The 72,089-nt window shown below is 44.3% G+C and overlaps 1 protein-coding gene across 2 annotated transcripts; it reads right to left on the bottom strand.

Moving 5' to 3' along the window:
- Positions 1–40,259: 40,259 nt before the first annotated feature.
- ppil2 (peptidylprolyl isomerase (cyclophilin)-like 2) lies at positions 40,260–71,607 on the bottom strand. 2 transcript variants are annotated; one of them, NM_001173961.1, is made up of 20 exons: positions 71,452–71,607; positions 69,504–69,553; positions 69,223–69,268; positions 69,003–69,065; positions 68,626–68,677; positions 60,186–60,237; positions 59,268–59,359; positions 58,787–58,876; positions 58,573–58,648; positions 57,787–57,947; positions 57,040–57,115; positions 56,069–56,175; positions 54,422–54,511; positions 53,217–53,250; positions 50,222–50,339; positions 45,789–45,845; positions 42,807–42,879; positions 41,576–41,638; positions 41,244–41,395; positions 40,260–41,118 (listed from the first exon to the last, which is right to left on the bottom strand). In NM_001173961.1, coding segments are annotated over exons 1-20 (1,560 nt in total). In that variant the 5' UTR covers positions 71,454–71,607; the 3' UTR covers positions 40,260–41,012. The 2 variants fall into 2 exon arrangements, with proteins under 2 accessions (NP_001167432.1, XP_013999042.1); XM_014143567.3 differs by lacking the exon at positions 71,452–71,607 and adding an exon at positions 70,838–70,994.
- Positions 71,608–72,089: the final 482 nt, after the last annotated feature.

Raw genomic sequence — 72,089 nt, 5'->3', positions numbered from 1 at the left:
ATACTTTATAGACTGGTCCAGCAAGTGTCTATATAGACTAGACCAGTCAGTGTCTATATAGACTAGACCAGTCCATATATAGACTAGACCAGTCAGTGTCTATATAGACTAGTCCAGTCAGTGTCTATATAGACTAGTCCAGTCAGTGTCTATATAGACTAGACCAGTCAGTGTCTATATAGAGTAGTCCAGTCCGTGTCTATATAGACTAGACCAGTCCGTGCCTATACTATATTGACTCGTCCAGTCAGTGTCTATGTAGACTAGGCCAGTCAGTGTCTATATAGACTAGTCCAGTCAGTGTCTATATAGACTAGACCAGTCTGTGTCTATATAGACTAGTCCAGTCAGTGTCTATATAGACTAGTCCAGTCAGTGTCTATATAGACTAGACCAGTCAGTGTCTATATAGAGTAGTCCAGTCCGTGTCTATATAGACTAGACCAGTCCGTGCCTATACTATATTGACTCGTCCAGTCAGTGTCTATGTAGACTAGGCCAGTCAGTGTCTATATAGACTAGTCCAGTCAGTGTCTATATAGACTAGACCAGTCTGTGTCTATATAGACTAGTCCAGTCAGTGTCTATATAGACTAGTCCAGTCAGTGTCTATATAGACTAGACCAGTCAGTGTCTATATAGACTAGACCAGTCAGTGTCTATATAGACTAGTCCAGTCAGTGTCTATATAGACTAGACCAGTCAGTGTCTATATAGACTAGACCAGTCAGTGTCTATACTGTATAGACTAGTCCAGTCAGTGTCTATATAGACTAGACCAGTCAGTGTCTATATAGACTAGTCCAGTCAGTGTCTATATAGACTAGACCAGTCAGTGTCTATACTATATAGACTCGTCCAGTCAGTGTCTATATAGACTAGACCAGTCCATATATAGACTAGTCCAGTCAGTGTCTATATAGACTAGACCAGTCAGTGTCTATATAGACTAGTCCAGTCAGTGTCTATATACACTAGTCCAGTCAGTGTCTATATAGACTAGTCCAGTCTATATAGACTAGGCCAGTCAGTGTCTATATAGACTAGGCCAGTCAGTGTCTATATAGACTAGACCAGTCTGTGTCTATATAGACTAGTCCAGTCAGTGTCTATATAGACTAGTCCAGTCAGTGTCTATATAGACTAGACCAGTCAGTGTCTATATAGACTAGACCAGTCAGTGTCTATATAGACTAGTCCAGTCAGTGTCTATATAGACTAGACCAGTCAGTGTCTATATAGACTAGACCAGTCAGTGTCTATACTGTATAGACTAGTCCAGTCAGTGTCTATATAGACTAGACCAGTCAGTGTCTATATAGACTAGTCCAGTCAGTGTCTATATAGACTAGACCAGTCTATATAGACTAGTCCAGTCAGTGTCTATATAGATTAGTCCAGTCAGTGTCTATATAGACTAGTCCAGTCAGTGTCTATACTGTATAGACTAGTCCAGTCAGTGTCTATATAGACTAAACCAGTCAATGTCTATATAGACTAGTCCAGCCAGTGTCTATATAGACTAGACCAGTCAGTGTCTATATAGACTAGTCCAGTCAGTGTCTATACTGTATAGACTAGTCCAGTCAGTGTCTATACTTTATAGACTGGTCCAGCAAGTGTCTATATAGACTAGACCAGTCAGTGTCTATATAGACTAGACCAGTCAGTGTCTATACAGTATAGACTAGTCCAGTCAGTGCCTATATAGACTAGTCCAGTCAGTGCCTATATAGACTAGTCCAGTCAGTGTATATATAGACTAGACCAGTCAGTGTCTATATAGACTAGTCCAGTCAGTGTATATATAGACTAGACCAGTCAGTGTCTATATAGACCAGACCAGTCCATATATAGACTAGTCCAGTCAGTGTCTATATAGACTAGACCAGTCCATATATAGACTAGACCAGTCAGTGTCTATATAGACTAGTCCAGTCAGTGTCTATATAGACTAGTCCAGTCAGTGTCTATATAGACTAGACCAGTCAGTGTCTATATAGAGTAGTCCAGTCCGTGTCTATATAGACTAGACCAGTCCGTGCCTATACTATATTGACTCGTCCAGTCAGTGTCTATGTAGACTAGGCCAGTCAGTGTCTATATAGACTAGTCCAGTCAGTGTCTATATAGACTAGACCAGTCTGTGTCTATATAGACTAGTCCAGTCAGTGTCTATATAGACTAGTCCAGTCAGTGTCTATATAGACTAGACCAGTCAGTGTCTATATAGACTAGACCAGTCAGTGTCTATATAGACTAGTCCAGTCAGTGTCTATATAGACTAGACCAGTCAGTGTCTATATAGACTAGACCAGTCAGTGTCTATACTGTATAGACTAGTCCAGTCAGTGTCTATATAGACTAGACCAGTCAGTGTCTATATAGACTAGTCCAGTCAGTGTCTATATAGACTAGACCAGTCAGTGTCTATACTATATAGACTCGTCCAGTCAGTGTCTATATAGACTAGACCAGTCCATATATAGACTAGTCCAGTCAGTGTCTATATAGACTAGACCAGTCAGTGTCTATATAGACTAGTCCAGTCAGTGTCTATATACACTAGTCCAGTCAGTGTCTATATAGACTAGTCCAGTCTATATAGACTAGGCCAGTCAGTGTCTATATAGACTAGGCCAGTCAGTGTCTATATAGACTAGACCAGTCTGTGTCTATATAGACTAGTCCAGTCAGTGTCTATATAGACTAGTCCAGTCAGTGTCTATATAGACTAGACCAGTCAGTGTCTATATAGACTAGACCAGTCAGTGTCTATATAGACTAGTCCAGTCAGTGTCTATATAGACTAGACCAGTCAGTGTCTATATAGACTAGACCAGTCAGTGTCTATACTGTATAGACTAGTCCAGTCAGTGTCTATATAGACTAGACCAGTCAGTGTCTATATAGACTAGTCCAGTCAGTGTCTATATAGACTAGACCAGTCTATATAGACTAGTCCAGTCAGTGTCTATATAGATTAGTCCAGTCAGTGTCTATATAGACTAGTCCAGTCAGTGTCTATACTGTATAGACTAGTCCAGTCAGTGTCTATATAGACTAAACCAGTCAATGTCTATATAGACTAGTCCAGCCAGTGTCTATATAGACTAGACCAGTCAGTGTCTATATAGACTAGTCCAGTCAGTGTCTATACTGTATAGACTAGTCCAGTCAGTGTCTATACTTTATAGACTGGTCCAGCAAGTGTCTATATAGACTAGACCAGTCAGTGTCTATATAGACTAGTCCAGTCAGTGTCTATACTGTATAGACTAGTCCAGTCAGTGTCTATACTTTATAGACTGGTCCAGCAAGTGTCTATATAGACTAGACCAGTCAGTGTCTATATAGACTAGACCAGTCCATATATAGACTAGACCAGTCAGTGTCTATATAGACTAGTCCAGTCAGTGTCTATATAGACTAGTCCAGTCAGTGTCTATATAGACTAGACCAGTCAGTGTCTATATAGAGTAGTCCAGTCCGTGTCTATATAGACTAGACCAGTCCGTGCCTATACTATATTGACTCGTCCAGTCAGTGTCTATGTAGACTAGGCCAGTCAGTGTCTATATAGACTAGTCCAGTCAGTGTCTATATAGACTAGACCAGTCTGTGTCTATATAGACTAGTCCAGTCAGTGTCTATATAGACTAGTCCAGTCAGTGTCTATATAGACTAGACCAGTCAGTGTCTATATAGACTAGACCAGTCAGTGTCTATATAGACTAGTCCAGTCAGTGTCTATATAGACTAGACCAGTCAGTGTCTATATAGACTAGACCAGTCAGTGTCTATACTGTATAGACTAGTCCAGTCAGTGTCTATATAGACTAGACCAGTCAGTGTCTAAATAGACTAGTCCAGTCAGTGTCTATATAGACTAGACCAGTCAGTGTCTATATAGACTAGTCCAGTCAGTGTCTATATAGACTAGTCCAGTCAGTGTCTGTATAGACTAGACCAGTCAGTGTCTATATAGACTAGACCAGTCAGTGTCTATATAGACTAGTCCAGTCAGTGTCTATATAGACTAGGCCAGTCAGTGTCTTTATAGACTAGACCAGTCAGTGTCTATATAGACTAGTCCAGTCAGTGTCTATATAGACTAGACCAGTCTATATAGACTAGTCCAGTCAGTGTCTATATAGACTAGTCCAGTCAGTGTCTATATAGAGTATTCCAGTCAGTGTCTATACTGTATAGACCAGTCCAGTCAGTGTCTATATAGACTAGTCCAGTCAGTGTCTATATAGACTAGTCCAGTCAGTGTCTATACTGTATAGACTAGTCCAGTCAGTGTCTATATAGACTAGACCAGGCAGTGTCTATATAGACTAGTCCAGTCAGTGTCTATACTGTATAGACTAGTCCAGTCAGTGTCTATATAGACTAGTCCAGTCAGTGTCTATATAGACTAGACCAGGCAGTGTCTATATAGACTAGACCAGTCCATATATCGACTAGACCAGTCAGTGTCTTTATAGACTAGTCCAGTCAGTGTCTATACTGTATAGACTAGTCCAGTCAGTCCATATATAGACTAGTCTAGTCAGTGTCTATATAGACTAAACCAGTCAGTGTCTATATAGACTAGTCCAGTCAGTGTCTATATAGACTAGACCAGTCAGTGTCTATATAGACTAGACCAGTCCATATATAGACTAGACCAGTCAGTGTCTATATAGACTAGACCAGTCCATATATAGACTAGACCAGTCAGTGTCTATATAGACTAGTTCAGTCAGTGTCTATATAGACTAGACCAGTCAGTGTCTATATAGACTAGTCCAGTCAGTGTCTATATAGACTAGTCCAGTCAGTGTCTATATAGACTAGTTCAGTCAGTGTCTATATAGACTAGTCCAGTCAGTGTCTATATAGACCAGTCCAGTCAGTGTCTATACAGACTAGACCAGTCAGTGTCTATACTGTATAGACTAGTCAAGTCAGTGTCTATATAGACTAGTCCAGTCAGTGTCTATATAGACTAGACCAGTCAGTGTCTATATAGACCAGACCAGTCAGTGTCTATACAGTATAGACTAGTCCAGTCAGTGCCTATATAGACTAGTCCAGTCAGTGCCTATATAGACTAGTCCAGTCAGTGTATATATAGACTAGACCAGTCAGTGTCTATATAGACTAGTCCAGTCAGTGTATATATAGACTAGACCAGTCAGTGTCTATATAGACCAGACCAGTCCATATATAGACTAGTCCAGTCAGTGTCTATATAGACTAGACCAGTCCATATATAGACTAGACCAGTCAGTGTCTATATAGACTAGTCCAGTCAGTGTCTATATAGACTAGTCCAGTCAGTGTCTATATAGACTAGACCAGTCCGTGTCTATATAGAGTAGTCCAGTCCGTGTCTATATAGACTAGACCAGTCCGTGCCTATACTATATTGACTCGTCCAGTCAGTGTCTATGTAGACTAGGCCAGTCAGTGTCTATATAGACTAGTCCAGTCAGTGTCTATATAGACTAGACCAGTCTGTGTCTATATAGACTAGTCCAGTCAGTGTCTATATAGACTAGTCCAGTCAGTGTCTATATAGACTAGACCAGTCAGTGTCTATATAGACTAGACCAGTCAGTGTCTATATAGACTAGTCCAGTCAGTGTCTATTTAGACTAGACCAGTCAGTGTCTATATAGACTAGACCAGTCAGTGTCTATACTGTATAGACTAGTCCAGTCAGTGTCTATATAGACTAGACCAGTCAGTGTCTATATAGACTAGTCCAGTCAGTGTCTATATAGACTAGACCAGTCATTGTCTATACTATATAGACTCGTCCAGTCAGTGTCTATATAGACTAGTCCAGTCAGTGTCTATATAGACTAGTCCAGTCAGTGTCTATATAGACTAGACCAGTCAGTGTCTATACTGTATAGACTAGTCCAGTCAGTGTCTATATAGACTAGACCAGTCCATATATAGACTAGTCCAGTCAGTGTCTATATAGACTAGACCAGTCAGTGTCTATATAGACTAGTCCAGTCAGTGTCTATATACACTAGTCCAGTCAGTGTCTATATAGACTAGTCCAGTCTATATAGACTAGGCCAGTCAGTGTCTATATAGACTAGGCCAGTCAGTGTCTATATAGACTAGTCCAGTCAGTGTCTATATAGACTAGACCAGTCATTGTCTATACTATATAGACTCGTCCAGTCAGTGTCTATATAGACTAGTCCAGTCAGTGTCTATATAGACTAGTCCAGTCAGTGTCTATATAGACTAGACCAGTCAGTGTCTATACTGTATGGACTAGTCCAGTCAGTGTCTATATAGACTAGACCAGTCCATATATAGACTAGTCCAGTCAGTGTCTATATAGACTAGACCAGTCAGTGTCTATATAGACTAGTCCAGTCAGTGTCTATATACACTAGTCCAGTCAGTGTCTATATAGACTAGTCCAGTCTATATAGACTAGGCCAGTCAGTGTCTATATAGACTAGGCCAGTCAGTGTCTATATAGACTAGACCAGTCTGTGTCTATATAGACTAGTCCAGTCAGTGTCTATATAGACTAGTCCAGTCAGTGTCTATATAGACTAGACCAGTCAGTGTCTATATAGACTAGACCAGTCAGTGTCTATATAGACTAGTCCAGTCAGTGTCTATATAGACTAGACCAGTCAGTGTCTATATAGACTAGACCAGTCAGTGTCTATACTGTATAGACTAGTCCAGTCAGTGTCTATATAGACTAGACCAGTCAGTGTCTATATAGACTAGTCCAGTCAGTGTCTATATAGACTAGACCAGTCTATATAGACTAGTCCAGTCAGTGTCTATATAGATTAGTCCAGTCAGTGTCTATACTGTATAGACTAGTCCAGTCAGTGTCTATATAGACTAAACCAGTCAATGTCTATATAGACTAGTCCAGCCAGTGTCTATATAGACAAGACCAGTCAGTGTCTATATAGACTAGTCCAGTCAGTGTCTATACTGTATAGACTAGTCCAGTCAGTGTCTATACTTTATAGACTGGTCCAGCAAGTGTCTATATAGACTAGACCAGTCAGTGTCTATATAGACTAGTCCAGTCAGTGTCTATATAGACTAGTCCAGTCAGTGTCTATATAGACTAGACCAGTCTATATAGACTAGTCCAGTAAGTGTCTATATAGACTAGACCAGTCTATATAGACTAGTCCAGTCAGTGTCTATATAGACTAGACCAGTCAGTGTCTATACTGTATAGACTAGTCCAGTCAGTGTCTATATAGACTAGACCAGTCAATGTCTATATAAACTAGACCAGTCAGTGTCTATATAGACTAGACCAGTCAGTGTCTATATAGACTAGTCCAGTCAGTGTCTATATAGACTAGACCAGTCAGTGTCTATACTGTATAGACTAGTCCAGTCAGTGTCTATATAGACTAGACCAGTCAGTGTCTATATAGACTAGTCCAGTCAGTGTCTATATAGACTAGACCAGTCAGTGTCTATATAGACTAGTCCAGTCAGTGTCTATATAGACTAGACCAGTCTATATAGACTAGTCCAGTCAGTGTCTATATAGACTAGACTGGTCAGTGTCTATACTGTATAGACTAGTCCAGTCAGTGTCTATATAGACTAGTCCAGTCATTGTCTATATAGACTAGTCCAGTCAGTGTCTATATAGACTAGTCCAGTCAGTGTCTATACTGTATAGACTAGTCCAGTCAGTGTCTATATAGACTAGACCAGTCAGTGTCTATATAGACTAGACCAATCAGTGTCTATACTGTATAGACTAGTCCAGTCAGTGTCTATATAGACTAGACCAGTCAGTGTCTATATAGACTAGTCCAGGCAGTGTCTATATAGACTAGACCAGTCCATATATAGACTAGACCAGTCAGTGTCTATATAGACTAGACCAGTCAGTGTCTATTTAGACTAGTCCAGTCAGTGTCTATATAGACTAGTCCAGTCAGTGTCTATATAGACTAGACCAGTCAGTGTCTATATAGACTAGTCCAGTCAGTGTCTATATAGACTAGTCCAGTCAGTGTCTATATAGACTAGACCAGTCAGTGTCTATATAGACTAGTCCAGTCAGTGTCTATATAGACTAGACCAGTCAGTGTCTATATAGACTAGACCAATCAGTGTCTATACTGTATAGACTAGTCCAGTCAGTGTCTATATAGACTAGACCAGTCAGTGTCTATTCAGACTAGTCCAGGCAGTGTCTATATAGACTAGACCAGTCCATATATAGACTAGACCAGTCAGTGTCTATATAGACTAGTCCAGTCAGTGTCTATATAGACAAGTCCAGTCAGTGTCTATATAGACTAGACCAGTCAGTGTCTATATAGACTAGTCCAGTCAGTGTCTATATAGACTAGTCCAGTCAGTGTCTATATAGACTAGTCCAGTCAGTGTCTATATAGACTAGTCCAGTCAGTGTCTATATAGACTAGACCAGTCAGTGTCTATATAGACTAGTCCAGTCAGTGTCTATATAGACTAGTCCAGTCAGTGTCTATATAGACTAGACCAGTCAGTGTCTATATAGACTAGTCCAGTCAGTGTATATACTGTATAGACTAGTCCAGTCAGTGTCTATATAGACTAGACCAGTCAGTGTCTATATAGACTAGACCAGTCAGTGTCTATATAGACTAGTCCAGTCAGTGTCTATATAGACTAGTCCTGTCAGTGTCTATACTGTATAGACTAGTCCAGTCAGTGTCTGTATAGACTAGACCAGTCAGTGTCTATATAGACTAGACCAGTCAGTGTCTATATAGACTAGTCCAGTCAGTGTCTATATAGACTAGGCCAGTCAGTGTCTTTATAGACTAGACCAGTCAGTGTCTATATAGACTAGTCCAGTCAGTGTCTATATAGACTAGACCAGTCTATATAGACTAGTCCAGTCAGTGTCTATACAGACTAGTCCAGTCAGTGTCTATATAGAGTAGTCCAGTCAGTGTCTATACTGTATAGACTAGTCCAGTCAGTGTCTATATAGACTAGTCCAGTCAGTGTCTATATAGACTAGACCAGGCAGTGTCTATATAGACTAGTCCAGTCAGTGTCTATACTGTATAGACTAGTCCAGTCAGTGTCTATATAGACTAGACCAGGCAGTGTCTATATAGACTAGTCCAGTCAGTGTCTATACTGTATAGACTAGTCCAGTCAGTGTCTATATAGACTAGTCCAGTCAGTGTCTATATAGACTAGACCAGGCAGTGTCTATATAGACTAGACCAGTCCATATATAGACTAGACCAGTCAGTGTCTTTATAGACTATTCCAGTCAGTGTCTATACTGTATAGACTAGTCCAGTCAGTCCATGTATAGACTAGTCTAGTCAGTGTCTATATAGACTAAACCAGTCAGTGTCTATTTAGACTAGTCCAGTCAGTGTCTATATAGACTAGACCAGTCAGTGTCTATATAGACTAGACCAGTCAGTGTATATATAGACACTGACTGGTCTAGTCTATATAGACAATGACTGGTCTAGTCTATATAGACTAGACCAGTCAGTGTCTATATAGACTAGACCAGTCCATATATAGACTAGACCAGTCAGTGTCTATATAGACTAGACCAGTCCATATATAGACTAGACCAGTCAGTGTCTATATAGACTAGTTCAGTCAGTGTCTATATAGACTAGACCAGTCAGTGTCTATATAGACTAGTCCAGTCAGTGTCTATATATTCTAGTCCAGTCAGTGTCTATATAGACTTGTTCAGTCAGTGTCTATATAGACCAGTCCAGTCAGTGTCTATACAGACTAGACCAGTCAGTGTCTATACTGTATAGACTAGTCAAGTCAGTGTCTATATAGACTAGTCCAGTCAGTGTCTATATAGACTAGACCAGTCAGTGTCTATATAGACTAGACCAGTCAGTGTCTATATAGACTAGTCCAGTAAGTGTCTATATAGACTAGACCAGTCAGTGTCTATATAGACTAGACCAGTCAGTGTCTATACAGTATAGACTAGTCCAGTCAGTGCCTATATAGACTAGTCCAGTCAGTGTATATATAGACTAGACCAGTCAGTGTCTATATAGACTAGTCCAGTAAGTGTCTATATAGACTAGACCAGCCAGTGTCTATATAGACCAGACCAGTCCATATATAGACTAGACCAGTCAGTGTCTATATAGACTAGTCCAGTCAGTTTCTATATAGACTAGACCAGTCAGTGTCTATATAGACTAGTCCAGTCATTGTCTATATAGACCAGACCAGTCCATATATAGACTAGACCAGTCAGTGTCTATATAGACTAGTCCAGTCAGTTTCTATATAGACTAGGCCAGTCAGTCTCTATATAGACTAGACCAGTCTATATAGACTAGTCCAGTCAGTGTCTATATAGACTAGACCAGTCAGTGTCTATATAGACTAGTCCAGTCAGTGTCTATATAGATTAGACCAGTCAGTGTCTATATAGACTAGACCAGTCAGTGTCTATATAGACTAGTCCAGTCAGTGTCTATATAGACTAGACCAGTCCATATATAGACTAGACCAGTCAGTGTCTATATAGACTAGTCCAGTCAGTGTCTATATAGACTAGTCCAGTCAGTGTCTATATAGACTAGACCAGTCAGTGTCTATATAGACTAGTCCAGTCCGTGTCTATATAGACTAGACCAGTCCGTGTCTATACTATATAGACTCGTCCAGTCAGTGTCTATGTAGACTAGGCCAGTCAGTGTCTATATAGACTAGTCCAGTCAGTGTCTATATAGACTAGTCCAGTCAGTGTCTATACTGTATAGACTAGTCCAGTCAGTGTCTATATAGACTAGACCAGTCAGTGTCTATATAGACTAGACCAATCAGTGTCTATACTGTATAGACTAGTCCAGTCAGTGTCTATATAGACTAGACCAGTCAGTGTCTATATAGACTAGTCCAGGCAGTGTCTATATAGACTAGACCAGTCCATATATAGACTAGACCAGTCAGTGTCTATATAGACTAGTCCAGTCAGTGTCTATATAGACTAGTCCAGTCAGTGTCTATATAGACTAGACCAGTCAGTGTCTATATAGACTAGTCCAGTCAGTGTCTATATAGACTAGTCCAGTCAGTGTCTATATAGACTAGACCAGTCAGTGTCTATATAGACTAGTCCAGTCAGTGTCTATATAGACTAGACCAGTCAGTGTCTATATAGACTAGACCAATCAGTGTCTATACTGTATAGACTAGTCCAGTCAGTGTCTATATAGACTAGACCAGTCAGTGTCTATTCAGACTAGTCCAGGCAGTGTCTATATAGACTAGACCAGTCCATATATAGACTAGACCAGTCAGTGTCTATATAGACTAGTCCAGTCAGTGTCTATATAGACTAGTCCAGTCAGTGTCTATATAGACTAGACCAGTCAGTGTCTATATAGACTAGTCCAGTCAGTGTAGATACTGTATAGACTAGTCCAGTCACTGTCTATACTGTATAGACTAGTCAAGTCAGTGTCTATATAGACTAGACCAGTCCATATATAGACTAGACCAGTCAGTGTCTATATAGACTAGACCAGTCCATATATAGACTAGACCAGTCAGTGTCTATATAGACTAGTTCAGTCAGTGTCTATATAGACTAGACCAGTCAGTGTCTATATAGACTAGTCCAGTCAGTGTCTATATAGACTAGTCCAGTCAGTGTCTATATAGACTAGTTCAGTCAGTGTCTATATAGACTAGTCCAGTCAGTGTCTATATAGACCAGTCCAGTCAGTGTCTATACAGACTATACCAGTCAGTGTCTATACTGTATAGACTAGTCAAGTCAGTGTCTATATAGACTAGTCCAGTCAGTGTCTATATAGACTAGACCAGTCAGTGTCTATATAGACTAGACCAGTCAGTGTCTATACAGTATAGACTAGTCCAGTCAGTGCCTATATAGACTAGTCCAGTCAGTGCCTATATAGACTAGTCCAGTCAGTGTATATATAGACTAGACCAGTCAGTGTCTGTATAGACTAGACCAGTCAGTGTCTATATAGACTAGACCAGTCAGTGTCTATATAGACTAGTCCAGTCAGTGTCTATATAGACTAGGCCAGTCAGTGTCTTTATAGACTAGACCAGTCAGTGTCTATATAGACTAGTCCAGTCAGTGTCTTTATAGACTAGACCAGTCTATATAGACTAGTCCAGTCAGTGTCTATATAGACTAGTCCAGTCAGTGTCTATATAGAGTATTCCAGTCAGTGTCTATACTGTATAGACTAGTCCAGTCAGTGTCTATATAGACTAGTCCAGTCAGTGTCTATATAGACTAGTCCAGTCAGTGTCTATACTGTATAGACTAGTCCAGTCAGTGTCTATATAGACTAGACCAGGCAGTGTCTATATAGACTAGTCCAGTCAGTGTCTATACTGTATAGACTAGTCCAGTCAGTGTCTATATAGACTAGTCCAGTCAGTGTCCATATAGACTAGACCAGGCAGTGTCTATATAGACTAGACCAGTCCATATATCGACTAGACCAGTCAGTGTCTTTATAGACTAGTCCAGTCAGTGTCTATACTGTATAGACTAGTCCAGTCAGTCCATATATAGACTAGTGAAGTCAGTGTCTATATAGACTAAACCAGTCAGTGTCTATATAGACTAGTCCAGTCAGTGTCTATATAGACTAGACCAGTCAGTGTCTATATAGACTAGACCAGTCAGTGTATATATAGACACTGACTGGTCTAGTCTATATAGACACTGACTGGTCTAGTCTATATAGACTAGACCAGTCAGTGTCTATATAGACTAGACCAGTCCATATATAGACTAGACCAGTCAGTGTCTATATAGACTAGACCAGTCCATATATAGACTAGACCAGTCAGTGTCTATATAGACTAGTTCAGTCAGTGTCTATATAGACCAGTCCAGTCAGTGTCTATACAGACTAGACCAGTCAGTGTCTATACTGTATAGACTAGTCAAGTCAGTGTCTATATAGACTAGTCCAGTCAGTGTCTATATAGACTAGACCAGTCAGTGTCTATATAGACTAGACCAGTCAGTGTCTATATAGACTAGTCCAGTAAGTGTCTATATAGACTAGACCAGTCAGTGTCTATATAGACTAGACCAGTCAGTGTCTATACAGTATAGACTAGTCCAGTCAGTGCCTATATAGACTAGTCCAGTCAGTGTATATATAGACTAGACCAGTCAGTGTCTATATAGACTAGTCCAGTAAGTGTCTATATAGACTAGACCAGCCAGTGTCTATATAGACCAGACCAGTCCATATATAGACTAGACCAGTCAGTGTCTATATAGACTAGTCCAGTCAGTTTCTATATAGACTAGACCAGTCAGTGTCTATATAGACTAGTCCAGTCATTGTCTATATAGACCAGACCAGTCCATATATAGACTAGACCAGTCAGTGTCTATATAGACTAGTCCAGTCAGTTTCTATATAGACTAGGCCAGTCAGTCTCTATATAGACTAGACCAGTCTATATAGACTAGTCCAGTCAGTGTCTATATAGACTAGACCAGTCAGTGTCTATATAGACTAGTCCAGTCAGTGTCTATATAGATTAGACCAGTCAGTGTCTATATAGACTAGACCAGTCAGTGTCTATATAGACTAGTCCAGTCAGTGTCTATATAGACTAGACCAGTCCATATATAGACTAGACCAGTCAGTGTCTATATAGACTAGTCCAGTCAGTGTCTATATAGACTAGTCCAGTCAGTGTCTATATAGACTAGACCAGTCAGTGTCTATATAGACTAGTCCAGTCCGTGTCTATATAGACTAGACCAGTCCGTGTCTATACTATATAGACTCGTCCAGTCAGTGTCTATGTAGACTAGGCCAGTCAGTGTCTATATAGACTAGTCCAGTCAGTGTCTATATAGACTAGTCCAGTCAGTGTCTATATAGACTAGTCCAGTCAGTGTCTATACTGTATAGACTAGTCCAGTCAGTGTCTATATAGACTAGACCAGTCAGTGTCTATATAGACTAGACCAATCAGTGTCTATACTGTATAGACTAGTCCAGTCAGTGTCTATATAGACTAGACCAGTCAGTGTCTATATAGACTAGTCCAGGCAGTGTCTATATAGACTAGACCAGTCCATATATAGACTAGACCAGTCAGTGTCTATATAGACTAGTCCAGTCAGTGTCTATATAGACTAGTCCAGTCAGTGTCTATATAGACTAGACCAGTCAGTGTCTATATAGACTAGTCCAGTCAGTGTCTATATAGACTAGTCCAGTCAGTGTCTATATAGACTAGACCAGTCAGTGTCTATATAGACTAGTCCAGTCAGTGTCTATATAGACTAGACCAGTCAGTGTCTATATAGACTAGACCAATCAGTGTCTATACTGTATAGACTAGTCCAGTCAGTGTCTATATAGACTAGACCAGTCAGTGTCTATTCAGACTAGTCCAGGCAGTGTCTATATAGACTAGACCAGTCCATATATAGACTAGACCAGTCAGTGTCTATATAGACTAGTCCAGTCAGTGTCTATATAGACTAGTCCAGTCAGTGTCTATATAGACTAGACCAGTCAGTGTCTATATAGACTAGTCCAGTCAGTGTAGATACTGTATAGACTAGTCCAGTCACTGTCTATACTGTATAGACTAGTCAAGTCAGTGTCTATATAGACTAGACCAGTCCATATATAGACTAGACCAGTCAGTGTCTATATAGACTAGACCAGTCCATATATAGACTAGACCAGTCAGTGTCTATATAGACTAGTTCAGTCAGTGTCTATATAGACTAGACCAGTCAGTGTCTATATAGACTAGTCCAGTCAGTGTCTATATAGACTAGTCCAGTCAGTGTCTATATAGACTAGTTCAGTCAGTGTCTATATAGACTAGTCCAGTCAGTGTCTATATAGACCAGTCCAGTCAGTGTCTATACAGACTATACCAGTCAGTGTCTATACTGTATAGACTAGTCAAGTCAGTGTCTATATAGACTAGTCCAGTCAGTGTCTATATAGACTAGACCAGTCAGTGTCTATATAGACTAGACCAGTCAGTGTCTATACAGTATAGACTAGTCCAGTCAGTGCCTATATAGACTAGTCCAGTCAGTGCCTATATAGACTAGTCCAGTCAGTGTATATATAGACTAGACCAGTCAGTGTCTGTATAGACTAGACCAGTCAGTGTCTATATAGACTAGACCAGTCAGTGTCTATATAGACTAGTCCAGTCAGTGTCTATATAGACTAGGCCAGTCAGTGTCTTTATAGACTAGACCAGTCAGTGTCTATATAGACTAGTCCAGTCAGTGTCTTTATAGACTAGACCAGTCTATATAGACTAGTCCAGTCAGTGTCTATATAGACTAGTCCAGTCAGTGTCTATATAGAGTATTCCAGTCAGTGTCTATACTGTATAGACTAGTCCAGTCAGTGTCTATATAGACTAGTCCAGTCAGTGTCTATATAGACTAGTCCAGTCAGTGTCTATACTGTATAGACTAGTCCAGTCAGTGTCTATATAGACTAGACCAGGCAGTGTCTATATAGACTAGTCCAGTCAGTGTCTATACTGTATAGACTAGTCCAGTCAGTGTCTATATAGACTAGTCCAGTCAGTGTCCATATAGACTAGACCAGGCAGTGTCTATATAGACTAGACCAGTCCATATATCGACTAGACCAGTCAGTGTCTTTATAGACTAGTCCAGTCAGTGTCTATACTGTATAGACTAGTCCAGTCAGTCCATATATAGACTAGTGAAGTCAGTGTCTATATAGACTAAACCAGTCAGTGTCTATATAGACTAGTCCAGTCAGTGTCTATATAGACTAGACCAGTCAGTGTCTATATAGACTAGACCAGTCAGTGTCTATATAGACACTGACTGGTCTAGTCTATATAGACACTGACTGGTCTAGTCTATATAGACTAGACCAGTCAGTGTCTATATAGACTAGACCAGTCCATATATAGACTAGACCAGTCAGTGTCTATATAGACTAGACCAGTCCATATATAGACTAGACCAGTCAGTGTCTATATAGACTAGTTCAGTCAGTGTCTATATAGACTAGACCAGTCAGTGTCTATATAGACTAGTCCAGTCAGTGTCTATATAGACTAGTCCAGTCAGTGTCTATATAGACTAGTTCAGTCAGTGTCTATATAGACTAGTCCAGTCAGTGTCTATATAGACCAGTCCAGTCAGTGTCTATACAGACTAGACCAGTCAGTGTCTATACTGTATAGACTAGTCAAGTCAGTGTCTATATAGACTAGTCCAGTCAGTGTCTATATAGACTAGACCAGTCAGTGTCTATATAGACTAGACCAGTCAGTGTCTATACAGTATAGACTAGTCCAGTCAGTGCCTATATAGACTAGTCCAGTCAGTGCCTATATAGACTAGTCCAGTCAGTGTATATATAGACTAGACCAGTCAGTGTCTATATAGACTAGTCCAGTCAGTGTATATATAGACTAGACCAGTCAGTGTCTATATAGACCAGACCAGTCCATATATAGACTAGACCAGTCAGTGTCTATATAGACTAGTCCAGTCAGTTTCTATATAGACTAGACCAGTCAGTGTCTATATAGACTAGTCCAGTCATTGTCTATATAGACTAGGCCAGTCAGTGTCTATATAGACTAGACCAGTCTATATAGACTAGTCCAGTCAGTGTCTATATAGACTAGACCAGTCAGTGTCTATATAGACTAGTCCAGTCAGTGTCTATATAGATTAGACCAGTCAGTGTCTATATAGACTAGACCAGTCAGTGTCTATATAGACTAGTCCAGTCAGTGTCTATATAGACTAGACCAGTCCATATATAGACTAGTCCAGTCAGTGTCTATATAGACTAGTCCAGTCAGTGTCTATATAGACTAGTCCAGTCAGTGTCTATATAGACTAGACCAGTCAGTGTCTATATAGAGTAGTCCAGTCCGTGTCTATATAGACTAGACCAGTCCGTGTCTATACTATATTGACTCATCCAGTCAGTGTCTATGTAGACTAGGCCAGTCAGTGTCTATATAGACTAGTCCAGTCAGTGTCTATATAGACTAGACCAGTCTGTGTCTATATAGACTAGTCCAGTCAGTGTCTATATAGACTAGTCCAGTCAGTGTCTATATAGACTAGTCCAGTCAGTGTCTATATAGACTAGACCAGTCAGTGTCTATATAGACTAGTCCAGTCAGTGTCTATATAGACTAGACCAGTCAGTGTCTATATAGACTAGACCAGTCAGTGTCTATACTGTATAGACTAGTCCAGTCAGTGTCTATATAGACTAGACCAGTCAGTGTCTATATAGACTAGTCCAGTCAGTGTCTATATAGACTAGACCAGTCAGTGTCTATACTATATAGACTCGTCCAGTCAGTGTCTATATAGACTAGTCCAGTCAGTGTCTATATAGACTAGTCCAGTCAGTGTCTATATAGACTAGACCAGTCAGTGTCTATACTGTATAGACTAGTCCAGTCAGTGTCTATATAGACTAGACCAGTCCATATATAGACTAGTCCAGTCAGTGTCTATATAGACTAGACCAGTCAGTGTCTATATAGACTAGTCCAGTCAGTGTCTATATACACTAGTCCAGTCAGTGTCTATATAGACTAGTCCAGTCTATATAGACTAGGCCAGTCAGTGTCTATATAGACTAGGCCAGTCAGTGTCTATATAGACTAGACCAGTCTGTGTCTATATAGACTAGTCCAGTCAGTGTCTATATAGACTAGTCCAGTCAGTGTCTATATAGACTAGACCAGTCAGTGTCTATATAGACTAGACCAGTCAGTGTCTATATAGACTAGTCCAGTCAGTGTCTATATAGACTAGACCAGTCAGTGTCTATATAGACTAGACCAGTCAGTGTCTATACTGTATAGACTAGTCCAGTCAGTGTCTATATAGACTAGACCAGTCAGTGTCTATATAGACTAGTCCAGTCAGTGTCTATATAGACTAGACCAGTCAGTGTCTATATAGAGTAGTCCAGTCCGTGTCTATATAGACTAGACCAGTCCGTGTCTATACTATATTGACTCATCCAGTCAGTGTCTATGTAGACTAGGCCAGTCAGTGTCTATATAGACTAGTCCAGTCAGTGTCTATATAGACTAGACCAGTCTGTGTCTATATAGACTAGTCCAGTCAGTGTCTATATAGACTAGTCCAGTCAGTGTCTATATAGACTAGTCCAGTCAGTGTCTATATAGACTAGACCAGTCAGTGTCTATATAGACTAGTCCAGTCAGTGTCTATATAGACTAGACCAGTCAGTGTCTATATAGACTAGACCAGTCAGTGTCTATACTGTATAGACTAGTCCAGTCAGTGTCTATATAGACTAGACCAGTCAGTGTCTATATAGACTAGTCCAGTCAGTGTCTATATAGACTAGACCAGTCAGTGTCTATACTATATAGACTCGTCCAGTCAGTGTCTATATAGACTAGTCCAGTCAGTGTCTATATAGACTAGTCCAGTCAGTGTCTATATAGACTAGACCAGTCAGTGTCTATACTGTATAGACTAGTCCAGTCAGTGTCTATATAGACTAGACCAGTCCATATATAGACTAGTCCAGTCAGTGTCTATATAGACTAGACCAGTCAGTGTCTATATAGACTAGTCCAGTCAGTGTCTATATACACTAGTCCAGTCAGTGTCTATATAGACTAGTCCAGTCTATATAGACTAGGCCAGTCAGTGTCTATATAGACTAGGCCAGTCAGTGTCTATATAGACTAGACCAGTCTGTGTCTATATAGACTAGTCCAGTCAGTGTCTATATAGACTAGTCCAGTCAGTGTCTATATAGACTAGACCAGTCAGTGTCTATATAGACTAGACCAGTCAGTGTCTATATAGACTAGTCCAGTCAGTGTCTATATAGACTAGACCAGTCAGTGTCTATATAGACTAGACCAGTCAGTGTCTATACTGTATAGACTAGTCCAGTCAGTGTCTATATAGACTAGACCAGTCAGTGTCTATATAGACTAGTCCAGTCAGTGTCTATATAGACTAGACCAGTCAGTGTCTATATAGTCTAGTCAGTCAATAAAATGTGTTATAGAATTGACAGGAAAGCAGGATCAGATTTAGTGTAGCCCTAATCTACAAGTAGGAAGCTTGCCTATACCAGATCTACAGATGTCCATACAGTCTCGTATGCTGAGATTATTGGTGATAGCCCCCACAATAGTATGGCATTGGTTGAAGCTATGTTAAATGTTAAATTACTATCATATCTAAGCCAAAATGACACCGATGTCGATGGAAATTAGCAGAGGTACCAAAAAAGAGGTCTTCACGGATCCACCTGTACCCGAATACCTGAGACCCGATCCGGGACCCGAGCAGGTCCGGATACATAATTCTAAATAATGTCACGGGTCTCCGGTCAGATCTGATCTGGTTGTCACGGGTCTCTGGTCGGATCTGATCTGGTTGTCACGGGTCTCTGGTCGGATCTGATCTGGTTATCACGGGTCTCTGGTCGGATCTGATCTGGTTGTCACGGGTCTCTGGTCGGATCTGATCTGGTTGTCACGGGTCTCTGGTCGGATCTGATCTGGTTGTCACGGGTCTCTGGTCGGATCTGATCTGGTTGTCACGGGTCTCTGGTCGGATCTGATCTGGTTGTCACGGGTCTCTGGTCGGATCTGATCTGATTGTCACGGGTCTCTGGTCGGATCTGATCTGGTTGTCACGGGTCTCGGGTCTGTATGTGTAATTTTAACTGGCTTGTCCAGAAGGTCCCATATACTGTACAGTCGTGGCCAAAAGTTTTGAGAATGACACAAATATACATTTTCATGAAGTTTGCTGCTTCAGTGTCTTTAGATATTTTTATCAGCTGTTACTATGGAATACTGAAGTATAATTACAAGCGTTTCATAAGTGTCAAAGGCTTTTATTGACAATTACATGCAGTTGATGCAGTCAATATTTGCAGTGTTGACCCTTCTTTTTCAAGACCTCTGCAATCAACCCTGGCATGCTGTCAATTAACTTCTGGGCCACATCCTGACTGATGGCAGCCCATTCTTGCATAATCAATGCTTGGAGTTTGTCAGAATTTGTGGGTTTTTGTTTGTCCACCCGCCTCTTGAGGATTGACCACAAGTTCTCAGTGGGATTAAGGTCTGGGGAGTTTTCTGGCCATGGACCCAAAATATCAATGTTTTGTTCCCCGAGCCAGTTAGTTATCACGTTTGCCTTATGGCAAGGTGCTCCATCATGCTGGCAAAGACATTGTTCGTCACCAAACTGTTCCTGAATGTTTGGGAGAAGATGCTCTCGGAGGATGTGTTGGTACCATTCTTTATTCATGGCTGTGTTCTTGGGCAAAATTGTGAGTGAGCCCATTCCCTTGGCTGAGAAGCAACCACACACATGAATGGTCTCAGGATGCTTTACTGTTGGCACAGGACTGATGGTAGCGCTCACCTTGTCTTCTCCGGACAAGCTTTTTTTCCGGATGCCCCAAACAATCGGAAAGGGGATTCATCAGAGAAAATGACTTTACCCCAGTCCTCAGCAGTCCAATCCCTGTGACTTTTGCAGAATATCAGTCTGTCCCTGATGTATTTCCTTGAGAGAAGTGGCTTCGTTGCTGCCCTTCTTGACACCAGGCCATCCTCCAAAAGTCTTCGCCTCATTGTACGTGCAGATGCACTCACACCTGCCTGCTGCCATTCCTGAGCAAGCTCTGTACTGGTGGTGCCCTGATCCCGCAGCTGAATCAACTTTAGGAGACAGTCCTGGTGCTTGCTGGACTTTCTTGGGTGCCCTGAAGCCTTCTTCACGACAATTGAACCGCTCTCCTTGAAGTTCTTGATAATCCGACAAATGGTTGATTTAGGTGCAATCTTACTGGCAGCAATATTCTTGCCTGTGAAGCCCTTTTTGTGCAAAGCAATAATGACAGCACGTGTTTCCTTGCAGGTAACCATGTTTGACAGAGGAAGAACAATGATTCCAAGCACCACCCTTCTTTTGAAGCTTCCAGTCTGTTATTCAAACTCAATCAGCATGACAGAGTGATCTCCAGCCTTGTCCTCGTCAACACTCACACCTGTGTTAATGAGAGAATCACTGACATGATGTCAGCTGGTCCTTTTGTGGCAGGGCTGAAATGCAGTGGAAATGTTTTTTGGGGATTCAGTTCATTGGCATGGCAAAGAGGGACTGCAATTAATTGCAATTCATCTGATCACTCTTCATAACCTTCTGGAGTATATGCAAATTGTCATCATACAAACTGAGGCAGCAGACTTTGTGAAAATGTATATTTGTTTCATTCTCAGAACTTTTGGCCACGACTGTACATCAGAACACGACTGCTGAGAGAGAGAGAGAGAGAGAGAGAGAGAGAGAGAGAGAGAGAGAGAGAGAGAGAGAGATAGAGACACAGACAGACAGACAGACAGACAGACAGACAGACAGACAGACAGACAGACAGACAGACAGACAGACAGACTGCTGAGAGAGAGAGAGATCAACTGCTGCAGTAGAGAGAGACATGTTGTCATTTATGCTGCCCCTCTTGCTTTTCACCAGAGTGGAGCGTGGATCTTGTTGTTGGCCAATCATGACTCATCAAAGCGGCAATAGGCTCCAGTGATAGAGTCTCGCTCCGTGTGTGGAAAAAGTTAGGAGATATTTAAATGATGGAATTAAAAGTTAAAGGAAAAGGATAGGCTACAACAACTAAGAGCCGACAGGTAGGCTGCTCCGTTACATTCAGAATGGCGTTGTCGTTATCTGTAACTGTAGGATGCACTGCAGCCTCAGTTAGCCTAGCAAGCTAACGTTAGCTAGCTTAACTAGTTTCTCCCGGTTTGATGCAGTGAAGACAGGTACTGCGTAATCATATTAGATGATAAATGACCTAGCTATGGCAGCTTTAAGCCTTCTATAGCGCACGTGGGCTTGGTTGGTTGCTGTCTCTCTCGCCCTCCCTCCCTCCTCCACATGTCCCTGGCTCACAGTACGGCCCCTCCCTCCCAGCATGCTAGAGCTGCACCTCTCTCCTCCTCTCGTGCTTTATCAGCTCCGCTTAATAAACTACACTACATGGCCAAAAGTACTGGATTCTGCTATTTCAGCCACACCTGTTGCTGACAGGTGTATAATATCGTGCACGCAGCCATGCAATCTCTATAGACAAACATTGGCAGTAGAATGGCCTTACTGAAGAGCTCAGTGACTTTCGACGAGGCACCGTCATAGGATGCCACCTTTACAACAAGTCAGTTCGTAACATTTCTTCTCTTCTTGAGCTTCCCAGTCAACTGTAAGTGCTGTTACTGTGAAGTGGAAACGTCTAGGAGAAACAACGGCTCTTCCGTGAAGTGGTAGGGCCATACAAGCTCACAGAACGGGACCGCCGAGTGCTGAAACTCGTAGCGCGTAAAAGCCACCTGTCCTTGGTTGCAACACTCACTGTAACTGACAATTAATCTGTAAGTCTATGTCGTTGTTTTTTGTTTGAATTGTTTACGTGTTCGCTATGCGGGGGAAATGATAAGACAGGTGGAACTACGTTGCTAATAACTGTTGTAACGGGGATCATTATCGTAGCAACACATATTTGAGGGTGAAGGCATTCCCGCGCAGTGTTAGCTAAGTTTTCATGTTACCGGGTGTAGTTCGTAAAGGTTGATATGTGTATGTTAGGATGAAGCGTGAATTCATGCCAGGAACAATAAGTGTGAAGTTTGATTTCCTCCCTTCTGTAATAAGCAGCCAATGAGGTATTTTTTCCTTTATTCGTGTGTTCAATCTGATACTGTTATAGCTCCAGCTAAACTGTTTATGTATGTAAGCACTTCAGAGTTATACCAAGCTAATAAGTCACTCATAAGACAAGAAGGTGTAAGAGTGTGCTTAAACTGTATTTTCATTTACTTTATAGTTCTCACGGAAGGTGATAATTCTGACTAAACTACAGAAGAAAGCCGCCAGTCAAAATCAAGGAACGGTTGTGCTCGTGGATACCGGAGGGAGCTACACTCCACTACCGAGTTCCTAACTGCCTCTGGAAGCAACATCAGCACAAGAACTGTTGCACAATCACACTAATCTACAGACAACAACAACAGCCTCATTCATCAGTTGGTTGAGGTCACTGTAGATCAATGTTTACCAGCCAATCAATGATCCTGATCCATACAGTCACATGTCTGTCTCTCCTCTTCCCTCCTGTTCTGGAATGATTATAAGAACAACACCTTCACCCAAACCTCGAACCTCTCACCCAACTAAAACACAACACCTTCACCCAAACCTCGAACCTCTCAGCCAACTAAAACACAACACCTTCACCCAAACCTCGAACCTCAGCCAACTAAAATACAAGAACCCATCCATACAAACTAACCTCTACCTCGGGTCACTATATAGATAATGATGTGAGATGGATGAGCAGATCAATGTAGAGTCCTCACACACAGGTGCTGTTCACTGCCGACCTCACAATAACAGGCATCGACCAGATGTTGTTCTGTGTGCATGTGTCTATGTCCTCACAATGCTGATATGTGTGTATATACACTACCTTTCAAAAGTTTGGGGTCACTTAGAAATGTCCTTGTTTTCCATGAAAACATACATGAAATGAGTTGCAAACTGAATAGGAAATATAGTCAAGACGTTGACAAGGTTATAAATAATGATTTTTAATTGAAATAATAATTGTGTCCTTCAAACTTTGCTTTTGTCAAAGAATCCTACATTTGCAGAAATTACAGCCTTGCAGACCTTTGGCATTCTAGTTGTCAATTTGTTGAGGTAATCTGAAGAGATTTCACCCCATGCTTCATGAAGCCTCTCACACAAATTGGATTGGCTTGATGGGCACTTCTTACCATACGGTCAAGGTGCTCCCACAACAGCTCAATAGGGTTGAGATCCGGTGACTGTCCTGGCTACTCCAAGTTTTGTAGTGATTCAAATGTTGATGATGTAAAGAATATTTGTTGGTCTGTGGTGTGTAATGAGGAGCAACCAGACGCTGCACTTGACACATTTATGAAAATACTTATTCCAGTTACTAATAAGCACCCATTAAGTAAATGACTGGTAAAAACTGTTAAATCCCCTTGGATTGAAGAGGAATTGAAAACTTGTATGGTTGAGAGAGATGAGGCAAAAGGTATGGCAATTAAGTCTGGCAGCCCTCACTGACTGGCAAATGTTCTGCAAATTAAGAAATCATGTGACTAAAATAAAGAAAAATAAAACTACACTATGAAACAAAGATAAATTATATAAAGAATGAAAGTAAAAAGCTTTGGGGCACCTTAAATTACATTTTGGGGGAAAAAGGCAACTTGGCTCTTTCATTCATTGAATCAGATGGCTCATTCATCACAAAGCCCACTGATATTGCAAACTACTTTAATTACTTTTTTAGTGGCAAGATAAGGAAAAATATGAAAGATTATGTATTGTACTTTTGAATTCTGTGAAGTCAGTATGGAAGAGGTGAAAAAATTAACAATCTAGATGGAAAATGACTGAGGATAATACCGGACGATATTGCCAGTCCTATTTGCCACATCTTCAATTTAAGCCTACTAGAGAGTGTGACCTCAGGCATGGAGGAAAGCTAAAGTCATTCCGCTACCCAAGAATAGTAAAGCCCCCTTTACTGACTCAAATAGCCGACCAATCAGCCTGTTACCAACCCTTGGTAAACTTGTGTTTGATCAGATGCAATGCTATTTCACAGTAAACAAATTGACAACAGACTTTCAGCATGCTTATAGGGAAGGGCATTCAACAAGCACAGCACTTACACAAATGACTGATGATTGGCTGAGAGAAATTGATGATAAAGGATTGTTGTGGCTTTTGACATTATTGATCATAGTCTGCTGCTGGAAAAACGTATGTGTTATGGCTTTACACCCCCTGCTATAATGTGGATAAAGAGTTACCTGTCTAACAGAACACAGAGGGTGTTCTTTAATAGAAGCCTCTCCAATATAATCCAGGTTTAATCAGGAATTCCCCAGGGCAGCTGTCTAGGCCCTTTACTTTTTTCATTTTTTACTAACGACATGCCACTTGCTTTGAGTAAAGCCAGTGTGTCTATGTATGTGGATGACTCAACATTATACACGTCAGCTACTACAGTGACTGGAATGACTGCAACACTCAACAAAGAGCTGCAGTTAGTTTCAGAGTGTGTGGCAAGGAATAAGTTAGCTCTAAATATTTATAAAACTAAAAGCATTGTATTTGGAACAAAACACTCACTAAACCCTAAAACTAGACTAAATATTGTAATAAATCATGTGGAAATTGAGCAAGTTGAAATGACTAAACTGCTTGGAGTAACCCTGGATTGTAAACTGTCATGGTCAAAACATATTGATACAACAGTAGCTAAGATGGGGAGAAGTCTGTCTATAATAAAGCACTGCTCTGCCTTCTTAACAGCACTATCAACAAGGCAGGTCCTACAGGCTCTAGTTTTGTCGCACCTGGACTACTGTTCAGTCGTGTGGTCAGCTGCCACAAAAAAAGGACTTAGGAAAATTGCAATTGTCTCAGAACAGGGCAGCACGGCTGGCCCTTGGATGTACACAGAGAGCAAATATTAATAATATGCATGTCAATCTCTCTTGGCTGAAAGTGGAGGAGAGATTGACTTCATCACTACTTGTATTTGTGAGAGGTATTATGTTGATTGTACCGAGCTGTACATGTTGATTGTACCGAGCTGTCTGTCTAAACTACTGGCACACAGCTCGGACACTCATGCATACCCCACAAGACATGCCACCAGAGGTCTCTTCACAGTCCCCAAGTCCAGAACAGACTATGGGAGATGCACAGTATTATATAGAGCCATGACTACATGGAACTCTATTCCACATCAGGTAACTGATGCAAGCAGTGAAATTAGATTTTTTTTAACCAGATTTAAAAAAAACACCTTATGGAACAGCGGGGACTGTGAAGCAACACAAACATTGGCACAGACACATGCATACAAACACACACGATAACATACACACGGATTTAGTACTGTAGATATGTGGTAGTGGTGGAGTAGGGGATCTGAGGGCTCACAGTGTGTTGTGACATCTGTGAATGTATTGTAATGATCAGAAATACAGTGTAGACATTGTTAATGTTGTAAATGACTATTGTAGCTGGAAACAGCTGATTTTTAATTGAATATCTACATAGGCGTACAGATGCCCATTATCAGCAACCATCACTCCTGTGTTCCAATGGCACGTTGTGTTAGCTAATCCAAGTTTATCATTTTAAAAGGCTAATTCATTATTAGAAAACCCTTTTGCAATTATGTTAGCACAGCTGAAAACTGTTGTCCTGATTAAAGAATCTATAAAACTGGCCTTCTTTAGACTAGTTGAGTTTCTGGAGCATCAGCATTTATGGGTTCGATTATAGGCTCAAAATGGCCAGAAACAAAGAACTTTCTTCTGAAACTCGTCAGTCTATTCTTGTTCTGAGAAATGAAGGCTATTCCATGCGAGAAATTGCCAAGAAACTGAAGATCTCGTACAACGCTGTGTACTACTCCCTTCACAGAACATCACAAACTGGCTGAGTGAGGAGTGGGAGGCCCCAGTGCACAACTGAGCAAGAGGACAAGTACATTAGAGTGTCTAGTTTGAGAAACAGACGCCTCACAAGTCCTCAACTGGTAGATGGGAGCCAGGACTAGCGCTGGGAGATGGGAGCCAGGACTAGCGCTGGGAGATGGGAGCCAGGACTAGCGCTGGGAGATGGGAGCCAGGACTAGCGCTGGGAGATGGGAGCCAGGACTAGCGCTGGGAGATGGGAGCCTGGACTAGCGCTGGGAGATGGGAGCCTGGACTAGCGCTGGGAGATGGGAGCCAGGACTAGAGCTGGGAGATGGGAGCCAGGACTAGAACAGATCTACCACTTCTTAGACTTGCTTTTACAGTTTTTCCCAATTGTTTACACACTAAAACTGACCCATGAGACACAATATCCCAAATCTGTAACTAATTTAGCAGAACCATACACCAAATATGCAATACTACTGGCACATTTTTTGCTTTACACTCAGATTGCAATTCTATAACACACATTTGACAAAACACAATTCTAATTTCTGTGCAAATGAAAAGCAACACTGTTAAACAACCTAAGCTCAATTACCAATTGATCACGTTTGCAAACACTAATTACGTAAATGTTCACTTTGCAACCAGACCTTTGGTATCAATAAAAAGACCACAGATGAGTACTATTGTGTTTGGAAAACAATGGCAGCAAACTTGTCGGAGAGAGGTGGAGGTGGGGGTGGGGATAGAGGTAGAGGAAGACCAAGAACAAGGAGAGTAATCTCTGGCTGTGGTGAACCATGTGGTCCACCATGGTTTGACCTTGAAGAGGAAGGGCAGACCATGTGGTCCACCATGGTTTGACCTTGAAGAGGAAGGGCAGACCATGTGGTCCACCATGGTTTGACCTTGAAGAGGCTGAGCAGACCATGTGGTCCACCATGGTTTGACCTTGAGAGAGGCTGAGCAGACCATGTGGTCCACCATGGTTTGACCTTGAGAGAGGCTGAGCAGTCCATGTGGTCCACCATGGTTTGACCTTGAGAGAGGCTGAGCAGACCATGTGGTCCACCATGGTTTGACCTTGAGAGAGGCTGAGCAGTCCATGTGGTCCACCATGGTTTGACCTTGAGAGAGGCTGAGCAGACCATGTGGTCCACCATGGTTTGACCTTGAGAGAGGCTGAGCAGTCCATGTGGTCCACCATGGTTTGACCTTGAGAGAGGAAGGGCAGAGAGTGCAGCCCAATCAGAGCCGCTTCACCGTAGCATCCATCCTCCGGACGTTCCAAAATGAGAAGAGGTTCGTACTGCAGACCTTAGACCTCTCTACTACTTTTACTACTTGACAGCAACATAAAGCACAGTAAAGACCGTAAATTAAAAATACATACTGTAAGGGGAAACAAAGCAAATGTTTCATGTATATTATGAAATTGGGAGCTATACTACTTTGTAACATGTTAGTAACTACTTTGTAACATGTTTGTCTCTTGACAAGGTAGACGAAATTCGAGCAAGAATTGCCTTCCAGAGAGACATCAGAAATTGTAACATTCTCTGTTTCACGGAAACATGGCTCAGTCGGGATACGTTATCAGAGTCGGTACAGCCACTCGGTTTTTTCACGCATCGCGCCAACAGAAACAAACATCTCTCTGGTAAGAAGAAGGGCGGGGGTGTATGCCTTATGATTAACAAGTCGTGGTGTGATCATAACAACATACAGGAACTCAAGTCCTTTTGTTCACCTGACCTAGAATTCCTTACAATCAAATGCCGACCGCATTATCTACCAAGAGAATTCTCTTCGATTATAATCACAGCCGTGTATATCCCCCCCAAGCAGACACCTCGACGGCCCTGAAAAAAACTTAATTGGACTCTATGTAAACTGGAAACCACATATCCTAAGGCTGCATTTATTGTAGCTGGGGATTTTACCAAGGCTAATCTGAAAACAAGGCTCCCTAAATTTTATCAGCATATCGAATGTGGGACCCGGACCATTGCTACTCTAACTTCCGCGACGCATACCAAGGCCCTCCCTACCCTCCTGTCGGCAAATCTGACCACGACTCCATTTTGTTGCTCCCAGCCTATAGACAGAAACTAAAACAGGAAACGCCTGTGCTCAGGTCTGTTCAACGCTGGGCCGACCAATCTGATTCCACGCTTCAAGATTGCTTCGATCACGTGGACTGGGATATGTTCCGCATAGCGTCGAACAACAACATTGATGTATACGCTGATTCGGTGAGCGAGTTTATTAGCAAGTGCATCGGTGACGTTGTACCCACGGTGACTATTAAAACCTTCCCCAACCAGAAACCGTGGATTGATGGCAGCATTCGTGCAAAACTGAAAGCGCGAACCACTGCATTTAATCATGGCAAGGCGAACGGAAACATGACTGAATACAAACAGTGTAGCTATTCCCTCCGCAAGGCAATCAAACAAACTAAGCGTCAGAATTGACAAGGTAGAGTCGCAATTCAACGGCTCAGACACGAGACGCATGTGGCAGGGTCTACAGTCAATCACGGACTACAAAAAGAAAACCAGCCCTGTCGCGGACCCCGATGTCCCAGACAAACTAACCAACTTTCTTGCTCGCTTTGAAGACATAACAGTGCCACCGACACGGCCCGCTACCAAAACCTGCGGACTCTCCTTTACCGCAGCAAACGTGAGTCAAACATTTAAACGTGTTAAACCTCGCAAGGCTGCTGGCCCAGACGGCATCCCTAGCTGCATCCTCAGAGCATGCGCAAACCAGCTGGCTGGTGTGTTTACGGACATATTCAATCAATCCCTATCCCAGTCTGCTGTTCCCACATGCTTCAAGAGGGTCACCATTGTTCCTGTTCCCAAGAAAGCTAAGGTAACTGAGTTGAACGACTATCGCCCCATAGCACTCACTTCCGTCATCATGAAGTGCTTTGAGAGACTAGTCAAGGATCATATTACCTCCACCCTACCCGTCACCCTAGACCCACTCCAATAGGTCCACAGACGACACAATCGCAATCACACTGCCCTAACCCATCTGGTCAAGAGGAATACCTATGTAAGAATGCTGTTCATCGATTACAGCTCAGCATTTAAAACCATAGCACCCTCCAAACTTGTCATTAAGCTCGAGACCCTGGGTCTCAACTGGGTCCTGGACTTTGACGGGCCGCCCCCAGGTGGTGAGGGTAGGAAACAACATCTCCACCCGCTGATCCTCAACACTGGGGCCCCACAAGGGTGCGTTCTCAGCCCTCTCCTGTACTCCCTGTTCACCCATGACTGCATGGCCATGCACGCCTCCGACTCAATGATCAAGTTTTCAGACGACACTACAGTGGTAGGCTTGATTACCAACAACGACGAGACGGCCTACAGGGAGGAGGTGAGGGCCCTCGGAGTGTGGTGTCAGGAAAATACCTGGAAGCTCTAGTCCTGGCTCCTAAATCCCAGCTCTATTTCAGATGGTAAATTAATTACTAGATATTTTTTATTTTTGTCAGCTGTATTTTGCAGAGGGGGCACACTGACTGGAACAGGCAAAGAGTACCCCACCTATTCTCCCTTCCCAGCTAGCACATAACATTCTGAGAACCATATGTTTCTTACTGCTTGTTGAGAGCGTGGTTGTCCTATGGTTATTCTGCATACAACCTTCCCACAACTTTCTGGGAACAGGGATGTAGTGGAGGGTAAACACACGTAAACGCCGTTTATGCACGTTTTATTTTGTTCATTATCATTTACCCGCTTATTATTGCGTTCCCAGCGTTGTTCAACACTCAGAAGGCTTATTGATCTGAGTTCTAATCTAACCTCTGAACGAGTGGAATTAGTGAGTGTACAGTCTACCACTGGTAAATAGTCGCTGATATTTCAGTCAGATGGCTAGCTAGCTCGCTTGCTCGCTCAAGGGCTTTGGCTACTGTTAGCCAGGGAGCTAGCTATAACAAGCTGGCTAGAAGAATGAAGTTAGAAGCTAACATTACACAAAGCTTGACCTCAGAAGGAGCAGTTTAAGCTAATTAAGCTAATTGTAATCTTAACAAAAGATGGGCTACTTGAAGTTCTCATAACAAAATGCCTTTGCTTTACAGAGTAGTGAGAGACAGACAGTGGTGAGTCAGGCTGCAATGAAGGAAGCAAAGGAGATACACAGAGAGGAAGCATTGAAGCAAGCAGGGAGAGAGGTTAGTAGTACATTGGTTCCCCGACTTGGGGTCTAGGACCCACTCTTATCGATAAAATAATTGTATTAAGTCATACACAAGTTTCACTGTGCATGAAGTTTCAAATGCATTCTGTCATTACTAAATGTGTTATAGGTATTTTAACATGACTATCTTTGAACACACAAAAAAACATTTTCATTAATAAAAATATGGTATCAGTCATCTTCGTCAAATGAATGGGATGATGACTCCATCTTTGGGAAAGTGAGGGAATCTGATTTCATTGGTCTTTATCCACATTCTGGATAAATGGAATTAGCCTGCCTGGAAACTGGTTCGTTACGACGGATTTGTTGCCTCAGAAGGATTCCTGGCTAAAAGGTGAGCTACTTTCGTGATATCGGTTATTTCTGAGGTAGTAGAGGTGTTGTGGAAGGTAACTCTGAATTTCCTCCCTAACTCCTCAAGCCAGGTACATCGTATAGGGCTCTGGTCTACAGAGACCCTCCTCTCGGATTCACCTCACATCTTCATTTGATATGCCTGGAAGTTTAATATGTCCGTGTCTCAGATTTAATAGGCCTTTTCGGATCAGTATCTCAATTTCCTGACCCATTACTGTTGGAAGCTAAGCTACGGGGTAAGAAAACAGAACAGCATGGTCTGCTATGACGCTCCTGTCTGGTCTGGCTATACTGCCTCGCTATCTCCTCGCTATCTCCTGTCTGGTCTGGCTATACTGCCTCCTCGCTATCTCCTGTCTGGTCTGGCTATACTGCCTCCCTCTCTCCTCGCTATCTCCTGTTGGGTCTGGCTATACTGCCTCCCTCTCTCCTCGCTATCTCCTGTCAGGTCTGGCTATACTGCCTCCCTCTCTCCTCGCTATCTCCTGTCGGGTCTGGCTATACTGCCTCCCTCTCTCCTCGCTATCTCCTGTCTGGTCTGGCTATACTTCCTCCCTCCCTCCTCGCTATCTCGTCTGGTCTGGCTATACTTCCTCCCTCCCTCCTCGCTATCTCGTCTGGTCTGGCTATACTGCCTCGCTATCTCCTCGCTATCTCCTGTCTGGTCTGGCTATACTGCCTCGCTATCTCCTGTCTGGTCTGGCTATACTTCCTCCCTCCCTCCTCGCTATCTCCTGTCTGGTCTGGCTATACTGCCTCCCTCCCTCCTCGCTATCTCCTGTCTGGTCTGGCTATACTCCCTCCTCGCTATCTCCTGTCTGGTCTGGCTATACTGCCTCGCTATCTCCTGTCTGGTCTGGCTATACTGCATCCCTCTCTCCTCGCTATCTCCTGTCTGGTCTGGCTATACTGCCTCCCTCCCTCCTCGCTATCTCCTGTCTGGTCTGGCTATACTGCCTCCCTCCCTCCTCGCTATCTCCTGTCTGGTCTGGCTATACTCCCTCCTCGCTATCTCCTGTCTGGTCTGGCTATACTGCCTCGCTATCTCCTGTCTGGTCTGGCTATACTGCCTCCCTCTCTCCTCGCTATCTCCTGTCTGGTCTGGTATACTGCCTCCCTCTCTCCTGTCTGGTCTGGCTATACTGCCTCCCTCCATCTATTCTCTCTCTCTCACACTCATCTCTCTCTACGCAGAATCAGGTCAGCAGTACGTAAACACAGATGACGTGTCTCAGAACAGAGAGGAAAAAGAGAGAGAAAGAAGGGGCAAGGCACTACGCTGAACTCTTTACAAGGAGCACGTGTGCACCTAAGTTGCGCACACAAAATACATTTAGGAGCACAATGAAAAATATTATAAGTAAACTTTTTTTTTCTAGGCTCGCTGGTGCTTCTAAATTAAAAAAAATCCAGGTTGGACAGCACAGTATTTAGGTGTATATGCAAGTAAAATGATCGCACTGTAGAGCCTTGAGAGGGTTTGAGGTAAGTGTAATTTAGAACGCAATTTCAGGAGGAGCGTTTAAGCTTATGATGATATGAAATCCACAGCAGGAACTGTTCCTCCATATTGGAATGCAGCCTCCGAGCAGGAACTCCATATATGGGCACAGACGTTCCTATTGGAATGCAGCCCGGAACAGGAACTCCAGACGTTCCTATTGGAATGCTGCCCGGAACAGGAACTCCAGACGTTCCTATTGGAATGCTGCCCGGAACAGGAACTCCAGACGTTCCTATTGGAATGCTGCCCGGAACAGGAACTCCAGACGTTCCTATTGGAATGCTGCCCGGAACAGGAATTCCAGACGTTCCTATTGGAATGCTGCCCGGAACAGGAACTCCAGACGTGTGCACCGAAATTCATTTTGTAACGTGGCCCTGGAGCAGGAACTCCATATATGGAAGCTATACGGACATAGATTGGTGACCATGCCAATTCCACACCTGCATCCGGTCTTCATTAGCCACAAGCCCGCCTCACTCACCTGAATCCCCTTGCTTCATCAACCACCCTCATAGTACTTAAAACGGCATCCTTCTTCACTCCATCTGTCTCACAATCAGACCGTACTGCAGGATTCCTGCACAATGGCAGGCTAGCTCAACCCCGGTCGACTACCAGGGGCTGTCCCCGCCAGCAGGGGGAGCAGCAAAACCTCTGCGTACAGCTGGGGGTTGGCCTCGGCAGCAGGCTCAGCAAAACCACAGTTCATGACCGGGGGCTGACCCTGTTAGGCCAGCTACCAACCTCGGGCCATGACCGGGGGCTGACCCTGTTAGGCCAGCTACCAACCTTGGTCCATGACCAGGGGCCAGCCTCCCCAACCACCATCCATGCCAGAACCCTCTACTACTACCACCACCTTCTACGACACCTCTATTACCTTCTGACACCCTCTACGGCCTTCTTTGACATTACTACGACACCCTCTACTACCTTCTTTGACACCTCTATGGCCTTCTGCGACGCCTCTACCCAAACTACATCAATTATTACTCCGCCTGACTTGTTTGTTTTTCAGATGGCGAGAAGACGAACTCTTGGATGACAACGTCCTGGTTGGGGAAAGAAAGAAAGAAAGAAAGAGAGAAAGAAAGAAAGAAAGAGAGAAAGAGAAAGAAAGAGAAAGAGAAAGAGAGAAAGAGAGAGAAAGAGAAAGAAAAAGACTGGTGTCCTCATTTCACAGGGACTCCAAAATGTCAACACTGCTGGTGCTGCTCTGTCTGATCAACAGTGTTCCATCAAACTCTGTTCTACTGTATCCATCTAGTTCCGTATCCTGATGGGATCCCTCTCATTCTCTCACAGCTGGATGTAGTGGTCACACATACTCCCTCCCTCCCAGCCACTCAGTCGGCTCCCACTGCGTTAAGCCCCAGTGATGCTGCTATTTACAGAACAGTGACATCGTCAGAGGGAGGGGGCCAACGTCCTTGGTGAGTCAGAGAGAAAGTAGCAGGAATGAAGAGCAACAGAACGTCCCCTAAATGTTCTCCTGCAACGTTTCCCTGCCAGACGTCACCCCGGCAAGGATAACAGACTGACGGGAGCAACAAAACGACAACAGTCAAGAGTCCCCAGAGAGCCTTCACACTATGAGCTGGAGAGTCCCCAGAGAGCCTTCACACTATGAGCTGGAGAGAGTCCCCAGAGAGCCTTCACACTATGAGCTGGAGAGAGTCCCCAGAGAGCCTTCACACTATGAGCTGGAGAGAGTCCCCAGAGAGCCTTCACACTATGAGCTGGAGAGAGTCCCCAGAGAGCCTTCACTATGAGCTGGAGAGTCCCCAGAGAGCCTTCACACTATGAGCTGGAGAGAGTCCCCAGAGAGCCTTCACACTATGAGCTGGAGAGAGTCCCCAGAGAGCCTTCACACTATGAGCTGGAGAGTCCCCAGAGAGCCTTCACACTATGAGCTGGAGAGAGTCCCCAGAGAGCCTTCACACTATGAGCTGGAGAGAGTCCCCAGAGAGCCTTCACACTATGAGCTGGAGAGAGTCCCCAGCGAGCCTTCACACTATGAGCTGGAGAGAGTCCCCAGAGAGCCTTCACTATGAGCTGGAGAGAGTCCCCAGCGAGCCTTCACACTATGAGCTGGAGAGAGTCCCCAGCGAGCCTTCACACTATGAGCTGGAGAGAGTCCTCAGCTAGCCTTCACTATGAGCTGGAGAGAGTCCTCAGCTAGCCTTCACTATGAGCTGGAGAGAGTCCTCAGCTAGCCTTCACTATGAGCTGGAGAGAGTCCTCAGCTAGCCTTCACACTATGAGCTGGAGAGAGTGAATTTAGTTTGGGGAGCAGGAGTAAAAATTTGCTTAATTAACAAGTCACATAATAAGTTGCATGGACTCACTCTGTGTGCCATAATAGTGTTTAAAATGATTTTTGAATACCTCATCTCTGTACCCCACACATATAGATAATTGTAAGTTCCTTCAGTCGAGCAGTGAATTTCAAACACAGATTCAACCACAAAGACCAGGGAGGTTTTCCAATGTCTCGCAAAGAAGGACATCTATTGGTAGATGGCAAAAAAAAGCAGACATTGAATATCCCTTTGACCATGGTGGTTATTAATTACACTGTGGATGGTGTATCAATACACCCAGTCACTACAAAGATACAGGCGTCCTTCCTAACTCAGTTGCCAGAGAGGAAGGAAACCACTCAGGGATTTCACCATGAGGACAATGGTGACTTCAAAACAGTTACAGAGTTTAATGGCTGTGATAGGAGAAAACTGAGGATGGATCAACAACATTGTAGTTACTCCACAATACTAACCTAACTGACAGAGCGAAAAGAAGGAAGAGGGGGGTTCTGGATCCTGGACTTCCTGACGGGCCGCCCTCAGGTGGTGAGGGTAGGGAACAACACATCTGCCACGCTGATCCTCAACACGGGGGCCCCTCAGGGGTGCATGCTCAGTCCCCTCCTGTACTCCCTGTTATATCATGACTGCACGGCCAGGCACGACTCCAACACCATCATTAACATCCTTATCATTTATCGCCCTCCAGGTTCCCTTGGAGAGTTCATCAATGAGCTTGACGCCTTGATAAGTTCCTTTCCTGAAGATGGCTCACCTCTCACAGTTCTGGGTGACTTTAACCTCCCCACGTCTACCTTTGACTCATTTCTCTCTGCCTCCTTCTTTCCTCTCCTCTTTTGACCTCACCCTCTCACCTTCCCCCCCTACTCACAAGGCAGGCAATACGCTTGACCTCATTTTTACTAGATGCTGTTCTTCCACTAATCTCATTGCAACTCCCCTCCAAATCTCCGACCACTACCTTGTATCCTTTTCCCTCTTGCTCTCATCCAACACTTCTCACTCTGCCCCTACTCGGATGGTATTGCGCCGTCCCAACCTTCGCTCTCTCTCTCCCGCTACTCTCTCCTCTTCCATCCTATCATCTCTTCCCTCTGCTCAAACCTTCTCCAACCTATCTCCTGATTCTGCCTCCTCAACCCTCCTCTCCTCCCTTTCTGCATCCTTTGATTTTCTCTGTCCCCTATCCTCCAGGCCGGCTCGGTCCTCCCCTCCTGCTCCGTGGCTCGACGACTCACTACGAGCTCACAGAACAGGGCTCCGGGCAGCCGAGCGGAAATGGAGGAAAACTCGCCTCCCTGCGGACCTGGCATCCTTTCACTCCCTCCTCTCTACATTCTCCTCTTCTGTCTCTGCTGCTAAAGCCACTTTCTACCACTCTAAATTCCAAGCATCTGCCTCTAACCCTAGGAAGCTCTTTGCTACCTTCTCCTCCCTCCTGAATCCTCCTCCCCCTCCTCCCTCTCTGCGGATGACTTCGTCAACCATTTTGAAAAGAAGGTTGACGATATCCGATCCTCGTTTGCTAAGTCAAATGACACCGCTGGTCCTGCTCACACTGCCCTACCCTGTGCTTTGACCTCTTTCTCCCCTCTCTCTCCAGATGAAATCTCGCGTCTTGTGACGGCCGGCCGCCCAACAACCTGCCCACTTGACCCTATCCCCTCCTCTCTTCTCCAGACCATTTCCGGAGACCTTCTCCCCTTCCTCACCTCGCTCATCAACTCATCCTTGACCGCTGGCTACGTCCCTTCCGTCTTCAAGAGAGCGAGAGTTGCACCCCTTCTGAAAAAAACCTACACTCGATCCCTCCGATGTCAACAACTACAGACCAGTATCCCTTCTTTCTTTTCTCTCCAAAACTCTTGAACATGCCGTCCTTGGCCAGCTCTCCTGCTATCTCTCTCAGAATTACCTTCTTGATCCTAATCAGTCAGGTTTCAAGACTGGGCATTCAACTGAGACTGCTCTTCTCTGTGTCACGGAGGCTCTCCGCACTGCTAAAGCTAACTCTCTCTCCTCTGCTCTCATCCTTCTAGACCTATCTGCTGCCTTTGATACTGTGAACCATCAGATCACCCTCTCCGAGTTGGGCATCTCCGGCGAGGCCCCCGCTTGGATTGCGTCCTACCTGACAGGTCGCTCCTACCAGGTGGCGTGGCGAGAATCTGTCTCCGCACCATGCGCTCTCACCACTGGTGTCCCCCAGGGCTCTGTTCTAGGCCCTGTCCTATTCTCGCTATACACCAAGTCACTTGACTCTGTCATATCCTCACATGGTCTCTCCTATCATTGCTATGCAGACGACACACAATTAATCTTCTCCTTTCCCCCTTCTGATAACCAGAGGGCGAATCGCATCTCTGCATGTCTGTCAGACATATCAGTGTGGATGACGGATCACCACCTCAAGCTGAACCTCGGCAAGACGGAGCTGCTCTTCCTCCCGGGGAAGGACTGCCCGTTCCATGATCTCGCCATCACGGTTGACAACTCCCTTGTGTCCTCCTCCCAGAGTGCTAAGAACCTTGGCGTGATCCTGGACAACACCCTGTCGTTCTCCACTAACATCAAGGCGGTGACCCGATCCTGTAGGTTCATGCTCTACAACATTCGCAGAGTATGACCCTGCCTCACACAGGAAGCGGCGCAGGTCCTAATCCAGGCACTTGTCATCTCCCGTCTGGATTACTGCAACTCGCTGTTGGCTGGGCTCCCTGCCTGTGCCATTAAACCCCTACAACTCATCCAGAACGCCGCAGCCCGTCTGGTATTCAACCTTCCCAAGTTCTCTCACGTCACCCCGCTCCTCCGCTCTCTCCACTGGCTTCCAGTTGAAGCTCGCATCCGCTACAAGACCATGGTGATTGCCTACGGAGCTGTGAAGGGAACGGCACCTCCATACCTTCAGGCTCTGATCAGGCCCTACACCCAAACAAGGGCACTGCGTTCATCCACCTCTGGCCTGCTGGCCCCCCTACCTCTGAGGAAGCACAGTTCCTGCTCAGCCCAGTCAAAACTGTTCACTGCTTTGGCACCCCAATGGTGGAACAAGCTCCCTCACGACGCCAGGACAGCGGAGTCAATCACCACCTTCCGGAGACACCTGAAACCCCACCTCTTTAAGGAATACCTAGGATAGGATAAAGTAATCCTTCTAACCCCCCCCCTTAAAAGATTTAGATGCACTATTGTAAAGTGGTTGTTCCACTGGATATCATAAGGTGAATGCACCAATTTGTAAGTCGCTCTGGATAAGAGCGTCTGCTAAATGACTTAAATGTAATGTAAATGTAATTAAGTTTGCCGATGACAACAGTGGTAGACCTGACCCCGACAACGGTGAGACAGCCTATAGGGAGAAGGTCAGAGACCTGACAGTGTGGTGCCAGTGTGAGCAAGACAAAGGAGATGATTGTGGACTACAGGAAAAAGAGGATCAAGCACGCCCCCATTCTCATCGACGGTGCTGTAGTGGAGCAGGTTGAGGGCTTCAAGTTCCTTGGTGTCCAAAACACCAACAAATTAACATGGTCCAAGGTAGTAGTGAAGAGGGCAAGACAACACCTATTTGTCATGGGTCTTCAGAGCCTCAAAAAGTTTTTCAGCTGCACCATCGAGAGCATCCTGACTGGTTGCATTACTGCCTGGTATGGCAACTGCTCGGTCTCCGACCGCGAGGCACTACAGAGGGAAGTGCGTACAGCCCAGTACATTACCGGTGCCAAGCTTCCTGCCATCCAGGACCTCTATACCAGGCGGTGTCAGAGGAAGGCCCTAAAAATTGTCAAAGACTCCAGTCACCCTAGTTATAGACTGTTCTCTCTGCTACCAGCACGGCAAGCGGTACCGAAGCACCAAGTCTAGGTTCAAGAGGCTTCTAAACAGCTTCTACACCCATAACTTAATCAAATGGCTACCCAGACTATTTGCTTTGCCCACATTAAATAAATGTGTTATTTAATGCGTTTCTCTGGGCTATAGTAGTAAAGGCCAAATTCTATATATTTTCATGTTTATTTTTATACCTTAAGTTGTCCTAAAATTCTAAATCAAATAGCTACATGGTATGACCATCTTAAAACAATTCCATATGTTAGCTTAGTACCCCCCCCACCTGGCTAAGACTAAGAGGTTTTAAACAGTGATGACTTGACTCTGGGATCCAATCGTTTCCAGTTTCTTCTAACCTGTAATCTCGCACTTGACACAGACAGTATTAATTCATAACCAAATACAAGTCCTTCAAAGCTTTCAGCAGCATGTTGTGAGAAGAGCTTTCAGCCTTCATTTGGTCGTCTCCAGACAAAGGCTATTCAGTAATGCTGTCTGTAACATCTGACCAACAAATCAAATCAAATGTATTTATATAGCCCTTCTTACATCAGCTGATATCTCAAAGTGCTGTACAGAAACACAGCCTAAAACCCCAAACAGCAAGCAATGCAGGTGTAGAAGCACGGTGGCTAGGAAAAACTCCCTAGAAAGGCCAGAACCTAGGAAGAAACCTAGAGAGGAACCAGGCTATGAGGGGTGGCCAGTCCTCTTCTGGCTGTGCCGGGTGGAGATTATAACAGCACATGGCCTAGATGTTCAAATGTTCATAAATGACCAGCATTGTCAAATAATAATAATCATAGTAGTTGTCGAGGGTGCAACAAGTCAGTAACACAAGAGTAAGTGTCAGTTGGCTTTTTCATAGCCGATCTTTGAGACAAACTGTCCCAAATGGCCCCAACTAGATTCAGCCTCGGGCTGATTTTTGTCAGCATGGTGGCCAGAACTTAATTATAATAATTTAAAACACTAAATTGACCACAACTAAAAGCCCCAAAAGGGATTGGTATTTTCTAATACAATCATGTCATACCTTTATTACATTGACACACGATCACATATCTTTACATTTTATTTGTGGGAATACTTTCTGAAATTAAACACTTTTTGGTCTTAGTCTTTCTTGATTTTTTTCTATCCAGCAATTTATTTATATATTTTTTTACTTTGGGGGGGGATAATTTGAACCCTGCCCTACGGGCCGCCTGCTGCTGACCCCTGCCCTACGGGCCGCCTGCTGCTGACCCCTGCCCTATATAGTGCACTACTTTTGACCAGGGCCCATAGGGCAGTAGTGCACTATATAGGGGATAGGGTGCCATTTGAAAAACAGCAACAAACCGATGAAAGATAAGAATTTGTGCAAATTGTGAAGCTATAATAAATAAAATCAAAAGAAATACTGGAAAAACTTGAATTTATTAAAAACACAAATAAAAAAAAACAAATGCATCATTAGAAAGCCAACATTATTTGATGTCATACTAAGTGAAAGACAACATTCTATATAATTCACGACTCAGAAAATAAAAAAATAAAAAATGTCCATGAGAGGCAAATGGCAGCGGGGTAATATCATCAGGGTACCAGGGGGTGAGTGGTAGTGGCAGGGGGGTAATATCATCAGGGTACCAGGGGGTACATCCAGAATGGCAGGGAAGTAATATCATCAGGGTACCAGGGGGTACATCCAGAATGGCAGGGGGGTAATATCATCAGGGTACCAGGGGGTGAGTGGTAGTGGCAGGGGGGTAATATCATCAGCGTACCAGGGGGTACATCCAGAATGGCAGGGGGGTAATATCATCAGGGTACCAGGGGGTGAGTGGTAGTGGCAGGGGGGTAATATCATCAGGGTACCAGGGGGTACATCCAGAATGGCAGGGGGGGGTAATATCATCAGGGTACCAGGGGGTACATCCAGAATGGCAGGGGGGGGTAATATCATCAGGGTACCAGGGGGTACATCCAGAATGGAAGCCTATTCCCTACTTTTAACCAAAGCCTGGTTACCTAATTTCCTATATATTTGACCAGAACTACAGTGTTCTATGGGCCTTGGTCTAAAGTAGTGCACTATATAGGGAGCAGGGTGCCATTTGGGACACAGAAGGAGTCCATGAGCTAGTCCAAGGGGCTGTGTGTCCATGGAGTTACCAGGAGCTGAAGTCTCCAAAGCCAGTCTTTCCTTTGGCCTTCTTGGCTCCGCTGGTCGCCCCACTGCTGGACGGTCCGCTGTCCTCTGCTGCTGGACGCTTCCTACACACACACACCGGGTTAATTGTGTGTGTGTGGTGGGGGTGTGTGTGTGTGTGGTATATGTATATATATGTGTGTGTGTGTGTGTGGTGTGGTGGGTGTGTGGTGTGTGTGTCCGTCCTCACGTGGTGGTAGTGGTCGCAGGGTTAATGTATTTCCCTATGCCAGCCTTGAAGGTCTTGGGAACCTGGTCTGCTTTAGTCTTCCTCTGAGACACACTGGTCTGAGCTCTATCCTCTTCTTGCTTCTCTAAATCCTTCTGGCGCTCCGCTGCAATCTACACACACACAAATTGGTAGTGTATTTTCCAAACTCCGTGCTCATCAGAAACTGAGGTCTCCTGATTGTATGTTTTGTTTAAACATGTCAGTTAGCTGTTTGATGCCAGTCGAAACGCGTGAGGGGGCGTCGACTGACAACCTCTTAATGGATCATAAACCCAAAAACACAAACTAACCTGGGCATCTGCCTCTTCATACGGGTCCACGAACACAGTGGCACTCAGCAGCTTGATCTCAGACTGGAGACGGAGGAAGAGAGAGGAGAGAGAGTATAGTTTAAGCCTTCGCTGGGTTAGTGGTCGCTGGCGTCTTCAGTCAGAGCTGTAGATAAGTTACAACTCTGAGTTCTGGGAGTCTGTTTATACTAAAGAGAGTTAGAGGTAACAGGTATGAACAGGGGATTACAACAGCTAACAGACCGGAGGAAGGAGAGAAACCAAGGGATATTTATTGTACTTCTCTGCTCCATACAGTGTGTGTGTGTGTGTGTGTGTGTGTGTGTGTGTGAGTTTCCATTAGCCGGTAATAGCAGGCTTTTGGCCCCCCCCCCCCAAAAAAAAAAAGATAAGAAAAGACGATAAATAAAATTGCCGCTGGCCCATTGTTCAAGAGAAGAAAAATCGCATTGTGAAATAATGCTTTTTAGCCTTATTATTATTTCTTCATTTATGTAAATACATTTGATCATGCTCATCAGTCTATATGTGAATTTGCATAATTTAGCGGAGGGAGTTAAATTGACACGTGTACAGTATACATGCTTTAGACAACAGTGTTTCCCCGTTAATTACACTATGGAACTTACATTCACGCGTTGCCTACTGCCTCGCGCCTACTGCCTCGCGCCTACTGCCTCGCGCCTACTGCCTCGCGCCTACTGCCTCGCGCCTACATAATGTGAATAAATTGTTTAGCAACATTTTAAGCTAAACGTTCTGATGTTGCATTAGACACCAATTTAACATATATATACACACACACACACTTTTTTTTTCTCAGTAGCCTAGGCCTGCCTACTGGTTTTATGAATCTGGGATCTATTGTCCCAGAGTCTGTTTGGAATAGACTATTTCATTCTCAACAAGCTGCCCAATAGAATAGGTTAACTTTTCTACTGTAGGGGATAGTAGATTTACATTGGCTAGTGATTTTTGCTGTTCGTTACTCGTCTTGTTGGCTGAAGAAAAGTAAAACTTAACATCCTCAAAAGTGGGTAAGAAGGGCCACATGTCACTGCTTCCTCGACTTGCATGTTCTGTTATTAATACTGTATGAATTACTATATTCCTAATGTTATTTCATACGCACCCAATGTCCAGTCAATTTAAAAACGCTGCTGGTTAAATATACGACGCCACATTTTCCTAACGGAAACCCTGGTGTGTGTGTGTGTGTGTGTGTGTGTACCTTGGGTTTATCTGTTTTGGGATCAGCCTCTATGTTCTCCATGGCTGTCAGAGCCTCGAAGCCTCCCACCACCCTGGGAAGAAACAAGACAACATATCTTCAAAACTACCACACACACACACACACACACAGCTTCCTTTCTACACGTCGGCCGGACAGAACCACAACGTCGGTTATCAGCTTAAGGGGGAGGTGTGTGTGTGTGTGTGTGTGTCTCTTTGTTAAAAGCTGGTGTGTGATCTCTAATATTAAGGAAGTTTCAAGGTTCTGCTCGCCTGAGTTAGAATACCTCATGATCAGCTGTAGACCATACTATTTACCAAGAGAGTTTATCTATATTTTCCGTAGCTGTCTATTTACCATCTCAAAACAACGCTGGCACTAAGACGGCACTCAATGAGCTGTGTACGGCCATAAGCAAACAAGAAAACAATCACCCAGAGGCGGCGCTCCTAGTGGCCGGGGACTTTAATGCAGGAAAACTTAAATTTGTGTATCCTCATTTCTACCAGCATCTCACCTGTGCAACAGGTGAAAAATAAACTAAATAACCTTCACTTCACACACAGCGACACATACATACAGTGCCTTTGGAAAAGTATTCAGACCCCTTGACTTTATTCCACTTTGTGAGGCTACAACCTTATTCTAAAACTGATTAAATTGTTATTCATTTATTTTTTTTGTCCTGTTGGAAGGTGAACCTTCACCCCAGTCCTGAGGTCCTGAGCGCAATCAAGGAGCTCTCTGTACTTTGCTCCGTTCATCTTTGCATCGATCCTGACTAGTCTCCCAGTCCCACCCACTGAAAAACATCCCCACGACATGATGCTGCCACCACCATGCTTCACCGTAGGGATTGTGCCAGGTTTCCTCCAGACGTGACGCTTGGCATTCAGGACAAAGAGTTCATCAGACCAGAGAATCTTGTTTCTCATGGTCTGAGAGTCTTTAGGTGTCTTTTGGCAAACTCCAAGCAGGCTGTCATGTGCCTTTTAAATTAATTAGGCCCTAATCTATGGATTTCACATGACTGGGAATACAGATATGCATCTTTTGGTATCTGGTGTTACCACCGTTTGCCTCATGCAGCACGACACATCTCCTTCACATAGAGTTGATCAGGCTGTTGATTGTGGCCTGTGGAATGTTGTCCCACTCCTCTTCAATGGATGTGAGAAGTTTCTGGATATTGGTGGAAACTAGAACAAGCTGTCGTACACATCTATCCAGTGCATCCCAAACATGCTCAATGGGTGACATGTCTGGTGAGTATACAGGCCATGGAAGAACTGGGACATTTTCAGCTTCCAGGAATTGTGTGCAGATCCTTGCGACATGGGGCTGTGCATTATCATGCTGAAACATGAGGTGATGGCAGCAGATGAATGGCACGACAATGGGCCTCAGGATCCCGTCATGGTATCTCTGTGCATTCAAATTACCATCTATAAAAAGCAATTGTGTTGGTTGTCTGTAGCTTATGCCTGCCCGTACCATATCCCCACCGCCACCAAGGGGCACTCTGTTCACAACATTGACATCAGCAAACCGCTCACTCACACGACGCCAAACACGTGGTCTGCGGCTGTGAGGCCGGTTGGACGTACTGCGAAATTCTCTAAAACATTGAGGCGGCTTGTGGTAGAGAAATTAACATTCAATTCTCTGGCAACAGCTCTGGCGGACATTCCTGCAGTCAGCATGCCAATATGCACTCTCCCTAAAAACTTGAGACATCTGTGGCATTGTTTTGTGTGACAAAACTGCACATTTTAGAGCAGGCCTATTATTGTCCCCAGCACAAATTGCACCTGTGTAATGAGCATGCTGTTTAATCAGCTTGTTGATATGTCACACCTGTCAGGTGGATGGATTATCTTGGCAAATGAGAAATGCTCACTAACAGGGATGTAAACAAATTTGTGCAAAAAAGTTGAGAGAAATAAGCTTTTTCTGCATACGGAACATTTGAGATTGTTTTATTTCAGCTCATGAAACATGGTACTGCGTTTATATTTTTGTTCAGTGTAATATTTTAACTGTATATAACTGCCTTAATGTTGCTGGACCCCAGGAAGAGTAGTTGCTGCCTTGGTAGCAGCTAATGAGCATCTTTAATAAATACAAAAAAGGTTCTATAATGATCCAAACACACCAACACAGTCGTGAAGAGGGCATGGCAATGCCTCTTTCTCCCCCCAGGATATTTGGCATGGGTCCTCAGATCCTCAACAAGTTAAGCAGCTGCACCATTGAGAGCATCTTGACTGGCTGCATCACCGCCTGGTATGGACAGCTGCTTGGCATAGTGCCAACAGTACAGTTTGTTGGAGGAGGAATAATGGTTTGGGGCTGTTTTTCATAGTTCGGGCCCCTTAGTTCCAGTGAAGGGAAATCTTAACGCTACAGCATACAATGACATTCTGTGCTTCCAACTTTGTGGCAACAGTTTGGGGACGGCTCTTTCCTGTTTCAGCATGACAATGCCACCGTGCACAAAGCGAGGTCCATACAAAAATGGTTTGTCGAGATCGGTGTGGAAGAACTTGACTGGCCTGCATAGAACCCTGACCTCAACCCCATCGAACACCTTTGGGATGAATTGTAACACTGACTGTGAGCCAGGCTTAAATTGTACAACAGCACTGCCCGGCTTCACTAATGCTCATGGCTGGATGGAAGCAAGTCCCTGCAGCAATGTTCCAACATCTAGTGGAAAGCCTTCCCAGAAGAGTGGAGGCTGTTATAGCAGGGGGGACGAACTCCATATTAATGCCCATTAGGACCAACAGGCCTCTCTGGTCCGGGGTCAGAACCAACAGGGCTCTCTGGTCCGGGGTCAGAACCAACAGGGCTCTCTGGTCCGGGGTCAGAACCAACAGGGCTCTATGGCCAGTCTAGTACCCAGAGCACAGACATGCCATCTCTTCACATATTCAACCAATACAACAGAGATATTTTAAAGGAAATGTATGTCACCTTCCAAACACAGTATGTTTCCTGTCCAGGTAGGGACACGACCGGAAGGTGATGAAGCTGGGAAAGGAAACAACAACACAATCAAGTATGGTCAATGTCTCTGTCATGACATCTCAGCAGCATGGCCTCTCTAATGGGTGGAGAGAGTAATGGAGGTAAGGGGGAGAGGTTATATTAAAGGGGAGAGAGAGTAATGGAGGTAAGGGGGGAGGTTATATTAAAGGGGAGAGAGAGTAATGGAGGTAAGGGGGGAGGTTATATTAAAGGGGAGAGAGAGTAATGGAGGTAAGGGGGGAGGTTATATTAAAGGGGAGAGAGAGTAATGGAGGTAAGGGGGAGGTTATATTAAAGGGGGGAGGTTATATTAAAAGGGGGAGAGAGTAATGGAGGTAAGGGGGAGGTTATATTAAAGGGGGGAGAGAGTAACGGAGGTAAGGGGGGAGGTTAAATTAAAGGGGGAGAGCGTAATGGAGGTAAGGGGGGAGGTTATATTAAAGGGGAGAGAGTAATGGAGGTAAGGGGGGAGGTTATATTAAAGGGGAGAGGTTATATTAAAGGGGGGAGAGAGTAACGGAGGTAAGGGGGAGGTTATATTAAAGGGGGGAGAGAGTAACGGAGGTAAGGGGGGAGGTTAAATTAAAGGGGAGAGGTTATATTAAAGGGGGGAGAGAGTAACGGAGGTAAGGGGGAGGTTATATTAAAGGGGGGAGAGAGTAACGGAGGTAAGGGGGGAGGTTAAATTAAAGGGGGAGAGCGTAATGGAGGTAAGGGGGGAGGTTATATTAAAGGGGAGAGAGTAATGGAGGTAAGGGGGGAGGTTATATTAAAGGGGGGAGGTTATATTAAAAGGGGGAGAGAGTAATGGAGGTAAGGGGGGAGGTTATATTAAAGGGGGGAGAGGTTATATTAAAGGGGGGAGAGAGTAATGAGGTAAGGGGGAGAGGTTAAATTAAAGGGGAGAGGTTATATTAAAGTATTAAAGGGAGAGAGAGTAATGAGGTAAGGGGGGGAGGTTAAATTAAAGGGGAGAGGTTATATTAAAGGGGGGAGAGAGTAACGGAGGTAAGGGGGAGGTTATATTAAAGGGGGGAGAGAGTAACGGAGGTAAGGGGGGAGGTTAAATTAAAGGGGGAGAGCGTAATGGAGGTAAGGGGGGAGGTTATATTAAAGGGGAGAGAGTAATGGAGGTAAGGGGGGAGGTTATATTAAAGGGGGGAGGTTATATTAAAAGGGGGAGAGAGTAATGGAGGTAAGGGGGAGGTTATATTAAAGGGGGGAGAGGTTATATTAAAGGGGGGAGAGAGTAATGAGGTAAGGGGGAGAGGTTATATTAAAGGGGAGAGAGAGTAATGAGGTAAGGGGGGGAGGTTATATTAAAGGGGGGAGAGAGTAACGGAGGTAAGGGGGGAGGTTAAATTAAAGGGGAGAGGTTATATTAAAGGGGGGAGAGAGTAACGGAGGTAAGGGGGAGGTTATATTAAAGGGGGGAGAGAGTAACGGAGGTAAGGGGGGAGGTTAAATTAAAGGGGGAGAGCGTAATGGAGGTAAGGGGGGAGGTTATATTAAAGGGGAGAGAGTAATGGAGGTAAGGGGGGAGGTTATATTAAAGGGGGGAGGTTATATTAAAAGGGGGAGAGAGTAATGGAGGTAAGGGGGGAGGTTATATTAAAGGGGGGAGAGGTTATATTAAAGGGGGGAGAGAGTAATGAGGTAAGGGGGAGAGGTTAAATTAAAGGGGAGAGGTTATATTAAAGTATTAAAGGGAGAGAGAGTAATGAGGTAAGGGGGGGAGGTTAAATTAAAGGGGAGAGGTTATATTAAAGGGGGGAGAGAGTAACGGAGGTAAGGGGGAGGTTATATTAAAGGGGGGAGAGAGTAACGGAGGTAAGGGGGGAGGTTAAATTAAAGGGGGAGAGCGTAATGGAGGTAAGGGGGGAGGTTATATTAAAGGGGAGAGAGTAATGGAGGTAAGGGGGGAGGTTATATTAAAGGGGGGAGGTTATATTAAAAGGGGGAGAGAGTAATGGAGGTAAGGGGGGAGGTTATATTAAAGGGGGGAGAGGTTATATTAAAGGGGGGAGAGAGTAATGAGGTAAGGGGGAGAGGTTATATTAAAGGGGAGAGAGAGTAATGAGGTAAGGGGGGGAGGTTATATTAAAGGGGGAGAGAGTAATGAGGTAAGGGGGGAGGTTATATTAAAGGGGGAGAGAGTAATGGAGATAAGGGGGGAGGTTAAATTAAAGGGGGAGAGAGTAATGGAGAAAGGGGGGAGGTTAAATTAAAGGGGGAGAGAGTATTGGAGATAAGGGGGGAGGTTATATTATAGGGGAGAGAGTAATGGAGGTAAGGGGGGAAATTATATTAAAGGGGGGGTTATATTAAAGGGGGGAGAGTAATGGAGGTAAGGGGGAGAGGTTATATTAAAGGGGGGGAGGTTATATTAAAGGGGGGGAGAGAGTAATGGAGGTAAGGGGGAGAGGTTATATTAAAGGGGAGAGGTTATATTAAAGGGGGGAGAGTAATAGAGGTAAGGGGGAGGTTATATTAAAGGGGAGAGAGAGTAATGGAGGTAAGGGGGGAGGTTATATTAAAGGGGGGAGAGAGTAATGGAGGTAAGGGGGGAGGTTATATTAAAGGGGAGAGAGAGGAATGGAGGTAAGGGGGGAGGTTATATTAAAGGGGAGAGAGAGTAATGGAGGTAAGGGGGAGGTTATATTAAAGGGGGGAGGTTATATTAAAAGGGGGAGAGAGTAATGGAGGTAAGGGGGAGGTTATATTAAAGGGGGGAGGTTATATTAAAGTATTAAAGGGAGAGAGAGTAATGAGGTAAGGGGGGGAGGTTAAATTAAAGGGGAGAGGTTATATTAAAGGGGGGAGAGAGTAACGGAGGTAAGGGGGGAGGTTAAATTAAAGGGGGGAGGTTATATTAAAGTATTAAAGGGGGAGAGAGTAATGGAGTTAAGGGGGGAGGTTATATTAAAGGGGAGAGAGTAATGGAGGTAAGGGGGGAGGTTATATTAAAGGGGGGAGGTTATATTAAAAGGGGGAGAGAGTAATGGAGGTAAGGGGGGAGGTTATATTAAAGGGGGGAGGTTATATTAAAGTATTAAAGGGGGAGAGAGTATTGGAGATAAGGGGGGGAGGTTATATTAAAGGGGGGGAGAGTGTAATGGAGGTAAGGGGGAGGTTATATTAAAGGGGAGAGGTTATATTAAAGGGGGGAGAGTAATGGAGGTAAGGGGGAGGTTATATTAAAGGGGAGAGAGTAATGGAGGTAAGGGGGAGAGGTTATATTAAAGGGGGAGAGTAATGGAGGTAAGGGGGGAGGTTATATTAAAGGGCGGAGAGAGTAATGGAGGTAAGGGGGGAGGTTATATTAAAGGGCGGAGAGTAATGGAGGTAAGGGGGAGGTTATATTAAAGGGGAGAGAGTAATGGAGGTAAGGGGGAGAGGTTATATTAAAGGGGGGAGAGAGTAACGGAGGTAAGGGGGAGAGGTTATATTAAAGGGGGGGAGGTTATATTAAAGGGGGGAGAGTAATGAGGTAAGGGGGAGAGGTTATATTAAAGGGGGGGAGGTTATATTAAAGGGGGGAGAGAGTAATGGAGGTAAGGGGGAGGTTATATTAAAGGGGAGAGGTTATATTAAAGGGGGGAGAGTAATGGAGGTAAGGGGGAGGTTATATTAAAGGGGAGAGAGTAATGGAGGTAAGGGGAGAGGTTATATTAAAGGGGGGGGAGGTTATATTAAAGGGGGGAGAGTAATGGAGGTAAGGGGGGGAGGTTATATTAAAGGGGGAGAGTAATGGAGGTAAGGGGGGAGGTTATATTAAAGGGGGAGAGAGTAATGGAGGTAAGGGGGGAGGTTATATTAAAGGGGAGAGGTTATATTAAAGGGCGGAGAGTAATGGAGGTAAGGGGGAGATTATATTAAAGGGGAGAGAGTAACGGAGGTAAGGGGGAGAGGTTATATTAAAGGGGGGAGAGAGTAACGGAGGTAAGGGGGAGAGGTTATATTAAAAGGGGGAGAGAGTAACGAGGTAAGGGGGAGAGGTTATGTTACAGGGGGGAGAGAGTAATGAGGTAAGGGGGAGAGGTTATATTACAGGGGGGAGAGAGTAATGGAGGTAAGGGGGAGAGGTTATATTACAGGGGGGAGAGAGTAATGGAGGTAAGGGGGAGAGGTTATATTACAGGGGGGAGAGAGTAATGGAGGTAAGGGGGCGCATAAGACAAAAGTATCACTTTATGCTGAAGTGTACACTCGTTCACTGCTTCCCACAATTTTAAAAGCATTGGATTGGTGGTGACTTGGGCTAGTGGTAGTTTCCACCACATTTCTGATACCAGCCATTTCCTTCCAAATCAGTGAAGGGAAGTGAACACTTTAGGAGGAAGGAGGGATAACTGGGACACAAGACAATGAATACTCACAACTGGGACTTGTTGGTGTTGGGTCCTGAGTTGGCCATACTGAGAACCCCTCGCCCCGTGTGGGACAGGTTGGGACGAAACTCATCTTTGAAGGGCTTACCCCAGAATGACTCTCCTCCTGAAGAGGGGCAGACAGAGAGCGAGGGGGGGGGGAGACAGAGCGAGATTTACCAACTTGTAATTACGATTATAAGTACTGGGAGAAAAATCCAATAGAAGATGTAGATCCAGAATGATCCTAAATAAAGGAACTCAGACAAATCCCTTTAACTGTAATGCAGAGCAGAACTCGGACGAATCCCTTTATCTGGAAATCTAAATAAAAGGGCAGTAAATGGTGGCACCGTTTGAAATTAAGCCACAAAACCTCTTTATAATTCAATGCACTGGAAACCCAAGAGCTGAACCCTGAGACAGTCCCCTGTCAGCTGCTAAAACCACTAAACAACTCTATTATCCAAACACACAGGGAAATCAAATTGTTACAGAAATGTACCTATTTGACAAATTGGGAAAATGAAACAAAAACACAGAATAAACTAAAATTGTTATCTGGCCCGAAAATATATTTTTCAAGAAAATATCTCAATCAATTCCCAACTTCTCTGCATTTACTAACGACATTATTCTGGGTGAGGGACAAACCACTAATATTACTGAATTATTCTGGGTGAGGGACAAACCACTAATATTACTGGCTTATTCTGGGTGAGGGACAAACCACTAATATTCCTGGATTATTCTGGGTGAGGGACAAACCACTAATATTACTGGCTTATTCTGGGTGAGGGACAAACCACTAATATTACTGCCAGATATGTATATGATTGCCATCGCCGGGGGACATCCCATGACCATTAGTTCCCTTAACTATTTACATTTAAAGTAGTGTAACATTATCCATGTACATTTTGTTTATTTATTAGCCATTTCCTTTTATAATGTTTTGTATTTAATTAAATGTATTGACTGAAGATTTCACAATACAACAGCAGTAATGTTGTATATGTCTACATGATTATATGAATAATGGAGGCCACTGTGTTCTTGGGGACCTTCAATGCTGCAGAAATGTTTTGGTACCCTTCCCCAGATCTGTGCCTCGACACAATCCTGTCTCTGAGCTCTACGGACAATTCCTTCAACCTCATGACTTGGTTTTTACTCTGACATGCACTGTCAACTGTGGGACCTTATATAGACATAGTGTGTCTTTCAACATCATGTCCAATCAATTGAATTTACCACAGGTGGACTCCAATCAAGTTGTAGAAACATCTCAAGGATGATCAATGGAAACAGGATGCACCTGACCTCAATTTCAAGTCTCATAGCAAAGGGTCTGAATACTTATGTAAATAAGGTATGTTATTTATTTTTAATACATTTGCAAAAATGTCTAGAAACCTGTTTTCACTTTGTCATTATGGGGTATATGAGAAAAATACATTTAAATCAATTTTAGAACAAGGCTGCAACGTAGAAAAATGTGTAAAAAGTCAAGTCAGAATACTTTCCAAACGCCCTGCGCGTCATGCATCTCAAAGAAAAAGTAGAATTTTATTATTCAAAAACATAAAATACCCTCAAATAACATCCATTTAAAAAATATATAATGTATACCTTGAAATTATATTTTGGCCATATGGCCCAGCCCTACAGGACCGGTGTCTAAACCAGACCTAGTTAAACGTTCATTTCAAAACAAGCTGGCTAGGATCTTGTCTTTTCACAACGACGACGAAGGGATCTATTGAACGGAGGCGTGCTCTACTGTCCTGTGTGTGTGTGTGTGTGTGTGTGTGTGTGTCATGCTGGGTTGATTTTACAGCTAGCTGGCCAATCATCTCCTGATTGTCTCCTCTCATCCATAAACTCACCTGGTGACATTAGTGCATAATTTATCACCTGGCTGACATTTCCCTCTGCACAGCTGGCTCTCTGCCAAACACACAGACGTGATCACATCCACCCAGTGCTAACAATTAACATTCGTAACCTGCCAAATCCTGGTGGATTTTGGCATTGGCGGGTAAGACGTCCATTTCACCAGCCTAGTTGGCGGGTGGTCAGTGAGACTTTGTCCTTGTTGTTTCTTGAATATTTACATTGTTTTGTTCACAAGCTAAGTTGTTTTTCTTCTAAGAAAAGACAAGGCTTCTAATAAGTCAGACTCAATCTCACAGGCACAAACATGACTGCAGTGACGTTACTACGGTAACCTCCCGCCTTTAAAGGGGCAGGTGAACATTTTTTGTTGTCTCTATGATATTTTGGTTAAAAGACTCGGGGTCACAAAAATGTTTAATTATTCAATATACCACATTAGTTACCTCTTACTAGTAATAGATGTATTGTTTTAGAAACATCACAAAGCATGCTCATTCTTTAGTATTTTTTTAGTTGGTGTAATTTTAGTGTCTCAGACATATTTTGGCTGGTACACACACACACACACACACACACATCTAATAGGTAGTACAGGGGGTCGCATTAAAGGCCCCTCCGCCTGCAAGAGCAGCTCTCCCCCTCACAGTACGGCCCCCCCTGCCCCCTCACAGTACGGCCCCCCCCTCACAGTACGGCCCCTCTCCCACCTGCTAGAGCAGTAGTCAAGGTGTTGTACTCTCCACCACACCCCAGTAGTCAAGGTGTTGTACTCTCCACCACACCCCAGTAGTCAAGGTGTTGTACTCTCCACCACACCCCAGTAGTCAAGGTGTTGTACTCTCCACCACACCCCAGTAGTCAAGGTGTTGTACTCTCCACCACACCCCAGTAGTCAAGGTGTTGTACTCTCCACCACACCCCAGTAGTCAAGGTGTTGTACTCTCCACCACACCACAGTAGTCAAGGTGTTGTACTTTCCACCACACCACAGTAGTCAAGGTGTTGTACTCTCCACCACACCACAGTAGTCAAGGTGTTGTACTCTCCACCACAGTAGTCATGGTGATTTACTCTCCACTACTCAAATTGTAGGGTCTAAACTTACCTAAACCAGTCCCAGTTGGGTCTCCTCCTTGGATCTGAAAGACATTGGGAAATATATCTATTTACATACATTGATAGACTATCAATAAGTGTGTGGTTGTCGTGGTAACAGGAGGTGAGCCTAGTTAATTCTAGACAGGTGAGTCATAATGAAGCAATAGAGTTGACAGGTGAGTCAGAACGAAGCAGTCATGTGTTTATACAGGTGAGTCATAATGAAGCAGTAGTGCGTAGACAGGTGAGTCATAATGAAGCAGTAATGTATAGAGACAGGTGAGTCATAATGAAGCAATAGAGTTGGCAGGTGAGTCATAATGAAGCAGTAGAGTTTGGCCCTGTCCGGGGGTATCATCGGATGGGGCCACAGTGTCTTCTGATCCCTCCTGTCTCAGCCTCCAGTATTTATGCTGCAGTAGTTTATGTGTCGGGGGGCTAGGGTCAGTCTGTTACATCTGGAGTATTTCTCTTGTCTTATCCGGTGTCCTGTGTGAATTTAAATATGCTCTCTCTAATTCTCTCTTTCTTTCTCTCGGAGGACCTGAGCCCTAGGACCATGCCTCAGGACTACCTGGCATGATGACTCCTTGCTGTCCCTAGTCCACCTGGCCGTGCTGCTGCTCCAGTTTCAACTGTTCTGCCTGCGGCTATGGAAACCTGACCTGTTCACCAGATGTGCTACCTGTCCCAGACCTGCTGTTCTCAACTCTCTAGAGACAGCAGGAGCGGTAGAGATACACTCAATGATCGGCTATGAAAAAGCCAACTGACACTTACTCTTGTGTTACTGACTTGTTGCACCCTCTACAACCACTATGATTATTATTATTTGACCATGCTGGTCATTTATGAACATTTTAACATCTTGACCATGTTCTGTTACAATATCCACCCGGCCCAGCCAGAAGAGGACTGGCCACCCCTCATAGCCTGGTTCCTCTCTAGGTTTCTTCCTAGGGAGTTTTTCCTAGGCAGTTTTTCCTAGCCACCGTGCTTCTTTCACATGCATTGCTTGCTGTTTGGGGTTTTAGGCTGGGTTTCTGTACAGCACTTTGAGATATCAGCTGATGTACGAAGGGCTATATAAATACATTTGATTTGATTTGACAGGCGAGTCATAACGAAGCAGTAGAGTTGACAGGCGAGTCATAACGAAGCAGTAGTATTGACAGGCGAGTCATAACGAAGCAGTACTGTGTTTCGTCTCACCATGAAGTTCCTGATAGATCTATGGAAGACAGTTCCGTCATAATAATTCTTCTTGCAGAGCTTGGTGAAGTTCTCTCCTGCTTTGGGAACCTGGGAGAGAGAGAGAGAAATACTGAGATATTAGAAAGAAGAGTTTTTAAAACACAGTCCTGTACGAGACAAAGTTAAAGACCTGTCCCTGTGTCACTCCACATCATATATCCAGAAGGCTTGCTAAATGGGGCCCCCCCACAGACTGTACGATTTTAGCAGTCATACGCCACGATTTTGCCGTCCCAGACAGCATTGTCCACGTCGTGTGACAAAGACATAGGTCGTAAAGGATTGTCAGACATCTTCAGTGAGACAGGGTCTAGGTCTGCTGGTTCAGTACCACTACGTCTTGGCTCCTCGTTCAGTGAGACAGGGTCTAGGGCTGCTGGTTCAGTACCACTACATCTTGGCTCCTCGTTCAGAGAGACAGGGTCTAGGTCTGCTGGTTCAGTACCACTACGTCTTGGCTCCTCGTTCAGTGAGACAGGGTCTGGGCTGCTGGTTCAGTACCACTACGTCTTGGCTGGTTCAGTGAGACAGGGCCTAGGTCTGCTGGTTCAGTACCACTACGTCTTGGCTCCTCGTTCAGAGAGACAGGGTCTAGGTCTGCTGGTTCAGTACCACTACGTCTTGGCTCCTCGTTCAGAGAGACAGGGTCTAGGTCTGCTGGTTCAGTACCACTACGTCTTGGCTCCTCGTTCAGTGAGACAGGGTCTAGGTCTGCTGGTTCAGTACCACTACGTCTTGGCTCCTCATTCAGAGAGACAGGGTCTAGGTCTGCTGGTTCAGTACCACTACATCTTGGCTGGTTCAGTGAGACTGTGGAGCTGTTGGAAGAGGGGCCAGAGGGAGGGTGGAGCTGTGGGGAGGAGGCTGGGCCGGAGGAAGAGCGGAGCGGTGTGTGGGGGCTGGGAACTTTACTGTACCCTGAGAGGAAGGAGGAGAGACAGAGGAAGGAGGAGAGACAGAGGGATGGCGGGATGGAGGAGAGAGAGGGAGGGAGGGCGGGATGGAGGAGAGAGCGAGAGGGCGGGATGGAGGAGAGAGCGAGAGGGAGGGATGGAGGAGAGAGCGAGAGGGAGGGATGGAGGAGAGAGCGAGAGGGAGGGATGGAGGAGAGAGCGAGAGGGAGGGATGGAGGAGAGAGCGAGAGGGAGGGATGGAGGAGAGAGCGAGAGGGAGGGATGGAGGAGAGAGCGAGAGGGAGGGATGGAGGAGAGAGCGAGAGAGAGGGATGGAGGAGAGAGCGAGAGAGAGAGAGATGGAGGAGAGAGCGAGAGAGAGAGAGATGGAGGAGAGAGAGAGATGGAGGAGAGAGAGAGATGGAGGAGAGAGAGAGGGATGGAGGAGAGAGAGAGGGATGGAGGAGAGAGAGAGGGATGGAGGAGAGAGAGAGGGATGGAGGAGAGAGAGAGGGATGGAGGAGAGAGAGAGGGATGGAGGAGAGAGAGAGGGATGGAGGAGAGAGAGAGGGATGGAGGAGAGAGAGAGGGATGGAGGGAGGTGGTGAGGAGGAGGAGAGAGGGTTGGAAGAGGCGAAGAGGGAAATGGAACCCACTATCCCATCATGACAAGAGCCACGTTCTACCAAGTGAACTACAGAAGACCACACACCTTGTCACAGTACAGCTCCAGGTTAATGTCTCCCTTGTTGGTGTGGAGGCGGACATAGCCTTTCTTCTTCACATAGGAATACCGCACCTTGTCGTCTGAGATCGCATCTACAACAACCAGACAAAAGACACATGTTGCTGATCAGAGATGTTCTCTGTGTGGAGAGACTCCTAACCCCCAGTGTGTCGTTACCAGAGACTCCTAACCCCCAGTGTGTCGTTACCAGAGACTCCTAACCCCCAGTGTGCTCGGTACCAGAGACTACTAACCCGCAGTGTGTCGTTACCAGAGACTACTAACCCGCAGTGTGTCGTTACCAGAGACTACTAACCCGCAGTGTGTCGTTACCAGAGACTACTAACCCGCAGTGTGTCGTTACCAGAGACTACTAACCCGCAGTGTGTCGTTACCAGAGACTCCTAACCCGCAGTGTGTCGTTACCAGAGACTCCTAACCCGCAGTGTGCTCGTTACCAGAGACTCCTAACCCCCAGTGTGCTCGTTACCAGAGACTACTAACCCGCAGTGTGCTCGTTACCAGAGACTACTAACCCGCAGTGTGTCGTTACCAGAGACTACTAACCCGCAGTGTGTCGTTACCAGAGACTACTAACCCGCAGTGTGTCGTTACCAGAGACTACTAACCCGCAGTGTGTCGTTACCAGAGACTACTAACCCGCAGTGTGTCGTTACCAGAGACTACTAACCCCCAGTGTGTCGTTACCAGAGACTACTAACCCAGTGTGTCGTTACCAGAGACTACTAACCCAGTGTGTCGTTACCAGAGACTACTAACCCAGTGTGTCGTTACCAGAGACTACTAACCCAGTGTGTCGTTACCAGAGACTACTAACCCCCAGTGTGTCGTTACCAGAGACTACTAACCCAGTGTGTCGTTACCAGAGACTACTAACCCAGTGTGTCGTTACCAGAGACTACTAACCAAGTGTGTCGTTACCAGAGACTACTAACCCGCAGTGTGCTCGGTAGCAGGGGTCATGGCTGTGGAGGTGAAGGAAGCAGACACTCTACCAGTAGAGTAATGAGCCTTGGGGAGGGAGAGAAAACGGTTAGTACCCTACACACTTAAACCCTAAACACTTAAACCCTAGCCCCTAGATACTCTGCCTGTAAACCTGAGAGAGGGAGAGGAGTCATTGGTCCTGTCAATAACAGCTAGCCTTAGACACTTAACAGCTAGGCCCTACAGCCCTACAGCTTATGGCCAACAGTAGTGCACTATATAGGGCCACGCCACCTCCCCAATATTCCTGTTTCCCAGAAGTAGGAAACGCCAGAACGTCGCCTGGGCTGAGCAGTGACCTCTTGGAATGTCAACGACTCCCAGACAGATTAACGATACCATAAATCATGGTGACTCCCCTCACACCAACATCTTACAGCCCAGACACCAATGAGGAAAACACAGTCTGGCTACAGAGACCGGTCGTCACAGACCAACCTGGCTGCCCAGAGAGGACAGTCTGGCTGCCCAGAGAGGACAGTCTGGCTGCCCAGAGAGGACAGTCTGGCTGCCCAGAGAGGACAGTCTGGCTATACCTTATTGATGTTGTAGTTCCATTTCCACTACTACCATCATTGATACCTTATTGATGTTGTTATATGTATACTATGACAATGGAAGTCATTTAACGGGCCATGTCAATAAATTCTACTGAATTCAGACAGACAGAGACAGAGACAGACATGTGTATTCACCGCGTTAAGTTTGTCAGTCTTTTTGGCCTGTGGTTCCTTCATGGTGGAGGCCAGCAGAGCATCTCCTTTATAATCCTTATAGAGCTCAGCCAGTGTCTCTCTGGTCTCCAGGTTAGTGCTATTCAGGTGGTAACCAGGGTCCAGCTTTGCCTTCTCCTCATCTACACACAGCAAAGAGATTGTAGTTTAGAAAAAAACACTACTTCCTCCTCATCTCAAACAGGAACATCCAGACAGGTCCTTACATCAAACATATACGTCCCAAATGGCACCCTATTCCCCATATAGTGCACTACTTTAGACCAGAGCCCTATGACACCCTATTCCCTATATAGTGCACTACTTGAGACCAGAGCCCTATGGCCCCCTACATAGTGTACTACTTTATACCAGAGCCCTATGGCCCAATACTTTAGACCAGAGCCCTATGGCCCCCTACATAGTGCACTACTTTAGACCAGAGCCCTATGGCCCACTACTTTAGACCAGAGCACTATAGCCCCCTAACCCCTAAATAGTGCACTACTTTAGACCAGAGCCCTATGGCCCCCTACTTTAGACCAGAGCACTATAACCCCCTAACCCCTATATAGTTCACAACTTTAGACCAGAGCCCTATGGCCCCCTACCCCCTATATAGTGCACTACTTTAGACCAGAGCCCTTTGGCCCCCTACTTTAGACCAGAGCTCTACTTTAGACCAGAGCCCTACTTTAGACCAGAGCCCTATGGTGCAATAGACAGGGAATAGTTGACCATTTGGGACTCAGCCCAACAGTTACCCACCAGGGTCCAGTACTTTGAGGTTGTTCTTGACGTGGAAGAAGTCCGAGACATTGAACTTATCCAGGTTGGTGGGATCCTGTGAAGTAGAAACAAACACCAGACAAAGTTAAGGACTCGGGACTACATTTACAACCTGAATACTACATTTCCCATGATGCTTAGCAGGCTTCAGAACAGACACAATGAAGATCAGTAAAACATCCATATTGAATACCTGCAGGGTGATGATGTCCTGTCTGGTGAATGGTTCATCAGACAGCAGGTCTCTGTAACTCTTTGTCTTGACGTTGAGCTGTTCCACAGCCTGAGGTAAAGACACTTCTTAGAAACAACGTGTGGAATCTTCGTCATCATCATCAGGTGGGTGCTTATTTTACCTTTATTTAACCTTTAACTAGGCAAGTCAGTTAAGAACAAATTATTATTTTCAATGACGGCCTAGGAACAGTGGGTTAACTGCCTTGTTCAGGGACAGAAAGGACTGATTTTTACCTTGTCAGCTCAGGGATTCGATCCAACAACCTTTCGGTTACTAGTCCAACGCTCTAACCACTAGGCTACCTGCTGGTTACTAGTCCAACGCTCTAACCACTAGGCTACCTGCTGGTTACTAGTCCAACGCTCTAACCACTAGGCTACCTGCCGCCCTAGAGTGTGTGTGTGTGTGTGTGTAAAAAACCCACAGAAGACCTTACCTCGTGAGAGAACACATTGCCAGTGAGCTTGTTGGTGACGATATGGGAGTTGTTTGTGAAGACTGTGTACAGGACGGGACAGTGGTATTTACCTGGCCAAGTAAAAATAATGTGTAGTTACCATGACGGTTCTGTAGTCAGATAGCAGTCTGCCCCACGACGACGGCTCTGTAGTCAGATAGCAGTCTGCCCCACGACGACGGCTCTGTAGTCAGATAGCAGTCTGCCCCACGACGACGGCTCTGTAGTCAGATAGCAGTCTGCCCCACGACGACGGCTCTGTAGTCAGTTAGCAGTCTGCCCCACGACGACGGCTCTGTAGTCAGTTAGCAGTCTGCCCCACGACGACGGCTCTGTAGTCAGTTAGCAGTCTGCCCCACGACGACGGCTCTGTAGTCAGTTAGCAGTCTGCCCCACGACGACGGCTCTGTAGTCAGTTAGCAGTCTGCCCCACGACGACGGCTCTGTAGTCAGTTAGCAGTCTGCCCCACGACGACGGCTCTGTAGTCAGTTAGCAGTCTGCCCCACGACGACGGCTCTGTAGTCAGTTAGCAGTCTGCCCCACGACGACGGCTCTGTAGTCAGTTAGCAGTCTGCCCCACGACGACGGCTCTGTAGTCAGATAGCAGTCTGCCCCACGACGACGGCTCTGTAGTCAGATAGCAGTCTGCCCCACGACGACGGCTCTGTAGTCAGATAGCAGTCTGCCCCACGACGACGGCTCTGTAGTCAGATAGCAGTCTGCCCCACGACGACGGCTCTGTAGTCAGTTAGCAGTCTGCCCCACGACGACGGTTCTGTAGTCAGTTAGCAGTCTGCCCCACGACGACGGTTTTGTAGTCAGTTAAAGACTTCAGAGACTAAAATTAGTGAATGGGAGGTCGTTCGGAAACTTTCCAAATTCACTGAAAAACCTACCATCATTGTTCTTGGCGAAGTTTAGCTTGATGAGGGACTTGGCTTCCAGTTTCTGGGGGAGAAGAGAATCAATGAGAATGTGCCTGGTGGGGAGGGTGAGATTCAATAGATAGAGAGTAGAGAGCGTGTAGAGAGAGAGAGAGAGATGATAGAGAGCGCGTAGGAGTGTAGAGAGAGAGAGAGAGAGATGATAGAGAGCGCGTAGGAGTGTAGAGAGAGAGAGAGAGATGATAGAGAGCGCGTAGGAGTGTAGAGAGAGAGAGAGAGATGATAGAGAGCGCGTAGGAGTGTAGAGAGAGAGAGAGAGATGATAGAGAGCGCGTAGGAGTGTAGAGAGAGAGAGAGAGATGATAGAGAGCGCGTAGGAGTGTAGAGAGAGAGAGCGAGATGATAGAGAGCGCGTAGGAGTGTAGAGAGAGAGAGCGAGATGATAGAGAGCGCGTAGGAGTGTAGAGAGAGAGAGCGAGATGATAGAGAGCGCGTAGGAGTGTAGAGAGAGAGAGCGAGATGATAGAGAGCGCGTAGGAGTGTAGAGAGAGAGAGCGAGATGATAGAGAGCGCGTAGGAGTGTAGAGAGAGAGAGCGAGATGATAGAGAGCGCGTAGGAGTGTAGAGAGAGAGAGCGAGATGATAGAGAGCGCGTAGGAGTGTAGAGAGAGAGAGCGAGATGATAGAGAGCGCGTAGGAGTGTAGAGAGAGAGAGCGAGATGATAGAGAGCGCGTAGGAGTGTAGAGAGAGAGAGCGAGATGATAGAGAGCGCGTAGGAGTGTAGAGAGAGAGAGAGAGATGATAGAGAGCGCGTAGGAGTGTAGAGAGAGAGAGAGAGATGATAGAGAGCGCGTAGGAGTGTAGAGAGAGAGAGAGAGATGATAGAGAGCGCGTAGGAGTGTAGAGAGAGAGAGAGAGATGATAGAGAGCGCGTAGGAGTGTAGAGAGAGAGAGAGAGATGATAGAGAGCGCGTAGGAGTGTAGAGAGAGAGAGAGAGATGATAGAGAGCGCGTAGGAGTGTAGAGAGAGAGAGAGAGATGATAGAGAGCGCGTAGGAGTGTAGAGAGAGAGAGAGAGATGATAGAGAGCGCGTAGGAGTGTAGAGAGAGAGAGAGAGATGATAGAGAGCGCGTAGGAGTGTAGAGAGAGAGAGATGATAGAGAGCGCGTAGGAGTGTAGAGAGAGAGAGATGATAGAGAGCGCGTAGGAGTGTAGAGAGAGAGAGATGATAGAGAGCGCGTAGGAGTAGAGAGAGAGAGATGATAGAGAGCGTAGGAGTAGAGAGAGAGAGATGATAGAGAGCGTAGGAGTAGAGAGAGAGAGATGATAGAGAGCGTAGGAGTAGAGAGAGAGAGATGATAGAGAGCGTAGGAGTAGAGAGAGAGAGATGATAGAGAGCGTAGGAGTAGAGAGAGAGAGATGATAGAGAGCGTAGGAGTAGAGAGAGAGAGATGATAGAGAGCGTAGCAGTAGAGAGAGAGAGATGATAGAGAGCGTAGCAGTAGAGAGAGAGAGAGGATAGAGAGCGTAGGAGTAGAGAGAGAGAGAGGATAGAGAGCGTAGGAGTAGAGAGAGAGAGAGGATAGAGAGCGTAGGAGTAGAGAGAGAGAGAGGATAGAGAGTGTAGGAGTAGAGAGAGAGAGAGGATAGAGAGTGTAGGAGTAGAGAGAGAGAGAGGATAGAGAGTGTAGGAGTAGAGAGAGAGAGATGATAGAGAGTGTAGGAGTAGAGAGAGAGAGATGATAGAGAGTGTAGGAGTAGAGAGAGAGAGAGGATAGAGAGTGTAGGAGTAGAGAGAGAGAGATGATAGAGAGTGTAGGAGTAGAGAGAGAGAGAGAGAGTGTAGGAGTAGAGAGAGAGAGATGATAGAGAGTGTAGGAGTAGAGAGAGAGAGATGATAGAGAGTGTAGGAGTAGAGAGAGAGAGATGATAGAGAGTGTAGGAGTAGAGAGAGAGAGAGTAGAAGTAGAGAGAGAGAGAGAGAGTAGAAGTAGGAGAGAGAGAGATAGAGAGTAGAAGTAGGAGAGAGAGAGATAGAGAGTGATAGAGTAGAACGAGAGCGCGAGAGGAGGTTGAGAGCGTGGGCAGTCTAGTCTATTAAATGAGGGAGAGTAGAGCAATGCTTAGAACTACTGTAGAGAATAAATGATACATCTGTCTGTAATGTACAGACTCAGTGTTGGTCAGACTACTGTCTAGACTACTGTAGAGAATAAATGAAACATCTATATATAGCAGAGGTCTATAAAACGTACAGACTTGATGCATCAGAGACCATACAAAATTAACACAGTACAGTAACAGACAGAACGGCAGGTACAGATAGACACTATGATCTCCCCCTCCTGCCCTAAAGCCATCACCACATGCTAATAGAGTGGTTTCAGGTCATTTCAGTTAGCCATGACACATACCATCACCACATGCTGATAGAGTGGTTTCAGGTCATTTCAGTCAGCCATGACACATACCATCTCAGATTGCTCTGAATGCTCCTGTAGTTAAAAACAGCTATTCCTGAACCATTCTTTTGTTCAATGAAGCTTATTGATTGCACCTTAAATTGGACATTTTTAATGTATATTCATTAAATATAGTACATCTGATCTGGTCCAAATCATATTTTGTCACGTGCCGAATACATTGGGTGTAGACTTTGCCGTGAAAGAAGAAAGGGTCTAAACCATCTGACTCAGACGGGTTTTTTGGGGTAAAGTTTAAGGAGCTCCTTTAGCACCTCAGCCTGCAGGGAGAAACTTTGTAGCGGGGCAGGTGAAAAATAGGGAGGAGCATCGGGGATAGTCGCATTAGAAGGGGTGGGAGATGAGGAACTGTTGGACGGGCAAGGAGGCATGGCAGAGTCAAATAGGAATCCTGACTTAATGAAGTGGTGATTAAAGAGCTCAGCCATGTGCTTCTTGTCAGTAACAACCACATCATCAACATTAAGGGACATGGGCAGCTGTGAGGAAGAGGGTTTATTCTCCAGGTCTTCTAACCGTTTTCCAGAACTTCTTGGGGTTAGACCCAGACAGAACTGCTCCTTAAAGTAACTAACTTTTGCCTTCCATATAGCCTGAGTGCACTTACTTCTCATTTGCTTGAACGAGAGCCAGTTAGCCTGAGTATACGTGTGCCGAGCCTTTCGCCAAATTCAATTCTTGAGGTGGAGTAACTGCAAGATCACGGTCGAACCAGGAGCTGAACCGGTTTTAAATTCTCATTTTCTTTATGGGGGCGTGTTTGTTAACAATACCACTGGAAAATATCAAAAAAGAAGGTCCAAGCGTCTTCGACAGAGGGGATCAAGCTGATTCTATACCATTTTACAGAGGCCAGTTCATGAAGGAAGGCTTGCTCATTAAAGTTTTTTAGCAAGCATCTTAGACAAATCAGGACAGGTCGTTTCACTGAGCAGCCATTACAAACACAGGCTGTAAAACAGTGATCACTAAGGACATGACAGAAAACACCAGACTGATACCTATCAGGATTATTTGTGAGCATAACATCGAGGAGAGTAGCCTTTTCTGGGTGTTTGGAGTCATACCTTGTGGGATTAGTAATAATCTGACTAAGATTGCTTTAGGACTTGGTCAGGTGGTTTAAGCATGTCCCAGTTTAGGTCACCAAGCAGGACAAATTCAGACTTAGTATAAGGGGCCAGGAGAGAGTTTAGGGCAGGTAGGGTACAGGCTGGTGCAGATAGAGGACGATAGCACCCAGCAACAGTCAACAAAGTGCTATTTGAAAGTTTAATGCTTAAAACCAGCAAATCAAATCGTTTGGGGACAGACTTGGTGGAGACAACCGAGCACTGAAGGTGATCCTTGGTAAAGATTGCCACTCCTCCACCTCGGGAAGATCTGTCTTGACGAAAAATAGATTATAACCAGAAAGGTTAACATCAGTATTCAAAACACTCTTCCTTAACCACGTCTCAGTACTGACCAACACATCTGGATCGGAGCTGTGAACCCACACTTTCAATTGATCCATTTTAGGTAATAAGCTTCTAGTTTTAACGTGCAGAAAACCCAGGCTTTTACGAGAGCAGAAATCAGTGAAGCAGATATCAGAGCACAAGTCAGAATTGGGGCTAGCAACAGTAGATGGGCCACGAAGTACATGTACATTTTCAGATATCATCAGCAGTAATACAATCAAGGCATAGGACAGGGAGAGCTCTGCAGTGTTGATTTATGACATCTGAATGTGTATCAGATGGCAACAAGATCATATTGTAACAAGCAATTTCATCAGGTAACATGAATACAAAGCCGGCGAGAGGTGGTTAGAATATGATGGGAGGCCAAAAGTCTGTGTAACAAATAGACAGTCAGAGTCCTGAGTGTGGGAACAAACAGTCTTTCCTACGGTTGGGTTAAGAAAGTTTGTAGTCAACAAAGCATGAAGGAGTCATGAGGCAAATAGCAAAATGCACAAAAGAAAAATAAATAAATAAATAATAACACGACTTGGGGCTAGCCATTGTAAGTTGAGTCACTCGCCCCAAGAGTGCGTGAGTGCTGGAGGTGAGCGAATGCTCGGGAGACAGGCCACGGCAGACGGTGAACAGATCACCAGTGCAGCAGGCAAAAGGAGTAGGTGTCACACCCACTTGGGAGAAGCTTTTATTTCTGGAGGCAGATTTCTTGTAGAAAATGCCAGTGAATGATCTGTGAACAGCAGGAGGGGGATTCAGAGGACGCTTCAAAGACTCCTGCCACTTGTTGGGCCCCAAAGGCCTCGACGCCCTTTACTTCACACCTTAGTGAATTTGTATCTGGTCTGTCCAAGCCTGGGAGCCTTAACTCAGCATTCAATCACCATAAAGTAAAATATATCATTGTAATGTACTGGCTCCCAGGATTTGCTTGAATTGATGATTTATTATTTATAAAGGAGCCAATTGGTTTTGTACCCAAAGTTGAAGAGGCAATATTGTAATATATTATAAAACACGCAAGAGACCAGCAAAATGGATAGTGTGGAGTTATCCCAGGAACAGCGGCATCTAGCGGTCAAATCCTGGTACTTTATGGTAAATAATGCATGCGACTTCAATGACTAATTTCTCTGAGCAGATATTTTTTTTTATTTTTTTTAGATAGCTAGGCGCAGGAGTGGCTTCAGGACAAGTTTCTGAATGTCTTTGAGTGGCCCAGCCAGAGGCCGGACTTGAATCCGAGCGATCATATGTGAAGAGACCTGAAAATAGCTGTGCAGCGACACTACCCATCCAACCTGACAGAGCTTGAGAGGATCTGCAGAGAAGAATGGAAGGAACTTCCCAAATACAGGTGTGCCAAGCTTGTAGCGTCATACCCAAGAAGACTCGAGGCTGTAATCAATGCCAAAGGTCCTTCAACAAAGTACTGAGTCAAGGGTCTGAATACTTACAGTTGAAGTCGGAAGTTTACATACACTTATGTTGGAGTCATTAAAACTCGTTTTTCAACCACTCCACAAAATTCTTGTTAACAAACTATAGTTTTGGCAAGTCGGTTAGGACATCTACTTTGTGCATGACACAAGTAATTTTTCCAACAGTTGTTTACAGACAGATTATTTCACTTATAATTCACTGTATCACAATTCCAGTGGGTCAGACGTTTACATACACTAAGTTGACTGTCCCTTTAAACAATTCCAGAAAATGATGTCATGGCTTTAGAAGCTTCTGATTGACTCAAATTATGTCAATTAGCCTATTGGCGGTGTACCTATGGATGTATTTCAAGGCCTACCTTCAAACTCAGGGCCTCTTTGCTTGACATCATGGGAAAATCAAAAGAAATCAGCCAAGACCTGTAGTGCACAAGTCTGGTTCATCCTTGGGAGCAATTTCCAAACACCTGAAGGTACCACGTTCATCTGTACAAACAATAGTACGCAAGTATAAACATCATGGGACCACGCAGCCGTCATACCGCTCAGGAAGGAGATGCATTCTGTCTCCTAGAGATGAACGTACTTTGGTGCGAAAAGTGCAAATCAATCACAGAACAGCAGCAAAGGACCTTTGTGAAGATGCTGGAGGAAACAGGTACAAAAGTATCTATATCCACAGTAAAACGAGTCCTATATCGACATAACCTGAAAGGCCGATCAGCAAGGAAGAAGCCACTGCTCCAAAACCTCCATAAAAAAAGCCAGACTACGATTTGCAACTGCACATGGGGACAAAGATCATACTTTTTGGAGAAATGTCCTCTGGTCTGATGAAACAAAAACAGAACTGTTTGGCTATAATGACCATGGTTTTGTTTGAAGGAAAAAGGGGGAGGCTTGCAAGCCGAAGAACACCATCCCAACCGTGAAACATGGGGGTGGCAGCATCATGTTGTGGGGGTGCTTTGCTGCAGGAGGGACTGGTGCACTTCACAAAATAAATGGCATCATGAGGAGGAAAATTATGTGGATATATTGAAGCAACATCAAGACACCAGTCAGGAAGTTAAAGCTTGGTCAATGACCCCAAGCATACTTCCAAAGTTGTGGCAAAATGGCCTAAGGACAACACAGTCAAGGTATTGGTGTGACCATCATAAAGCCCTGCCCTCAACCCTATAGAAAATTTGTGGGCAGAACTGAAAAAGTGTGTGCAAGCAAGGAGGCCTACAAACCTGACTCAGTTACACCAGCTGTCAGGAGGAATGGGCCAAAATTCACCCAACTTATTGTGGGAAGCTTGTGGAAGGCTACCCGAAACGTTTGACCCAAGTTAAACAATTTAAAGGCAATGCTACCAAATACTAATTGAGTGCATGTAAACTTCTGACCCACTGGAAACGTGATGAAAGAAATAAAAGCTGAAATAAATAATTCTCTACTACTTTGACATTTCACATTCTTAAAATAAAGTAGTGATCCTAACTGACCTAAGACAGGGAATTTGTACTAGGATTAAATGTCAGGAATGTGAAAATGTAGTTTAAATGTATTTGACTAAGGTGTATGTAAACTTACATACAGTTGAAGTCGGAAATGTGATATTTCAGTTTATTTTTTTATTATAAATTTGCCAACATTTCTAAAAATCTGTTTTTGCTTTGTCATTATGGGGTATTGTGTGTAGATTAATGAGGAAAACTATTTAATACATTTTAGTATATGGCTGTAACAAAATGTGTGAAAAGTCATGGGGTCTGAATACTTTCCGAATGCACTGTCTAGCTTCACTACAATACATTAGATTGTATGAAGAAGCAATACTCCAAGCTGCAGCTCCATACTACTTGTCAAACAAAGAACTGATAATGTATACTTGTCGTTTTTTTAATTTAACTGTTGTTGGGGTGGGATTGGTGTGTGGGAGGGGTCCATTTGATACAACTTACTCATTAGAAGGAAGAAGTTTGGTCCAAATTGGATGTTGTGTATTATATTGAATATTATCCAAATACTGTAATTACATTTTTTTTTTTTTTTGCCAATTTGGGTGCAATCAATTACCTTAATGTATCAGAGATCACATTAAAATGTAAACAAAATAATGCTTCAGAAATTATAATCATATGTTACTAACTACAGAAATGATTTCAGAACCATCCCAGATGGTGGAAGCTGAAATCCTTGTTCTTGTTCTTTGAGGTGGGACGACCCCTGGGTTATTCCTTCACAGTTGGAGAGAGAGCGCAAGCGCCCCAGCAGGACGAGTCCAGACGTGTCTCGAACAGGGATAGACAACCGCAGGTACTGCAGGATTTGGTTCCAACTAGGCACCACACCTGACCAACTGAGCTAATTGATCAGTTCAATGATTGTCTTAATTCATTCAATACACCTGGTCGGTTAAATAAAAAATGCAGCACTCCGGGACCAGGGTTGCTTACCCCTGGTCTAGAAAAATCTCTCTGCAGCCAGACTAATCAATCCTGACAGCAGGATCCAGCTGGACGGACAAACATTAAGTGTCTCTCTCTCTCTCTCTCTCTCTCACCCACACACTGACACATGTGCACGCTGATACGAGCACGTCTCATCTATCAGTTGGTGCACATGTAAATAACTGTCATGGCGTGATCTGAACATGTGTTTTATCCACCAAGTTGATTCAGTTACTTTAATAGAGGAGAGCTGGTGTGCTAGGGGGGCTTACCTGTAAAGTCCACAGGGGAAGACATGCACTCAGCCAGAGAGGAAGAGGCCAAGCCAAACTCTAACCAAAATCTGTCTAAAATAAGTCCAATGCATTACTATGGGCTTATTTTGGACCGAAGCTTGTCGCCTGCCTTCCCGCCTATGGGATAACGACTCCCGATTGTTGGGACGGAGTCATGAGCATCTCATTATTATATACAGATCTCTGACTCAGATGACCGCCTCAACATGCTGTGGGGGTTGACTCCCTCCAGTGGCTGGGAGAGGTACTGTCATGCTTAAAATAATATATATTTCTTAGACCTGCCAGGAACAAATCCTGTTGTGATTGGTTGACTACTTACCTCTCCAGAGATGGGATTGGTGCCAAACTTCTTTATCCAAGGAACGATGCTCCTAAAGCACAGGCCACAGAGGGGTTGGTCAATACTACAGGCAGGTTTATACTTACTCTACGAATACAAAGCAAGAATGCTAAGCAAAATGGCGATCCTGCGTCAAGATAAATTGAGGGGTTGTACACACCTGCGTGGTTTTGCTACGGAACGCCATTTTGCGTAGCTACTTGTAGTTCTGTCATACGTACATACGTTGGTTATAAACCAGGCATAAAAATGACAGTACTATTAGAGATTTCAGCTTCACTTTACCATCAGTAAACAACCTTCCAGACTACACAAGCCAGGGTATATCATAGAACTAAATATAGATCTCAACTCACAGCAGGTCAAAGACGATTCCCTCAGGAGTGCACATGGGATATTCAAACGGCTGCAGAGACAAGCTGAAATGCAACAGGGGCAAGATTATTGAGTACACACAATTAAAATTTAGCACCACTACAAAGACCTTACATTCGAATGTCAACACTAAGGTCGCTACGGTATTTTGCCTCTTACAAACTGTACTTTTGCTCTGGACTGGTGAAATAATGTTCTTACCTGCAATGATCAAATGGAAGACGTCGAAAATTTGACTTTGGAATTTCTTCAAGAGATTTTTAAAAAGACAGAATGCATCAACATTGTTAGTGAAGAACTGTTCCTAATCATCAACATGATTCAGTATGTTTAGTAGTGACGAACTGTTCCTAATCATCAACATGATTCAGTATGTTTAGTAGTGAAGAACTGTTCCTAATCATCAACATGATTCAGTATGTTTAGTAGTTAACAACTGGGTTCTTCTACTCCTCTTAAGGGACAATGTCAAAGAATCCTACCTGATCTTTTCCCACCATAGAAATGGGTGTACTCAGCACATGTGATGTACCTGGAGACAAAACGAAGAGGAACAAACTGTGATACAGCCCTTGAACTTTAGAAGCAGGATAAAAAAGATGTTTACTATCAAACTCAAGTTGGAAAACTTGGTTAGATGGCAACATGTTCAGAAAACAACATTAAGTAAATGATCCAGCATGGCTAGCATACACAGGCTAAAGTTACAAAACGCTGACGAAGTTCTCCCTATCACAAATTAAACCCTACCTAAAAAATGTCAAATACGGGCTGTCAACCGGACTTAAATTTTATACAAATCGGGAAAATAATAAGTAGTTAGCTAAAGTTAGTTTAACAAAAGCTAGGTAGTTACTAGTTAGCACCAATTATTATTTTTGACATGTCCTCAACGATTGAAGGCAAGCGATATCGGGTGGGACCATTCTAGACAATTAATCCCCATTTTAATCGACAATTAATCCCTATTTTAATAGACAATTAATCCCTATTTTAATCGGCATTTAAAAATTAGGGGCAAATTCTAGCTGTCTCGAATGGAAACCCGGACCAGGTTCACTACTGGTACCGCCGTTACTATGCAACCAGCAGCTAGCTCGTCTGGACTTGCTGCTGTTAGCTAACATATGGACAAACAGTACTACAGTAGTAAGACATGACACGAAATACCACAATAAAATACTTTTATGAGAACAGGCTGACCCTCGAATGTTGGAGACCTAACGTTAGATAGCAAATCAGAGTTGAAACAAGCCAACAGGAAGTTTAGCTAGCCAGGTCGTATTGAAAGCTACATCATATCAAACCTGTAGTCTGGTTAGCTAGCTAGCTAACCGCCAATTATATATAAATAAATAATTTAAAAAATATATATAAATAATAAATATATATAAATAATATGTAATTATAATATATATAAATATATGGTATTTATTACACTAGCGACGATGCTAACCGTTTATCTAGCGTTACGTTAGCAAGCTAAATACAAGGGTCTGAGTCTGTCTGGCACGACTACAGGGTAACGTTTGACACAACACGGTGAGGGTGAACACACTTCTTCAACATCTTACTAGTTAGCGAAGCCAGCTGTAGTCACGAAACTTATCTTCGATCAAATAACCCTCACGTAATTCAACACTCGCATAGACCTCCATACAAAAAGGACACATCTCTCGCTTCGTTATCTTACTCTCTGCTAGCGCAGATATATAGCTAGCAGCTAATCTGTTTATTTTGCTCTCCGTTAGTTAGCTGGCTACTTTATCAACATTTTTGACGTTACATACTTGAACATATTATACTCAGAACTTACATTTTATCCTTCTGATGTTGACGCTTCCCCATTTTGATTGCGGTGTTAATAAATTACTATTAAACTTATTTCATAAACTAGGTCGCTAGCTAGCCAAAATATCAAAATAGACTTCGTCGTTTGACTAAACCGGAAGTTTTGAATTCTATGAGAGTTTGCGGAAGTACCATAGATATATATATATATAAAAAAAGGGACAATCTATCACAGATAGAACAATGAGACAGATATTTTAACCGGATGTATAAATGTGAAGCATCCGCTTGGCGTTTCCACTCACTACCAAATATGGTAGTGAGAGGAAGCCCAATAGCCGGCAGTGGGAGAAGATTATTTAGTTGATTTTTTTATGTTTCAAGCTGGCTTTTGGAAAAAAATTATTCGATGAAGCATTAGATCTCAAAACAGTTTTCTGTTCCCAAAACTACAATATGTTATGAACAGAGTGGAAGTTTTGTAGACTTTTCCCTTTGCAAAAGTAAAAAAAAAAATTGCTTTGTTTCGGAGTGCAAAGGCGAATATAGGTGTTCCCTAAAGGGATAATATGCATAGGCTTGCTAGAACGCGCCAATAGGATCAAATCAAATCAAATTTATTCATATAGCCCTTCTTACATCAGCTGATATCACAAAGTGCTGTACAGAAACCCAGCCTAAAACCCCAAACAACAGGTCAGGGTTCCATAGCTGCAGGCAGAACAGTTGGAACTGGAGCAGCAGTACGGCCAGGTGAACTGGGGACAGCAAGGAGTCATCAAGCCAGGTAGTCCTGAGGCATGGTCCTAGGGCTCAGGTCCTCCGAGAGAGAGAAAGAAAGAAAGAGAGAATTAGAGAGAGCATATTTAAATTCACACAGGACACCGGAAAAGACAAGAGAAATACTCCAGATGTGACAGACTGACCCTAGCCCCCCGACACATAAACTACTGCACTATAAATACTGGAGGCTGAGACAGGAGGGGTCAGGAGACACTGTGGCCCCATCCGATGAAACCCCCGGACAGGGCCAAACAGGTAGGATAGAACCCCACCCACTTTGCCAAAGCACAGCCTCCACACCACTGGAGGGATATCTCCAACCACCAACATACCATCCCGGGACAAGGCCGAGTATAGCCCACAAAGGATCTCGCTTGCTCGTGCTTGGATCGACCCACCTCCTTGCTTTTTTCTGTCCACCATTGGAAATGACAGGCTGTGGTCCATCCTGGTTTAGTTATGAAAATCTTTGACTCTAGTGCCCAAAAGCAAAG

Source organism: Salmo salar, chromosome 15 (genome assembly GCF_965601325.2).
Source record: "Salmo salar chromosome 15, fSalSal1, whole genome shotgun sequence".
NCBI classification, from domain to species: Eukaryota; Metazoa; Chordata; class Actinopteri; order Salmoniformes; family Salmonidae; genus Salmo; species Salmo salar.
The sequence above is the reverse complement of the archived record's forward strand: the minus strand, read 5'-3'. Positions and strand labels throughout refer to the sequence as shown.

Coding starts and splice junctions, on each gene's coding strand:
- ppil2 (XM_014143567.3), bottom strand. CDS start 70,869: ATGGGGAAGCGTCAACATCAGAAGGATAAAAT. Junction 57,116..57,786: donor AGACTGACAAACTTAACGCG/GTGAATACACAT, acceptor TCCCTCCCCAAG/GCTCATTACTCTACTGGTAG. Junction 54,512..56,068: donor TGGAGCTGTACTGTGACAAG/GTGTGTGGTCTT, acceptor TCTCTCTCCCAG/GTTCCCAAAGCAGGAGAGAA.